Source organism: Brachionichthys hirsutus, unplaced genomic scaffold (genome assembly GCF_040956055.1).
Source record: "Brachionichthys hirsutus isolate HB-005 unplaced genomic scaffold, CSIRO-AGI_Bhir_v1 contig_747, whole genome shotgun sequence".
In the NCBI taxonomy this organism is placed as follows: Eukaryota; Metazoa; Chordata; class Actinopteri; order Lophiiformes; family Brachionichthyidae; genus Brachionichthys; species Brachionichthys hirsutus.
This window is the reverse complement of record NW_027180339.1, coordinates 119,471-182,599: the sequence shown is the minus strand read 5'-3', so window position 1 is coordinate 182,599 and position 63,129 is coordinate 119,471. Positions and strand designations below refer to the sequence as shown.

At 45.0% G+C, this 63,129-nt stretch overlaps 3 protein-coding genes and 1 pseudogene across 3 annotated transcripts in view; all 4 read right to left on the bottom strand.

Moving 5' to 3' along the window:
• Positions 1-3,028: 3,028 nt before the first annotated feature.
• On the bottom strand, positions 3,029-26,988 carry LOC137913685 (peroxisomal acyl-coenzyme A oxidase 3-like; annotated as a pseudogene).
• A 1,947-nt stretch (positions 26,989-28,935) lies between these two features.
• LOC137913695 (major histocompatibility complex class I-related gene protein-like) lies at positions 28,936-37,431 on the bottom strand. Its single transcript, XM_068757330.1, has 7 exons — positions 37,183-37,431; positions 35,638-35,904; positions 35,139-35,417; positions 31,397-31,699; positions 30,230-30,334; positions 29,946-30,069; positions 28,936-29,685 (listed from the first exon to the last, which is right to left on the bottom strand). Exons 1-6 carry the CDS (start codon positions 37,316-37,318, stop codon positions 29,951-29,953), a joined length of 1,209 nt encoding a protein of 402 aa, XP_068613431.1. The 5' UTR covers positions 37,319-37,431; the 3' UTR covers positions 28,936-29,685; positions 29,946-29,950.
• Positions 37,432-56,619: 19,188 nt separating this feature from the next.
• Positions 56,620-59,033, bottom strand: LOC137913684 (mitochondrial adenyl nucleotide antiporter SLC25A23-like). Its single transcript, XM_068757320.1, has 6 exons — positions 58,875-59,033; positions 58,014-58,166; positions 57,666-57,779; positions 57,160-57,327; positions 56,886-57,036; positions 56,620-56,792 (listed from the first exon to the last, which is right to left on the bottom strand). Exons 1-6 carry the CDS (start codon positions 59,031-59,033, stop codon positions 56,620-56,622), a joined length of 918 nt encoding a protein of 305 aa, XP_068613421.1.
• A 1,321-nt stretch (positions 59,034-60,354) lies between these two features.
• Positions 60,355-63,129, bottom strand: part of LOC137913693 (major histocompatibility complex class I-related gene protein-like) — a 6,322-nt gene continuing 3,547 nt past the window's right edge. Inside the window, exons 4-7 of the mRNA XM_068757328.1 lie at positions 62,762-63,064; positions 61,598-61,702; positions 61,242-61,437; positions 60,355-60,981 (exon numbers count right to left, since the gene is read on the bottom strand). Of these exons, the coding sequence (XP_068613429.1) occupies positions 61,247-61,437; positions 61,598-61,702; positions 62,762-63,064 (599 nt within the window). The 3' untranslated portion in view covers positions 60,355-60,981; positions 61,242-61,246. The remainder of the gene's footprint in view (positions 60,982-61,241; positions 61,438-61,597; positions 61,703-62,761; positions 63,065-63,129) is intronic.

Here is a 63,129-nt window from a genome sequence, read left to right as displayed (position 1 = left end):
ACGAGCTTCTGTCAGTATAGAACCATCAAAGGTAACACAATTATTCATCGATGCTTATAGTTCAAAGGGTACTAGAGGCATTGTTGGTCAGTTGTATAAAGGATTTAATCTCATGAATAAATAATACAACGACATATATAAAACAGCGATGGGAAAAAGAAGCCAACATTATTACATCTGATGAAATGTGGCTTCAAATATGGCAAACTCAAACTTCATCCACAGATTCCTTTTTTTGGAGAGATTTTTGTTGGAAGAATATTATTCGTTTTTTTATTACCCCTCACCAGAAAACAAAATCGAGCGGGTTGCAGTATTCCTGTTGGAGGGAGTGTGGAGCAGACACTGCCGATTTTGTACATGTATTTTGGTCCTGCCCACTCCTCCAGCCCTTCTGGAGAAGTGTGGAACATTTAATCTTTGAAACTTTTGGAATATTATTTAAATCCTCCTTTATTTTTCTATACCTCGGGAAATTACCAGACGGGCTCAGAAAGACAGATGAGTATCTTCTGAAGATTTTTATGGCCGCAAGTAAGAAAGCAATAACTAAATGCTGGCTCCAGAAAAACCCTCCTACTATCAAATTATTTCAAAATATTATTAACTCGTATTTGTAATATGGAGAAAATGACCTTTGCTCTCCGCCTACAGAAGGAGACGGGGGATAAACTTTGGGAAAAATGGGACTGCTATATCTTTAAGACCCGCGTTGAATGACTGTTTTGAATTGTACCTGATATGTTTCCTATCATTTTTATATATTGTGTATCATATTGTTGTAGCGACCTTGCCCTCACCTGTTCTATGGTTTTTTTGTTGTTGTTGTTGTTGTTGTTGTTACTGTTGTTGTGTATATGTAATAAAAAATGTCAAAGTCTAAAAAAAAATAAAAAAAATAAACAAGCCACAAAGTGCTTCACAAGGAGAAGACAGCCTCCACGTGGCCTCCGCTGTACCGAGTCTTGAGAAGATGAGTGTGTGGATTACTTTCTCCAGGTCTGACCGTTGTAGCATGTGCTTTACTTTTGTAATCAATAGTTGGTGAAAGAAGCACGATCGATCAGTAGAATTGATGTGTGAGGTGAAGTCCAGATTGTGATCAAATATAACTCCCACGTTTTTTGCAGTGGGTTTGAGGTTGTGTGATAGTGGACCAAGTACTGAAGGACAGAAGGGATCAGGGGGGTTAAATAGAATGATTTCTGATTTGGAGTTATTTAATTGAAGGTTAAAAACAGCAGCTAGGCTTGCTGGGTCACCAGGTCTCAGGGGAAGGTATATCTGTGTGTCGTCTGCATAACAATGAAAGGAGACGTTATGCCGCCGGATGATCTGGCCCAGCGGAAGCATGTAAATTGAGAATAAAATTGGGCCTAAAATCGAACCTTGCGGTGCACCACAGCTAATGAGTGCTTTAGAGGAAACAAAGTTATCTATGGTGACTGCAAAAGTTCTTTTAAAAAGATACGATTCAAACCAGCTTAGTGCCTTGTCCGTGATCCCAACCCATGTATTTAAACGATCAATTACAATCACATGGTCCACTGTATCAAAAGCTGTGCTTAAATCTAAAAGAATTAAGACGGCACTGTCCCACGTCAACAGCTAAAAGAAGGTCGTTTGATACTTTGAGAAGTGCCGTTTCTGTACTGTGCCGTGCTCTAAAACCAGACTGAAACTCCTCAAATATATTATTATGACACATAAAATCTAAAAGCTGCGTTAAAACCACTTTCTAAAATTTTAGATAAGAAAGAAAGCTTTGATATAGGCCTAAAATTGCTTAAAACATTATTGTACTACTACTACTGTACTTTCGGCTTGTCCTGTGAGGGGTTGCCACAATTAGTATTTCAGAAAATATAGTGTGCTGCATTTCTTGTGAGGTATTAAATACAGTATTTTGTCGTCTTAATATTCTCTGCGTGCCAACGTAAAGGCCCTCACGTAACCAGCCATCTTAGGTTACCGACTCCTGCACTACAGTATTGAGTTGAACTTTTGCTATTGCTATCAAGTCATGTGAATAAAGTCATTTTCAGGATTTTTCTGGAAAGATAAATTCACATTTGAATCCTTGTACAGATTGTAAAGCTCTCAGAGGCACATTGTCATTTGTGAATTTCAGCGATACAAACAAAATCTGACTTGATACCATTTTGGACACTTCTCAACATCTTGTGCTGAAATGCAGAGATACAGCAAGAACAACATGTACAGTGGCTTGCAGAAGTATTTATACCCTCTGAACCTTTTCACATTTTGTCACGTTACAACCACAACCAAATATATATATATATATGTTATTGGAATTTTCTGTGAAAGACCAACACAAAGCCGCGCACAATTGTGAAGTATAAAGAAAAGTGTACATGGTTTTAAATTGAAACGCATTTATTTTTACAAATAAAAACTGAAAAGTGTAGTGGGCAAAAGTATTCAGTCCCCCTTTCTCTCCATGCAAACAATTGCACCCAAAAAGATGCAGAAAAGTTAGTCCATGCTTTCGTAACTTCCAGGCTGGATTACCACTGTACTTTCGGCCAAGGAACACACCTGACCATTCAAGAATAAAGTTTTAGGGGTGTGTCAAGGAGGTGAAGTTATAACTTCTTGGCCTAAATGCAAAACGATATGTGTGGATGAACGGCAACATTCTGAACACACCTCGCCTACTGTCAAACATCAAGGTGGCAGCGTCATGCTCTAGGAGTCTTTCACTTCAGCAGGGACAGGACAGATCAGGTCCAGGTTGATGGGAAGAGGCACTGAGCCAAATATAGGACAGTCTTCTTTCTAGTTCAGAATTATTCGTCACTTTGTGTTGCTCATTTACATAACAGTCTAATAAAATATAGTTATGTTTGTGGTTGTGACAAAATGTGGAAAAGTTCTGAATACTTTTGCGAAGCCATTGTACATATGGATATTCCATTTGAAGTTTTACAGTTTGTGAGTCGGAAAACACACAGTTTACATCGGTATTCTGGATACGACAGGCACATGTCCAGCTTGTGTCACGGTCCTAGAGTTTTGGACGTAGGGATCCAACCACGGGCTTGTCTGAGCAGAACTCCTTCCACCAGGATGGCCGCTCAAGCACCTGGCTGCCCTGCATAATCACAGACCACAGATTCCTGTAAAGCTGCAGAAGAGGAAGAACAAAACCAGGATTAGTCAAAGAATATTGACAATAAGCTCATATATCAAATAAACCATTACACTTGATGGCCAACCCACACTGTCACCCACGGAGCAGTGGCAGAGCTCCAGGCGTCCCAACCCAACACCCTCATCACCATCTCTGGGGATGTCAAACATGTCAACATGGACAAAACCCCGACAGCCTTCACCCAGTATGTGGACCGTCCAACCTGGGAGGGGAAGACTTTGGACAAGCTGTATGCTGACATTAAGGGTGCATACAGCTCTTCACCCCCCCCCCCCCCCCTGGGAAGATCAGCCTGGTCCACCTGGAACCCTGTTTTGAGTCCATGGAATGGGATGTACTCTGTAGGTGCGTTTACATGGACACATTTAACCCGGTTAAAATCCTGATCGTAATAAAAATGCTTCATGGACACACCTTAACCGGAATAGTCTAACCCAATCCAGCCTGATCCGGTCACAATTCTATCCCGATCGAGAGGGGTGGTTTATACCGATTTGTGACCCGGTCAGGGCGCATGAAAACACTTATTCCGATGTTTCGGTACAAGTCGTCCTTACTGCGCATGTCTGTGACGTCAGCTCCACGCGCTGCTGCTATTGCTGGAAGCTAGTTGAAGCAGAGCGAGCGAAAAGCACGGCGGGCGGAAGACAGAACTGGTCAATATCTGAGACAAACATGTTGCCGGAGACATTAAAGGAGGAAACTAAAAGCGCAAACGGGGAAAACGAGCGAAATAACGCTGACGTTTCAGGCGGAAAAGCACGGAGCGATGATTTGTTTGCAGCGGAAGTTGCTACGCTACGCTTCTTCTTCTACCATTTCCGGTGCTTTGGGTCAAACTGCGCATGTCAGAATATTCTGTTCCGATCAAAAGTGTGATGCATGAACACGCAAATCCTAATCGGATCGGATTTTTAGGGTCCATGAACACGGCGCATCGGATCACAAGTTTACTCTGAACTCTGATCGGAATAAAGAAATGTTGTCCGTGTAAACGCACCTAGTGAGTCACATGGAGACGACATCGACGGACTCACAGAGTGTAACAACGTCTGTGTGGACTCCAATGTCCCAACAAGGACTGTGAAGTGTCACCCAAACAACAAACCCTGGGTAACAACGGAGAGGGCATTCAGGGATGGCAATAGGGAAGAGCTGAAAGTGATGCAGGGGGAGCTGAAAATGTACATGTACTGTATGTTAAAGAAGAGAATAGTCTTCCTCCATGATGAGGCCATGGAGGAAGACTATTGGTCGGCCTTGAAGAAATTCTGGCAAATCGTCCGCTGCCTCGGAAGCGGAAAGCGGAGCAACTGACCTCGACTCGGGATATTGTCGGACGCTGGAAAGAATACTTCGAGGGGTTTCCTCAATCCTGTTTCAACGTCTTAAAACAACGTAGTTGCGGTTAGCAGGCGCAACGCCTTCATATTTTTTTTTTACCTGTCCATCAGCATTGCCAATCGGCGAATTGAGAATGAAATCGGGAGGTGCGAGAACATCCACTAAGGCGACTGCATCATCCTTCAACTGCAAGAGAGAGAAAGGGAATAAGAAGATTTAGAATTAGAATAAGCTCTGAGGCAGCAGCAACTACGAGACACAAACTCATCACCCATCTTAAGAGAGAGAAGACGCCTCAAGAATACAGCGTCTGAGCAGCCGACTACATTTTCAGTTTGAAGGACATGTGGACCACTTTTGGACGTCTTTATGCCTTCAGTGTTGAGACATAAGTGTGGCTGGACTCTGGCTTGGATCAAAGTCCTGAGAATCCGGCCACAGTTTTGTAGAAATGGATCGGCCTACTGTTAGTCACACAGCAGCATGACCAGGAAAGTCTGGCTCTAATATATGAAGGGTCTGCTTCTGAATGTTAAACTTTTCCTGTCAGGGGTCTCCAGAGCAAATAAACGTCCTCCACCTCACCCTGTCCTTTGCATCGTCCTCCCCAACACCAGCCACTCTCATGTCCTCCCTCACTACGTCCATGTCTCTTCTCCTGGGTCGTCCTCTAGTCCTGTTCCCTGGCAGTTCCATCTTCAGTGTCCTTCTACCGATATAGTCCCTGTCTCTCCTCTGGACATGTCCAACCCATCAAAGTCTGGTCTCTCTGACCTTGTCTCCAAAACGTCTAACCTTCACTGTCCCTCTTATTGTCTCATTTCTGTCCAACCTGGTCACTCCCAAGGAGAACCTCAGCATCTTCATCTCCTCCTCTTCTAGCTCCGCCTCCTGTCTTTTCCTCAGAGCCACTGTCTCTAAGCCGTCCATCATGGCTGTCCTCACCACCATCTCTAAGGCGTCCATCATGGCTGTCCTCACCACTGTCTCTAAGCCGTCCATCATGGCTGTCCTCACCACTGTCTCTAAGCCGTCCATCATGGCTGTCCTCACCACTGTCTTGTAGACCTGTCCCTTCGTCCTATCACAGAGCACACCTGATACTTTCCTCCCCCCGTTCCAGCCTGCCTGCACACGATTCTTCACCTCCTTTCCACATTCTCTCCATCACTCTGCTCTGTTGACCCGAGGTACCTGAAGTCCTCTCCCTTCTTTACGTCTATTCCTTGTAGCTTCACTGTCCCCCCTGGGACCTTCTCATGTACACACATGTACTCTGTCTTACTCCTGCTCACCTTCATTCCTCTCTTTTCTCTATGAAGAGTACTGAATCTTAATCCAATGTTTCCAAGGCCTTCTATTCCACAATAGTATGAACAGGGGCACGCAGAGGGACATGGACATTGTCCCTACCTGGGAGCAGAGTGTGAGGATGGTCGTCTGGATCAACTCGGCAGGCTTTGCACCGCTGAAGTAATTACCTGAACAGTAACAAAGCGTGTTAAATAATATTACATCTCATCTTGCATTTCCTCTCAAGCCGTCACCGTTCTATAAATGCACTCTCCAGCCTCAGAGCTGCTCCTTGTCATCCAGGATAGAGGTTCTGATCAGAAACGCCGCCGCAGCTCAATTCATTTATTCATTTAATACCCCTCCCGAGACCGGGGTTATGTAATCACCAGTGTTGGTTTGTTTGTCCTTCTGTTAGGAAGATAGCTCAAACAGTCACGGAGAGATCTTGATGACATTTTCAGGAAATGTTTGAAATTTTACCAAATTTTGTTGCTGATCCAAAAGAGATCTTTACCCTCGCCGAAGGGGAGGTGAGGGTATTGCAATTGGGTCTGTTTGTTTGTTTGTATGTTTGTCTGTCCGAGCGCATAACTCAAAAACTAGTAACCCAATCGACTTGAAATTTTTACACAAGCAAGGTTCTGTCCATGGCTCGGTCCTCCACGAGAATGGCGTTGATCCGGATCTGGATCCAGATTCTAGAATGATTTTTACATCTGGAATTGTGCCTGTGCTGTAAACTGCCACTTTAAGAGGGAGGGACACGAATGGCATGATGGGAAAAAGAGTCCAGAAGGAGTCTTGTAGTACGTTCCGGAGCAGCAAGCTAGAGCAGGTTTGGCCCCTCTGATCCGGAAGCCCTGTTTACTGTCTCACAAGATCCAATAGTCTATTGGAGGCGGGGTCTGCAATCTCTGATTGTCTTTCTAGTTGATTATGGATCACTTTAAACTATTGCAGTAAATGGAGCTTCAAAATTTGCTCCTCGATAGTTCGGTTTATTATTGGCTGATGTTTATGGAATGTGACGCAGTCATGCAGGTCGGGGTATCGTATATATTGTTGTATATACCCTGGTACAGGTTGGCCATGTGGCTGCTGAGGCTCCACATTCCATACAAAGTACACAGCTTGCTGAGTACAGGTCTGAGACCAGCTGGCGTGTCCTGATCACAAACTAGCTCTTGAAACCTCTGGAGGCAGTTGGATTCAATGTAGGCCATGGCCAGGGAACGGCAGAAATATACCTGAACAAGCACACATATACGACACACACAAGAGCAGTGAGACAACACTACCACTGTTCAGATCCGATGAGAGCAGATCATGGGTGACAAGTAATGTTTAATAAAACAATGTCTACATTAATTCAGAAAAAAACAAAGAATGATTTGGGACAGTTGGTCTTAGATTTTTAAATGCCATTATGTCGGCGAAGTTATCTCACAGTGGGATGGACTTGCGGACCAACTTGCTGGTTACCCGGCCGAACGGTCTTCTTCCCTTAAACTAAATGTTTTGTGGTATTTGAAAAGGTCTTACACCTGATGTGAAGAGATTGTATAAACCTAAAAGATGCCAGTAGATTATAGTAATGAGATTCCCATGAGCTTCAGAAACAAAGTGTTTTAATAACCCTCCTTAGAATAGGAACAAAGCCTTAGAGAAAGGTGAAGTTAAAAAGAAACTGGTGATGCTCAATGACTATTTCACAGGGGACGTGTTGCTTCATAAACTTGTATTCTTTATGTAAACACTGGTGATATGTCCTCACTTTTACATCTAAAAACCATGGAAAAACATGACCTCTAAAAACAGGAAAAATACCTCTAATAACATTAAAAATATATATTTCTCATACATTTATCTCATTATTTCAGGAAAAGATTCAGTGAATGCAATAAGCCTCCGTAAAGGTAAAGCACAGAGCAGTGTCTTATTGTCACTTCTTCTTCTTCTTCTTACCTGGCTGTTGTTACGAGCCTCAAACTCATCCTCCCCAGAGGCCTTCCGCTGTTCCAGCCTCTTCTGGCACTCCACCAGCAGGAAACATACCAGCCACTTGTAGGCCGCCACTGGCACTGATTTAGGATGACATTTAAATAATGACTTGTACAAACGCACTGTAAAGCAAGGTTGGACCACAAAGTGTCTGACAGGAATGTAATCAGTCGTCATCGGTCACTGTCGCTGAGCTTCCAGACCTTATTACCCTCGACGAAGGGGAGGCGAGGGTATTGCAATTGGGTGCGTTTGTCTGTTTGTCTGTCTGTCCGAGCGCATAACTCAAAAACTAGTAACCCAATCGACTCAAGATTTTTACACAAGCAAGGTTCTGTCCGTGGCTCGGTCCTCCCCGAGAATGGCGTTGATCCGGATCTGGATCCAGATTCTAGAATTATTTTTACATCTGGAATTGTGCCTGTGCTGTAAACTGTCACTTTAAGAGGGAGGGAAACAAATGGCATGATGGGAAAAAGAGTCCAGAAGGAGTCTTGTAGTACGTTCCGGAGCAGCAAGCTAGAGCAGGTTTACTGTCTCACAAGATCCAATAGTCTATTGGAGGCGGGGTCTGCAATCTCTGATTGTCGTTTTCTAGTTCTCCTTCGTGTCACAGTGTAACCCAAAGTGTACATTTACTGCACCACATTTGTGTCACTAAACAGTACACTGTTGTGCTACACACGGTGTCAAATGAACACCTGAAGCTCAGCATCAGCACAGCCAATGCAGTCTGCCACTGCAATGCTTCATATACGGACGTTGCTCCAAACGAACCACAAATTCTAAACACGACCGCTTCACACACAAGAATATTCAATAAACTGAATGGAGATGAAAGCAGGACCAATGTTGGATTTTTCAGATATCCCTATCGTATCAAGCCAAAATTCTAGAATACCTGCTGGGTCCATACACTCGTCCGTTGTTGTTGCTCGAAACCTGCTTTCCAAGATGTTGTGGAAATCATTTAGGAAGTCTACGGTGTGAAGAGGAGACTGAATCCGAATGGCACCTAAAAAGCACATAGCGATGAAAACATTCCTTCTCATAGAACAAGATGATGTTCCCCTCAGCAGTTAGGACATTAAATTGTCTTTGTGCATGGAGAGCTGACCTTGCTGCTTAGCATGGAGCCAGCTGACCAGATAGTTGCTGGTCTGCTGCAGCAGGACATTGTTGTCTCCCTCATAAGTGCAGTTTGGATCGTTGTTGTTCCGCAGCTCACCGAGTCGGTTCACTGGAGAGAAAACATGTTGGTACCGTGTTTTATGTGTGCACATTATGTACAATAATACCACTATTACGTATCACATGTACAGTATACATACATGTATGCGGCATATGCCCATTGTGAATGCGCTGTATAATTACCTCCGCTGAGGCAACGGTTATGTAATCACATTGTTTGTTAGCAAGATAACGCAAAAGGCCGTTGACGGATCTTGATGAAATTTTCAGGAAATGTTTATTTTGGTGATGATCCAGAAGAGATCCTGGATTCTTGATCACTCTGAAATTATAGTTAACATTGCAGTCAATGGAGGTTAAAAATCTGTTCCTTAATATCTTGGCTGATTATTGACGAATGTTTATGGAGTTATGTAGGGTGGGGGCGTCCATCTTTCCACCGAATTTCATCCAGATTGGATTTTCCCATTGGAGGCTTTATGCATTAATTTCACTCACCAAAAATCATGAAATGTCTTCTGGATCTGTGTCTGAGTAACAGACACAAAGGCCTATCTGTGACTACAGCACATGATAAGATGAGAAGCTACACTTGAGAGAAATGTAGTGGAATAAGAGCATTAATGTGAGACCAACCCTGCATTATAAGTCTCATGACAAGCATGCTAGAAAATACAACAATTTAGGCTAGTTAGTTTACAGTCAGGAATCTGTGTGTGTGTGTGTGTGTGTGTGTGTGTGTGGTGTTTATTCATATGTTTGTGACTGACTAGCCAAATATCCATGTCCGCCACAGGCCTCCCTACACTCCTGAATCCCCCTCTGTGCGGTCCAGGAGCCCAGTGCTTTACTGGAGCAGCTAATGGCATGGATCTCTCTGCCCAACTCAGCCTAGGAAACACAAAACAGATATACAACAGTTATGATTCATGCTCGATAAAGACACACGTGCACCTCATATTTTACAGACTTGTCTGTCACTCTTGTCCTTCATCAGAAGTCCCATCTGGAATTCGACAAAGTTGAAGAAGATGGATTTGGAGAAGTTTCCCAGGGCATATGCTGCTGCCAGGTACGGGATCAGACGCCATTGCTTGAAACAACATATAAAACACTTGATGAATTTGTGTAAATATTCATTAGCCAGACTGAAAATTAAGAGCTATGCTTTAGACATGCGCAGATTTGATAAGGTGCACGAGCTGTACCTGTAACTGGTACTCCAAAACAGGAATCTCTTCCATGTATTTGGGTCCAAACTGTCTTCTTGTGGCCGAGAAGCGGATGGCAATAGTCAGGGCCAGGCTCAGGTTGACCACAGCCATCCTGGTGATTGACAGCCTGCCGCCCGACAGGGCTCCTAGAGAAACCCCGAAACGCTTGTTGGGATCCTAGAGCACACAGGAGAGAAAGCGTGTGCTCTCTGGTACATAGATCAGTACACAAAAGAGAATTGAGCAGTTACCACTAACCTTGAATGGGGTAACATAGCAGCCATCAGGAGTAACATCTCCAGTCCTGTTCAGCAGATTTTCCCGAGGAATTCTCACATTATGAAACAAAGCAAACCTGACGTAAAAAAAAAAACAATCATGAGAGCCAGGTCAGAAAAGTGACCTTCATTACTTTATATTTTACTGCTCGTAAAAACATTCAGTTGTTTTGTTGGCGAATATAAACTGACCGAATGTGAATTTCCTTTTCATCTTTATAGTTTATCGGGAATGGGCTCACCAAAAATGAAGTCAATCTAGTAACACCCATGGAAGGAGTTTGTTACAACACAAAGTGTGATATTTTATTTTTTTAAATAGCTAAAATCATGCGTGCCCAGTTTTGTGCACGTTATAATAAAGGAGCATGCCCATTTCAAGTGATCGTTGAATATGTTCCCGATGTGACTTTTCCTATAAAGCATTGTGGCCTAGTCTTTAACATGACTCTATCTCTTGTGATCCATCAGCTGTTTAAGAAGACAGGACGTCAACGCCTCGTCAATATAGAAGTTTCAATAAAGAAAAGTTGTGGTTGTTTTGCTGCTTGAGTGCAGCAGCTGTGGATTTCTACTGCGCCGGATGTTCTGTGTATGCCGGGCAATGTCCAGTCAGCAGTCTGTAAAGTTTCACGTTACCTTTCATTACCTGCCCAGCTTTTTGGAAAAGCAATGGAGCAGTTCCCCAAAACAAGCAAAGAGTCGAGAGACGAGCTGGAACTATGCAATGGAAATAGGGATAAAGGCTTTACCTTCTGACCATGTGCTTTGCTAAGTCAGTCTGACACATCACTGACTCTTAAAGGGGACATTATGAAAAACTCACTTTTACAATGTTTCTACACTATTCTGGTGATTTTGGGTCCTTATCAACCCCAAAACAGCTAAATAAACCATCCAGCCAATCCTTTGTAGTTTGGGTCGGTCTGTAATCCCCTCCTGAAACACGTCTGGAAGAAATCGCTCCCCTTCTGACCCTCACCTGTGGTCACGGGCTTTGGGTAGTAACCAAAAGAACAAGGTACAAGCTGCTGAAATGCGCCTCCTCCGTCGGGTGACAGTGGGAGGCTCCGAAGGGAGTGCGAGCACATTTAAAATGTGGCACTGGTGTAAATACTGCTGAACAGGAAGTAGTGTTGTTGTTGTTTATTAAAGTCTCTTTTGTATAAATATAATAAAACTGTCCAGAAAGGCCCTGTATGAAGTACGAACCAACTCACAAAATGTCAGTGAAGTAAATACAACTTCGAAATAATCACGAACCTCCTCATCGACCAAAAAGAAATGTTGAACGATGTGAGAGGTGTGAGTTCTCAGTAAACAATAAAAGTGATGTCCAGTACCTTGTTTGAGTGATTTATTTGATAATAATCACATAATAATGTGATAATGGCGGCGCAGGAGCGGTCTGATAACTATAAGCAGCTAAAACGGTAGAGTTTGAGTCACGGTACGAAGAAGAAAGCAACCGTGTCTGTTATTCAAAACGATTACCGGTATGTAAAATCACAGAGCTGAAGAGTTTAGTGCTACCGAAGCAGAGCGACAGCTGCCGTTCAACCCGGGTGTCGGTGTCAATCCTGGCGTGTGTCACCAAAATCTGATGGTTTTGGGTTCGTATTCAGGTTCGGGTTTGGACGGATATAGTGAGCCTGACTGGGATTTGTCAGACGAGCGGTTCCCGTCTGGATCACCGAGGAGCAGCCCTTGCACAGCTGATTTATTGTTAAATAAATGTGTTACCACAGCATCAAAAGCTCTTTTTCAATGTTGTTTTTATTGTTATCTAGAAGTAAACAACTTTTGAGATGTGTCACTACAGCAATAAATATTAGAGATAAAGTCATCGATCCGCTAGAAATGTTTCTCTAAACAAAAAGCTAGTTTTCTGTTGGAAACTGCTGATTGTGCTGGAATCTGCCTCTCTTCCATTAACTCTAGAACGTAAAACAGCAGGAACATGCCTTTTTTTCCTGATGAAAGATGAGACTTTGATCTTTCATTCGGTCTCTGCATAGTTATAGTATATAATATTCTGTGCGTCTTGAAATATACGGCAAAATGAGCGAAAACCACCGGTACTGAAGGTACGGCATCGGCTGGTACCGAGTGAGTTAACATTACTTAAAGGGGCAAAGAAAATGTTAAAATGTTCCTTTGATGTAAAATACCCATTATCCAGTCCATTCTGGCCCAGCTTCTTGCCCATGTCTCCAACAAGCACTCCAGGTAGAGCCAGTAAGTTCTTGGGATCTCTCACCTGCAACGTAATGGTTGCAACATTTAATTAATGTGCAAACTGTCTTCTGATCGTTTCATTCGTTGTTTGCCTTTAATACCCGGTCGGCGTGTTACATGATGAGATTAGAGATTTAAAAGGCAAGTTTGGAGAACGCTTATCAAACGATGAGCGACGTCCAGCGGGACAATGGCAAACTGCGCCCCTCCTTCTCGACTGTTTCAGGCGAAATGGAGATGATTGAAAAAGAAACGGTCCTGGACATCCAGTCTACTGTTTTAGAGTGTTTTTTGTTTTGGGGGTCTTCAATTTTACTCGAGGATAATTATATTAACTCTTACCTCATGCATAATGTATCCTTCAAAGTAGTTGACGTGATTTTCCATTCAACTTTTGAATCATTAAATTTGACATAAGAAATGAAATCATTTCTTTCACAGACAGTTTAACTTCAGTGAGGAGACTTACCGGGACGATGAAGGAGTGCAGGCCATGACACACCTGGTCCGGCGTGTAGAGCTGAGCGAACACCACAGCATGTGTTGCAGTCTTACCCAGGTTCCCCACCCAGAACTTAGCAGCCTCAAAGTCCGGGGAGTCGATCACAAACTCCTAGGAAGGAGAAGTTGGTGATTCGCTCAGTTTTTTGATTGATCAAATGAAAGTTTGAAAACCAAAACACTGCTAGCAAAGTGAGCTCGAATGATTGAGAAATATTTGCCTTTGCATAGTCATTTAAATTAGGTGCATTTAATTAGCAGGAATAATAATACAAATTTATAAAATTAAAAATAAAACTTGGAGAGGAAAAAAGACACAACCTTTAACTAAATTCATGTTTATTTATATAGAATCAGGTCATAACAGAACGTTATCTAACACAGGTGTAGCAGGGAAAGACAGAACCCCTCCACAAGAACAAGCACTTTGGCGGCTGATGGAAGGAAAAACTTTCCATTAACAGGCAGAAACTTTGAACAGAACCCAAGACTCATTGTCATTGTGCATTTCATACAAACTCATTTTTGTGCGCTGACCTGGGTGGTGGGGTCATACGTTGCTGTGGTCCTCATGGCTCTAGTGTTGCTGCCGTGGCTCAGCTCAGTCAATGCAAAGCAACCAAAGGTCTATAAACAGATAAACAGTTTGACATTGTGAGTTCATGGAGATGACTGTACTGCCCCTAAATGTAGTCCTGTGCAGATGACCGCAAAATATGTCGATTGCAAATGTCTGTAATTGATCTCTATGTGCGCCCCCTCACTTCCTCCCACAATTGGGCCCAATCGCGTGCTTGCAGAGTCGTTCGGAATCAGGCGTTACCTCCGGATCGGGACTCGGATATATATGGATAGTTATTTCAGATCTGAAGTTACGCGTTGGAACAGAGTGAGCCCTCTCGGCATGACATCACTTCCTGTGACACTATTGGTTGAATGCTGTCAACCGGGGAAAAACACAGAAGCAGCTTGAAGCTAGTCGCACGAATATGTCTGCGGTGTGGAAGTATTTGAAGTCGATGACAAAAACCTTGCGATTGAAGTGCTGTTCATATTTATTTTATTTTTTCCGAACTTGTCTGCATTTGTGCTAGACTGTGACAACACACATAACGTCAGTCAGTGCTAGCGTTCTAAACCTGTTTTGTTTTCAATGACATGCTCGTGGAATCGATATCACAATATCTGGAAAAACACGCGTTTCTCAGGTGCCTCATCAGAATAAACCCTGAGCGAGGCAGAAAGGCTGGAAGATGTCTTTCCAACAAAACAGGAAAAGTCACAGTATTTGACATTTCCTGTTGTAACTAGTCCAAGTCCAAAGTGAAAAAAAATATTTTATTTATTACTTGAATGTTCGAGCTACGCCACAGAAGTGCTCTGTTTAAGAGTTAGATGTTGAAATAAGACGAATAGAGTAAAAAATAAGGGACATCCTGGATCCGTTTCTTCACTCCTCTTTAAACATTTTTTTTATATACGATAGAAGTATCGGGTCGGTACTCGGTATTGGTTCAAAATCAAATGTCTCGGACACAAATAAAACCACTGATACACTGTAAAGTTACAGTCAGGATAGAGCTATGATGATTTACCGTCATGTCTTCACAGTTCAAAACATGTTTTCTGTGTCTCTCTGATCCTGTGTTTGCCACAGTCGCACCAAACATCTGAAAGGGAAGATGATGTCAGCATCTTTTACAGGAACGCACCAGTGAATGTAAAGATGGCTACAGCAATGCTAACACGCTAATAGTGAATAATGTCTGAAAAATCCGCCTCAGTTCAATTAGAAAGGAAAGCAGATTCATATCAAACAGTGGTCTCAAAATGTATTGCCTCTTCTTTTGTGAGTATCTCAACCTAAACTGTGCGGAATCTTTTAAAGTTTATTAGAAAAACTTGAGTAAACACAAAATACGACATTTTGATTTTGTTTGTGTTACTTTAGAGGAGGGATTGCACCAGGGATTATCTCTGAGCACATTTTTGTTTGTCATAGTGATGGACAGATCATCCCTTTTCATATGGGGGGATTATTGTACTGTAAAACCTTCTATCTCATTAACTAAAATTATTGTTTAAAACTTATATTTTGTGTCAACTCAAGTTGTGTTTTGTCCGCGTTGAATTTAGATTTAAGATCTGACACAGTTTAGTATGACAGAAACACACACACACACACACACACACAAACAGGTGAGGATCTCGTACTTTCAACCACTCACCCCTTTGTTGAGAAAGTACTTTGCGGAAACGCTCCAGTCATACATGCCCAGACAAGCATTGAGCACCACAGATTTCCAGGGGTTGGAAATCAACTCTTCATTTGTCAAGAAGCAATAGCGGAGGAGTTGTTTCACCCTGTGGATTTTCATAAGAAGGTAAATTAATTGCTGTGAGGATGAATTAACAATGAATGAAACTTTCTTCTATGTTGATAAAACGGTACCTGAGGAAGGTTAGTTCTCACATCTTCTCAAGAGGGATGTCTTCACCAGGATGACGTGCAAACAGTGCATCATTTTCGAGTGTCTTGAACACATGTTGCTGTAGGATGAAAGAAACAATACACTGGATATGTAGAGGGAAATACTAGAGGGATTCAAAGAGGTTCCTTTATTGCTGAGATTATGCAAAGGGATACGGTACTTTTCTTTCCCGGTCCTGCTGAAAGTTTCTTTATAAAGTAAGTATAATTCTGAATCAGGTCAGTGATCGATTGATTACCTCTGCCAAAGACAAGTTCCCATCATATTTCCTCTATGCAGACATTTGCCACGGCTGTGAAAACTGACAACCAATAACACATGATGCTTTGCTTTCTACCTCAACTTGACACGTGTGATTCAGTGTACCGGTACTAGAAAGCCCTGGCAGTACAAGCATTTCAAATGAGGATAAGGTTAGAGTTAGTGAACGGGCAAGAGAAGAAGACAATATGCATTACATTACACATTTAAATCGTGCCAGAGGATCCTGAACTCAATTCTAAGCATGTGTCACTAAAACGACAAATATTAGAGTCAAAGTCTAGAAATGTTTCTCTGCACAAGAAGATGGTTTTCTCTGGGTTTTTTGTTCTGCCTCTGTTCAATGGTCAATAACTCTAGAACGGCTGGTACTCAGCGTATGGCTGATGATGATGAATATATTTATTAGATAGAATGTTAGAGTACAAGTACAGTCACACAGTAGCATGTATTACAGTACAAGTACAGTCAAATAGTAGTATGTATTACAGTACAAGTACAGTTAAACATCCTGTCTAAGAGGAGCATTTCAAAAAAGCCCTTGCGGTCTTGTTTCCGTTGAAAGTCCTTCGTACATAAATCATCCACAATTAACAATACAAATTTAACAATACAAATAAAAATAAAACCAATATTAAATTACTCAACTGATGCAACGTAACATTAGAAAAACAAAAATAAAATGATTTTACACCGCCAGTGCAAACTAACAATTAATCTAAAATAAATTACACCACTGATGCAAGATGATAATGAATCACAATAAATAACTTACATAAATTACAATAAATTACTAAGGCAATTAATATGTGCAACGTAGGTGGACAAAAAAAAGGAGGGGGGGTTTGATCCGGAGAGAGTCGTGATGACTATCTCCGTTTCTGTCCCCCTAAAAGGTGTATTTTTAGGGCCTTTTTGAAGGAGGCCAAAGAGGTGCATGTTTTGAGGGCGGGAGTCAAACCGTTCCACCCTTGGGTGGCCGTATTGTAAAAAGATGATTTACCCATGTTAGTCCTGTAGGAGGGGGTAATCAGGTTGTTGTTTGAGCTCCCTCTAGTGTTGTGGCTGTGGGTGTCACTAAATCTGTGGAGGTGTTCCGTCAGGTATGCAGGGATTGAGGGGACTGAGGGCAGAGCTGCATTGACCATTTTAAATGCCAATCCCATTTTGAGCTGTTTAACCCTGTCTTCTACCCTGAGCCATTTTAGGCTAGCAAAATGTCCAGGAAGAAGGTGGGTCATGGGCCCCAGATTGAGGAGTAGCCGAATCAGTTTGTTTTGGGAGGTTTGGAGCCTGGTTTTCAGGGACATTTTGTTGTTTGAATACCAGGAGGTGCTAGCATAGTCAAAGAGGGGCTGAACGAGGGCTCCAGCAAGCGTCCGGAGAGCACTTTTGTTGACAAAAGCAGACATTCTGCCCAAAAATCTTGTTCTTTGATTGACTTCTTTGATCACCTTAGTTGCCATACTATCGCCAGACAGGTATTTGTCAAGAACACAGCCCAAATAGGTAATCTCTTCTTTGCTGGAGATTACTGTATTATCAACTGTGACCTTGAAATCATTAACATTTATCTCACGTAGAGTGCTTAGACCCAAAAAGAATTGATTCGGTTTTACCAAGATGTAGTGATAGTTTGTTATCGGTAAGCCAAGTACGGATTCTGGTGACCTCAGAGCTGAGAGCCTCCTCAACCTGCACTTTGTCCTCTCCCGAAATCAGGAATGCTGAGTCGTCAGCAAACAGGAACAATTTACAGTTACAGGCAGCACTCATGTCGTTAATGTATAGGAGGAACAGTAACGGTCCTAGAATGCTGCCTTGAGGAACCCCCCAGCTCACCGGGAGGGACGAGGACAAGGTTCCGTTTATGTCTACCATTTGTTCTCGTCCCTCTAGGTACGATTTCATCCAGTTTGTTGATGTGCTATCAAAACCAATCGCCCCTAGTTTATTCAATAGGATTGAATGGTTAACGGTGTCAAAGGCCTTCTGGAGGTTCAGCATGACCATGCCGCAGTATTTGCCCGAGTCTACTTCACGCTTAATGTAGTCGGTCAGATATATGAGGCACGTGTCAGTGGAGTGGGATGTTCTGAAGCCTGATTGGAATTCAAAGAGCAGGTTATGCTCGGCGAGGTAGCGGTTGATTTGCTCCTGGATTATTCTCTCCATAATCTTTGAGATGGAACAAAGGATGGAAACAGGGTGGTAGTTGCCAGGTTCTAATTTGTTTCCTTTTTTATACAGAGGGATAACCCGCGCCGTCTTGAATTCCTGTGGGACGTGGCACTGATTGATGGATAAATTTATCAGATGGGTTACCACGCGGGCGATAGAGACAGCTGCGTCTCTGAGGAACCGGGCGGGTATGTTGTCAAGGCCTGTGGCCTTGTTAGGTCGAAGGGCAATTAGTTGTTTTAGCACATCAACGGTATTTACAGGTGTGAAAGAGAAAGTGTCCTTTTTAGCACCTAGCTTCTCATAGTGAGTTTGGATGTGGTCAGAACCATACAGACCTGAATGTGGGGGGAATTTGCTGACCAACAGGGTGGCAATAGTGGTGAAAAAGCTGTTAAAACAATTAGCTACCACCAACCTGTCGGTCTGGAGCGAACCACTTGAGTTAATGCAGATATTACTGGTTTTTGTTTGGAGTCTGTTGCTGCAGCCTAATTGTTTTAGGGCCTCCCACAGTTTTTGTGGGTTGCTTTTGTTTGCCTCAATGTTCTCATTTAAGAAATTCTTTTTGGCATTTTTTATCATTTTGTTAACCTCATTGCGTAGTTTTCTGCTTTTTTCAAGTAGTTCCTTGTTGTTGGTTTTTCTGTACTCAGAGTAACATTTGTTTCTGGGCTTGATGGCATTCAATATTTCCCCCTTCATCCAAGGTTCTGTACGGGCTCTGACCCGAACAGCTGTTATGGGTGCTATCTTATCGATTACAGACAGAAATGCAGATTTAAAGGAAGACCAGGTCCCCTCGACAGAGGCGGAGTTTAAAGTTTCAGACCAATCAGTTTCCTCCAGCGCTGTTGTTAGAGCTTCTGGGGAGTAATGCTTCATGGTTCTGCAGTTTATTGTGGTGTGACAATGAGCTGCAGGTCTATGAATTTTTCGAGTGCAGAAGATCATGTTGTGATCACTTAGATTGCACTCGATGACACCACTGTTTTTGATTCTAGATTTGTCCGATGTCAGGATTAGGTCTATGATGGTTCTAGAAGTGGTGCTTACCCTTGTAAATTGCTGAATCAGCTGGGTAAAGTTATGCAGATTACAGAAGCTGCTGAAGGATTTGAAAGTCGGGGTGTCTTTCCGAAGGACATTGGTGTTACAATCTCCTATCAGAATGACCTCCGAGCTTCCCAAGCCGATCACATGCTTCTCCAACAAATCATAGAATGATTTTTTGTCTGGGGGTCTGTATACTGCGCCAATGACCAGAGGTTTAGCTCTGGGATAAATTATCTTTACCCAGACAGACTCTGTGTCTGTCCGGCTATGAGTGATCCCGCTACAAAAAAAACAGACCCACAGAATTCAATCACTACCGCCCCATAGCCCTAACACCCATAATAATTAAGTGCTGGTGAATATCATCCTTCCATTTGTCACCCCACACCTGGACCCCCCCCCCCCCCAATTGCCTGCTACACCTTCTCCTACAGCACCTGGACTCCCCAGGTAACTTTGCCAGGATACTCTTTGTGGACTTTAGTTCCGCCTTCAACACCCGACAGAAACACCTGCTGATCCGGAAACTATACCAACTCAACACGCCTCCCCATCTGATCCACCTGATCCACAACTTCCTCACCGACAGACTGCAAGCAGTAAGGGTGGGTACAACCACATCTGTACCATTAATACTGGGGTGCCACAGGGATGTGTACTGAGCCCCTTCCTGTACATCCTCAATGACTGCCTCAGCATCTCATCCACCACATCATATCTCAAATACTCAGACGATGCAGCCATCCTTGCACTTCTCTCAGACAACAAATCAACCCGTGTACACAAGGTTGCGGGTACAAGCGGCATGCAGTTGTCTACAAATAAGTAACCAGGATACAGATTTATTCATATTTAAAAAGGAATATTTAATACCTTGAATGAATGCAATTCCTCTCCCTCTATGAAAATCAGCATATCCTTCCAATTGAAAGAGGCCTTTTTTCTGTACAAATCCAGAGGACCAGTGGGAAGGTCAGCCATCTTATGGTCCATCTTCTTGCATTCAGACTGAGGGTTCCTTGAGAAAAAGAACATCATAATTATCTTTTTCGAGCGACGCACGTTTTCCAGAGGATGAAGGAGTCGTTGTCTGTTTTTGACGTCCAGGCACTGAGCTCTGACGTCACTTCTGAGTATGGAGCAACAGACATTGCTGCACTGGCAGAGAAGTGTGAGGCTGTTCTGCAGAACCCACATTCTGGAGGTCATTAAAGTGTGGGGCTGTTCTGCAGAACCCACATTCTGGAGGTCATTACTGTGAGGCTGTTCTGCAGAACCCACATTCTGGAGGTCATTAAAGTGTGAGGCTGTTCTGCAGAACCCACATTCTGGAGGTCATTAAAGTGTGAGGCTGTTTTGCAGAAGCCACATTCTGGAGGTCATTACTGTGAGGCTATTCTGCAGAACCCACATTCTGGAGGTCATTACTGTGAGGCTGTTCTGCAGAACCCACATTCTGGAGGTCATTAAAGTGTGGGGCTGTTCTGCAGAACCCACATTCTGGAGGTCATTACTGTGTGAGGCTGTTCTGCAGAACCCACATTCTGGAGGTCATTACTGTGAGGCTGTTCTGCAGAACCCACATTCTGGAGGTCATTACTGTGAGGCTGTTCTGCAGAACCCACATTCTGGAGGTCATTTCTAGTGAATGTGTTGAATTCAAGTCCATAATGAGTCTAGAACTTAAACATGGCCATTTTGGTGCCCTAGGCAAGATTATGATTTTGTGCCCCCCCCCCCCCCCCCCCCCATAACGGCAAACATAATATATATAAAACATTAATAACAACAGCCATATGACGGACCTTAAAAGTTTAATTATTCTTCAAAACAACTAGCACACGCTATACAATACAAATAATAATTAAATAATAATAAAATAAAATAAAATAAATAAACAGAAATAAAACAGGGTTACTGTTCAGATTAAGAGGAAAATAAAAGTCCTGACTGCTTCCACACAAACAATGCAAAACAGATACATAGCAAATAATTTTGCCATAATAGATGGCAATTAAATTTTACACGTCTGGACTTCCTTGCAGCAAAGGCATCGGTGGTATCATCAAATGATACCTGTCTTGAAAGCTCATGATTTATGCTTATTAAAGCAAGTCCATTGAGACGCTCTTGTGACATCGTGGATCTCAGGTAAGTTTTTATAAGCTTTATTTTGGAGAAGCTCCTCTCTGCAGCAGCAACTGTCACTGGAGTAGTGAGAGCAATTCTCACGGCCACCCACATGTTGGGATAAATCTCCTTCAGTTTCTTCTCCTGTATGAAACTGAGAAGTTCCAAGTTGGTCATTTTGGGTTTTGGCAAATCTGGGAATGATTTACCCATCCAGTGTCTCTGTAGCTGGTAAGAGAGGCTTCAGTTTTCTTCAGGAGATCAACTGCAACATCCGTCTGCATTGTCTCAGACTGTAATAACTTGTTGACATGCTGAATTTCTGTCAGGATGTCATCCCATATCACAGTACAGACAGAGAAACGGTATGATGCAACCTCTTCAGCTAAAGACTGTGCCTCAATTTTTATCACCGGATCTGTGGTGTGGTCTCTCACTTCCAAAAGTGCATCTCTGACTTTTGCAGCCTGGTATCTCACAGCCTGTACACTGTTGATCCGACTTTCCCACCTAGTATCTGACCAGGATTTCAGTGTTGTGTAGACATGTGTTCTTAAGATGGACCATCTCTGAGTGGAGGCAGAAAATAGTGTGAAAAGCTTCTGCAGGAAGCCAAAGTAACCACTGGCATCTGCAGAGCTTTTTGCCCATCAGCTACCACCAGATTTACTGTGTGTGCACTGCGTGGCACAAATAAAGCTCGATTTATTATGCTGTGTTCTTCTGGCATGTACGCACATCACTGAACAGAAAGAAGTAGAGAATATCTGTAAAGACAGATAAGCCATGGTGTTACTGCTATTGAAATGCACTAACTAATTTGTTGACCTAAAATGTTCATTAAGATGTTGGTTGTGGTTATTTTCCCGCACGTCTGTTTCTTGTGTACGACCGGAACTAATGTTTGCCGTCACATGTGTTGCTACGACGGAGTTAGGTAAAGCGCAACACTAAGACTGCTGGCGCTGTGGTTGTTTTGACGTTCGTATGGAGATGGTGCTTTATTGAAGACATCCTTTTGTTTGTATTTTTGGTTTCACCGTCTGGGGTCTAAGCATCGACGCAGAACACCCAGAGAATTGTATTTTTACTCTTTTCAGAACAAGCGGCCAACGAGGTATTTGTAGTATTGTTAGCTAGCGCCAGCTAGCGTGTGGCACTCAATATTGTTTGTTATGTATCCTGCAACAGTGACGTGCAGTCAGTGGAGGCAGGTGAGGCACAGCCTCACCTGTCATCATATAAAATCATATAAAAATCATGTATTTGTATTATTAAAAATAATATAAAAATCATATAATATATAATATAACATCAGTGATATTATATTGTATATTTTATGATTTTTTTATTTTAAATAATACAATTAGTGCGTCACGTATTCTTGTGCTCAGCGGCATTAAAATACTGCAGAATGAGGCCACATGTAATACGGCCTTCAGCCCATAGGAGACCCGTGAGTGATTCAGCACACTCATCAGCTGATCCGCTCGTTCAAGACAGGCTTGTAAACACGGAAGCGCTGGCTGTCTGGATGTCTGGACGTCAAGCAAGAACCCGTCTTTTCTGCTTTTCTTGCCTTCTTTTCTCAACTTCTGAAGATGTCTGGACTCGGATGGGATATTGCGACATGAAGAATTTACCGAGAAGCCTCCAAACACGAGCAGCGACCGCGCGTATTCATGGTCAAATTGCGGGACCGATTCGAGCAGAACCGCGGCGGACTGGGCCTGACAGAGTCCATTGGATGTGAACGAGTGTTCTGTAACGTTCTGGAGAACATAAGCTGTCAAATGAAGCCCAGCTTTTTCTCTTTCTCTTTCTCTCTCTCTCTCTCTCTCTCTCTCTCTGCAGCCCCAGCTGGACGGCGACACGCCCCCTCACCCACACCCGTCTCAGAACATGTGTTTAACAGTTAAAAATCAGTTAAACTTTAACTGATCAACACGTTAAATGTTGCCAATCAAATGATGAACAAGCTGTAGGTTCATTTATTTGTAAATCTGACTGCCTCACCAGACACGAACCCCACCGCACGTCACTGTCGTGCAATGTATTAATATTTCTTTGTTTTGTACATTTAATGTAGTTTTCACGGCGTACGGTGTATGACAGAAGGAGAGAAAGAGAGAAGAGCAATAAACGCCCGTTTCAGAGAACCAACCTGTGTCTGTGTTGTCATGGAAAGAGCTACACACGGTATAATGGCGTTCTACCGTCGTCTGGAGAGGGAAACTGTTCCAGCTTCGACGCTGCACACGGAGATGACGCATTCAAGGCGTCGGAGAACCAAGGTGTGTTCACGAACATGGGACATGTGACAACTCACGTCAGAACGAACAATTATCGGCTGAAAACGCGTCTATGAGCCGTGCAACGCCAAACTAATAATATGGGCTTTCTAAAATACGTTTATTAGTTTATTATTTTCCTTTTTTTAAATTTATTTATATATATATATATATTTTCGAGGCTTGGAGTGGCGCCCCCTCCAGCAGGTGGCGCCCTAGGCAATCGGCTAGCTCGCCTATGCCTCCGCATGTCGCTAAAGAGTAGTTGCAAGGTTGCATGCTCTTTAAGCTGTTGGGTTTCTGCTTTTCCTCGGTTCTTTTATTATATCTCGTGTTGGAGGTGTTTATTCAATGATGAGTCAGGAATATAAAACGAATCAAGTTTACTGAAGGTTTTCAGTAATTACAAAGCTGGTAAGGAAACACAGCGCCGGACTCTGCCGAATCCCAACAAGCTAAGCGATGACTCAAAGGGATACGGGCCAATCTCCCTTCTGTGTGTACCCTTCAAACTGCTGGAACGCCTCGTCCTGGCTTGCCTCACCCCAGTGATCGACCCCCAGCTCCCCAAAGAACAAAAGGCTGGCGCCGTCGTCTTGGACCTCACAGCTGCCTGACACTGTCTGGCTGCGCTGGCTACATATGAAGCTTCTGAAGACCATCCCGGACAAGCACCTGGTGAGCTTCATTATGGAGATGCTGAGCAACTGCAGCTTTAAGCTCCAGACCAGCAACGGCCAAAGCAGTAGGGTGAGAAAGCTCAGGAACGGTGTCCCACAGGGCTCTGTGCTGGCACCAATGTTATTTAACATCTAGGGCGATGGTGGCGCAGGTGGTTGAGCGGGTCGTCCTATGATCGAGAGGTTGGCGGTTCGATTCGATTCCCGACCTTCACATGTCCACTGTCGTTGTGTCCTTGGGCAAGACACTTCACCCACATTGCCTGTGTGAATGTAGTGAGCGAGTGAATGTTGGTGGTGGTCAGGAGGGCCGATGGCCCAAATTGGCAGCCTCGCTCCTGTCAGCCTGCCCCAGGGCAGCTGTGGCTAGTAGCTCCACCACGACCAAGTGTGGTGTGAATGAATAATACACAATGTGAAGCGTCTTTGGGTGCCTAGAAAAGTGCTATATAAAATCAAGCATTATTGTTATCTACATCCACGACCTACCCCTAACAACATCAAGGAAGTATGCCGTCCTTGTATATAAGTATGTCGTCTGGCTATGCAGATGACATGGCAATCCTGCTTATCAAACCCTCTTGGGAAGCAGTAGAGGAAGGCCTTACAGAGGATATGGCCATCCTATCCTCTTATCTGAAGGACTGGTGACTCAAGCTCAGAGTCGAGAAGACTGTTGCAACAATGTTCCACCTCTACAACAGGGAAGCAACACGTGAAATCAACATCATCGTTGACGATGCACAGCTACAGTCCCAGTCCTCCCCGACACACCTTGGCTTGAAGCTCGACAGAACATTGTCCTTTAAACCAGCGGTCCCCAACCTTTTTCCTGACACGGCCCGGTTTCTTGCCGGTCAATTATTTCGCGGACCGGGGGTGTAATTAAATAAAAAGAAAAATGAATATATTCTTAACAATAAACGTTATATTATGCACTTGAAATAACTATTATAAACAAGTATTACACCAATATCTACTCACCATAAATTATGGTCCCAATAATTACTTCTGTCCTTCATGTTCACATTTTTTGTTTAATAAATACCACATTCTTGTGTTTTAATCCAGGCTTCAGGTCTTTTACTTCTGGGTTCTTGTCTTTATGTGCTGAAGCAGTTTTGAACCCTTCATTGCTCGTGAACAAAGCTAATCAGCTGTTGTAGATAAACCGTGTTTTAAGTCTGACTCCTGGTTTGTCTGTGAAAATAAGTTTTATTTTCTTCCTCCTCGGTTGGACTTTCCATTAGCAAAGAAGCTCTGCAAAAACGTTTGTTTTGTAATTTTATTTTCGCTAGTTTACGTCTGTTTTTAGTAACGTATCACGTAAAGCATGACAATTCACAGGTGAATTTTACGTTGGCGAAAATCCGGTTGTTTTTCAAAATAAAACAACTTTTAGACGCTAATAATCGATACAACTTAAATTGCATACATTATTTATTCTTTCTGTGCGGCCCGGTAACAAATGCCTCACGGCCGCGGCCCGGTGGTTGGGGACCACTGGTTTAAACAACATCTGGACAGTGTGAAAGGAAAGACCACTGCCCGTGCAGCACTGATGCTGCGTTTAGCCGGAACCACGTGGGGAGCCTCCACCGAGGCCCTGGTCCTTCCTGCTACTGAATACTCTGCCCCAGTCTCGAGCCGTAGCACCCATTTCCAAAAGCTGGACGCTGCTCTTAATAGCACACTACGGACTGTCTCCGGATGCCTACGTGCCACTCCAACCAACCAACCGATCCTTGCTGGAATCACCCCAGCAGAGATCAGGCGAGACGCAGCCATACTAGCTCTCGCTTGGACGGCACATCTGAGCGAATCCCACCTCCTCCACAAGGTTGTCATGGAGACGCCACATCATACCCGCCTCAAGTCCAGTCGCCCTTTTGCCGCACAGGCCCAGGAACTGCTTCGCACAACACCAGCTGACATGTCTAAGGAATCCTGGGTGAAGGCCAGATGGAGGGACCAGTGGAAGGCGGCAGTACCATCCAGGCTCCACCGCTGCATTGAGCATCCAACAGATGTTCCTGGCCAGGACCTACTCCTCAAGGATGGGAATACCCTCAACCGGCTGCGGACAGGAGTTGGACGCTTTGGTGCAACAATGCAGAAGTGGGGTCTTGCAGACAGTGCCCACTGTGAATGTGGGGATCCATCACAGACTGTGGACCACGTGCTGACCAGCTGCCCCATATACCGCCGGCCAAATGGTGATCAGGGCTTAATTGACTTGGACAATGACACACTGGACTGGCTTGCTGCTACAGAGCTGAAGGTCTAAGGACATACGACAGAAGAGGAAGTGCTACACAACACAACACAGGAAAGAAATTATACAAAGTTACAGGAACAAACATTGACCAAAGTATGTCTCCATGGTAACCCTCTGGCAACTGAGAGGCTCCTCCCCCTCAGGATGGCTCAGAATTAAAAAAAGATTTACAGGTCATTTGTTTAACCATTTTATGCATCACATTATTTTATGGATGAGTTTACTTGTTTAATCTGTTGCTATGGGAACCCAAACAAACAGTGTTCAAAACAGATTAACTCCAGGAAAGGGAGCAAAGGAAAAATACAGAGCTCATCGAGGATCAAGAAATATGAACGTCCAGAGACAAGACTTCCTGTTTCAGGCTTTTTCCTTCAAAATAAAACGACAGCTTTTTTCGGGTGGAATGAATTTCGAGTGGATCACCAATGAGCAGATTAATGGATTCCCCCTTTGATCCGGATGAACCATGGTTTGTTCTTTCATGCATTCAGTATGCCTTTCTCATCAAGTTGAAAGGGCTCAAGACACGACACAAACTTTATGTAAATTTACCATGACATAAGGCATCTTCTTTATGAGATAATATAACATTTTCAACGTCAGCGGCTTCAAAACTACGTCGCCATTCCGTGACGTCGGCGACAGAACCGCTCAGGTTACTACGACTGTGTTACGACCACTGTTAGGAGGTAATTACAAAGTGGAAAGGATTCCTATAAACCTTTCACATTTTCATAAACTACTTCAATGCTGGATCTTGTCTGAACATAGGGGGGTCTGAGCAATGTCGTTACCATACCCCTAACCCATTGACGTCATCAATGTGCACGCGAAAACATGGCGGCCACCACGTATGAATTTATGTTGTAAACAAAACGGATTTGATAACTTAGGAGAAATTTTTATATATTTTTGTAAATGTACTTTTAGACCGATTTGTAGTTACAGTCGAGGTTCCCTTTAAGCTTTTACCCAGGTGCAAATAGTCACGTCTCCAGCGGCTAGCAGGTTGCAAGCAGAACTGTCACATCCACAACACCAGGAAGTTGGGAAACCATAAGGAAGTGAGTTGAGTTTATTGACAGGACAGGGTGTTGACGGATCAATGAGACTGGGAATATTCATTGGATTGGAGACGGAGCAATCAGACTGGGAATATTCACGGGATTGGAGATGGAGCAATCGGACTGGGAATATTCACGGGATTGGAGAAGGAGCAATCGGACTGGGAATATTCATGGGATTGGAGAAGGAGCAATCGGACTGGGAATATTCACGGGATTGGAGACGGAGCAATGAGACTGCGAATATTCACGGGATTGCAGACGGATCAATCAGACTGGGAATATTCACGGGATTGGAGGAGCAATCGGACTGGGAATATTCACGGGATTGGAGACGGATCAATCGGACTGGGAATATTCACGGGATTGGAGACGGAGCAATGAGACTAGGAATATTCACGGGATTGGAGACAGAGCAATCAGACTGGGAATATTCACGGGATTGGAGACGGATCAATCAGACTGGGAATATTCACGGGATTTGAGACGGATCAATCAGACTGGGAATATTCACGGGATTGGAGATGGATCAATGAGACTGGGAATATTAACGGGATTGGAGACGGAGCATTGCGACTAGAAATATTCACGGGATTGGAGACGGAGCAATGGGACTGGGAATATTCATGGGTTTGGAGACGGAGCAATCAGACTGGGAATATTCACGGCATTTGAGACGGATCAATCAGACTGGGAATATTCACGGGATTTGAGACGGATCAATCAGACTGGGAATATTCACGGGATTGGAGACGGAGCAATCAGACTGGGAATATTCACGGGATTTGAGACGGATCAATCGGACTGGGAATATTCATGGGATTGGAGACGGAGCAATCGGACTGGGAATATTCACGGGATTTGAGACGGATCAATGAGACTAGAAATATTCACGGGATTGGAGACGGAGCAATGAGACTGGGAATATTCATGGTTTGGAGACGGAGCAATGAGACTGGGAATATTCATTGGATTGGAGATGGAGCAATGGGACTGGGAATATTCAAGGGATTGGAGACGGAGCAATCAGACTGGGAATATTCACGGGATTGGAGACGGATCAATCAGACTGGGAATATTCACGGGATTTGAGACGGATCAATCAGACTGGGAATATTCATGGAATTGGAGACGGAGCAATGAGACTAGGAATATTCATGGGATTGGAGACGGACCAATCGGACTGGGAATATTCATGGGATTGGAGACGGAGCAATCAGACTTGGAATATTCATGGAATTGGAGATGGAGCAATCAGACTGGGAATATTCATGGGATTGGAGGCGGAGCAATGAGACTGGGAATATTCATGGGATTGGAGGCGGAGCAATGAGACTGGGAATATTCATGGGATTGGAGACGGATTAATCAAACAAGAAACAGGTGGGAAATGTGGGATTTTATTGTAAAGCAGAACTTTCTGTCTAAAGAAAGGAACCAGCAGGACGACTTCAGCCTTCGTCTCGTTAACAACACAGGAAGTGATTGTGATCCGTGAACAGACAGGAAGCACTGGGGGAGGGGCGGAGTCCAGGAGGAACAAAGACACGCCCGTTTACTCCGACACCTCCGGACTCGTTAGTGTCCAAGTCCCGCCGCAGGTTCCAGGAGGACTGGAAGCAAAGGAAGGATTTCTGAGGACGGACAGCAGAGACGACTCTAGAGGCCGTCAGATGTCTCTCGTCTCAGATCACATGACACCAGGAGGACCAATAGGACAAAGGGAAAGCACAAACAACCCAGCAGCCGAAGAGTTAAAGTGTAATGATGGAGGACGTTCTAAGGACGTCGGATGAAGACAGTCTTAAAGATCCTGTTTGACGTCTCCAGAGAAGAGAGACGAGAACAATCCCCGAAATATTTAAATGACACCGTTTAGACTCTAATCAATAAGTATCGATCACTGGATCCTCGTCGCTGATGTCTTTGATCGGATCGTGTTCTGGTGAAGACCCGGTGGACTCCAGTTCAAACAGGATGATGTGGGGACACCGCTCCTTGTCCCAGAACCCTGCGGAGACAGAACCAACAGAACTGAGCAGAAACGCCACGAAGCCACACCCGAACCCGATCAGTCCACCTTAAATGTCCAGGTGGACTCATTGTCTTTGTCCAACAACCTCAGATCCCTTCAGGTGAAACAGCTCCACCTTTTGTTGTGGAAAAGACACCAAAGGACAAAGACTATCTTGTCTCACAAGTCTGACAGAGAATAATCTCCCCGTGTCAGAAGGTTCTTCTACACATAGTTTCACACACGAAGACACTCACTGCGTTCATTCTGTCCTTGTCCCAACGCCCGCCGGCTGGATAACGACCTCTGGCTGGATGTCCACCTCTGGCTGCAGTCTCTTCGTGAGCTCAGCGCTGTCCTCAGAAGGTGGACGAGGTTTACCTGGATAACAAAGACGCATCAGTCCACCGCTCACGGTTGCAGGTGACGTGAACGGATGCGAGTGGACTCTGAAGCTGAAACCACCTCCTGTTTGCTTCATCAGGTCAAAGTGTCCAATCAAAGCCAGGAGACAGAGACTGGTTCTGTCTGGGTCGCTCACCTGTCCTCTGTCTGTACAGCTTGAATCCAACGGCAGCCGTGAGGACGAGAAGAACCGCTGCAGTGATGACGATGATGATGATGGCGTTCACGTTAGTGGGTTCCTCTGGAGAGCAGAAAACAACAAGTCAGAGAACAACGTCCATGTCCCAACAGAACCGTCCTGCAGACGGACACCACCTGGTTGGTGGTCCTGCCGTCCTCTTTAGGTGGTTTCATGTCCACCTGTCCACAGGAGGACGGTCTGTGCTGCTTTCTGTCCTGATGTTGGTTCCAGTCTCAGGGAGACTTGTCCAATGTTCTAATGTTCTAGTGTGTTCTAATGTTCTGACAGAGGTTTGACTTTAAAACTAGAAACTTCTGAAAAATGAAATGGATCCAAAAGACTTTTTCTCCAACTCCAGACTGAAACCTCCGAAGCGCTGGAACGCTGCGTCCCTCTGCTGAGGCTGGACAGTCCCACAGCTCTGTGGACCTGTCCTCATGGAGAAACACAAGGTTCTGATAACATCCTGGTCCACATCAGGAATATGGGGAACGTTTTACATCCCAGCTTCTGGAGAAACGAAGGAACGTGGTGAAGAACGCTGATTCGATAAAGGAGCGTTAGAATCAACGTGTCTTCCCACGGTACTGAAGGACTTCATGTTGGACCCGTGTCCCACCCTCCTAGCTTCACGTCAACATTCACTGGGTTCTGGATCATCCTGCTAACAAGCAGATCCAGGTCCAACAGAACCTCCTCCGTGGTTCTGGATCATCCTGCTAACAAGCAGATCCAGGTCCAATCAGAACCTCCTCCGCAGTTCTGGATCGTCCTGCTAACAGATCCAGGTCCAATCAGAACCTCCTCCGCTGAGGACATGAACTGACTTTACTGACATCGTCCTGCATGAATGAAAGCCCAGTGGACATCGGACCGCCACCACACACAGAACTATCACTGATTCAAAGGCTCCCGTCTTCTGTGCAGGTACCGGGTTAGGGTTCTGGTACCGTTGTCTGGGTCCCAGGTGGTTTATTGATTATCTGAACTCTAAAGTTACACAGAAAACAGCAAACGACAATAAAAGAAACAAAACTTCTGTCCAACTCTTCAAACCCATGATCTGGACCATCAGAGAGACAGAAATGTGTCCCCACCTTCACCCCCTGATCCCAGTCTCACCCCAGTTGGTCCAGATCTTTCCCTTGTCCAGTCTGGTGACCAAGTCGTCCTTCACACCGAAGAGCTGGAACACACAGTCGTACCTCCTCCAGTCTTCAGCCGCCGCCGATGAAAGGTCCAGGTCCACACTCATCTGGAAGGTTCCGTCATGGTTGGGGAGGATCTCTCCGTGCTCCACCTCCTCATGAAGCTCCTCCCCATCCTTCCTCCAGAAGAGAGCGGCTCTGTCTGGGTAGAAACCTGTAGCGAAGCAGCTGACGGGAGAGGAAGGAGTCTTCTGGAGGAGAAACACTGAGGGGAGCTCTGGAGGAGGAGACAAAGACACATTATAGAGGGGAGCACTGGAGGAGGAGACAAAGACACGTTAGAGAGGGGAGCTCTGGAGGAGGAGACAAAGACACGTTAGAGAGGGGAGCTCTGGAGGAGGAGACAAAGACACGTTAGAGAGGGGAGCTCTGGAGGAGGAGACAAAGACACGTTATAGAGGGGAGCACTGGAGGAGGAGACAAAGACACGTTAGAGAGGGGAGCTCTGGAGGAGGAGACAAAGACACGTTAGAGAGGGGAGCTCTGGAGGAGGAGACAAAGACACGTTAGAGAGGGGAGCTCTGGAGGAGGAGACAAAGACACGTTAAAGAGGGGAGATCTGGAGGAGGAGACAAAGACACGTTAGAGAGGAGAGATCTGGAGGAGGAGACAGACACGTTATAGAGGGGAGCTCTGGAGGAGGAGACAAAGACACGTTATAGAGGGGAGCTCTGGAGGAGGAGACAAAGACACGTTAGAGAGGGGAGATCTGGAGGAGGAGACAAAGACACGTTAGAGAGGGGAGATCTGGAGGAGGAGACAAAGACACGTTAGAGAGGAGAGATCTGGAGGAGGAGACAAAGACACGTTATAGAAGGGAGCTCTGGAGGAGACAAAGACACGTTATAGAGGGGAGATCTGGAGGAGGAGACAAAGACACGTTAGAGAGGAGAGATCTGGAGGAGGAGACAAAGACACATTATAGAAGGGAGCTCTGGAGGAGACAAAGACACGTTATAGAAGGGAGAGCTGGAGGAGGAGACAAAGACACGTTGGAGAGGGGAGATTTGGAGGAGGAGACAAAGACACGTTAGAGAGGGGAGATCTGGAGGAGGAGACAAAGACACGTTAGAGAGGAGAGATCTGGAGGAGGAGACAAAGACACGTTATAGAGGGGAGCACTGGAGGAGGAGACAAAGACACGTTACTGAGGGGAGCACTGGAGGAGGAGACAAAGACACGTTATTGAGGGGAGCTCTGGAGGAGGAGACAAAGACACGTTAGAGAGGGGAGCTCTGGAGGAGGAGACAAAGATAAGTTAGAGAGGGGAGCTCTGGAGGAGGAGACAGACACGTTAGAGAAGGGAGCTCTGGAGGAGGAGACAAAGACACGTTAGAGAGGGGAGATCTGGAGGAGGAGACAGACACGTTAGAGAGGGGAGCTCTGGAGGAGGAGACAAAGACACGTTAGAGAGGGGAGATCTGGAGGAGGAGACAAAGACACGTTAGAGAGGGGAGCTCTGGAGGAGGAGACAAAGACACGTTAGAGAGGGGAGCTCTGGAGGAGGAGACAAAGACACGTTAGAGAGGGGAGCTCTGGAGGAGGAGACAGACACGTTAGAGAGGAGAGATCTGGAGCAGGAGACAGACACGTTAGAGAGGGGAGCTCTGGAGGAGGAGACAGAGACATGTTAGAGAGGGGAGCTCTGGAGGAGGAGACAAAGACACGTTAGAGAGGAGAGATCTGGAGGAGGAGACAAAGACAAGTTAGAGAGGGGAGCTCTGGAGGAGACAAAGACACGTTAGAGAGGGGAGCTCTGGAGGAGGAGACAAAGACACGTTAGAGAGGGGAGCTCTGGAGGAGGAGACAGAGACACGTTATAGAGGGGAGCTCTGGAGGAGGAGACAAAGACACATTAGAGAAGGGAGATCTGGAGGAGGAGACAAAGACATGTTAGAGAGGGGAGCTCTGGAGGAGGAGACAAAGACACGTTAGAGAGGGGAGCTCTGGAGGAGGAGACAAAGACACGTTAGAGAGGGGAGCTCTGGAGGAGGAGACAAAGACACGTTAAAGAGGGGAGATCTGGAGGAGGAGACAAAGACACGTTAGAGAGGAGAGATCTGGAGGAGGAGACAGACACGTTATAGAGGGGAGCTCTGGAGGAGGAGACAAAGACACGTTATAGAGGGGAGCTCTGGAGGAGGAGACAAAGACACGTTAGAGAGGGGAGATCTGGAGGAGGAGACAAAGACACGTTAGAGAGGGGAGATCTGGAGGAGGAGACAAAGACACGTTAGAGAGGGGAGATCTGGAGGAGGAGACAAAGACACGTTATAGAAGGGAGCTCTGGAGGAGACAAAGACACGTTATAGAGGGGAGATCTGGAGGAGGAGACAAAGACACGTTAGAGAGGAGAGATCTGGAGGAGGAGACAAAGACACATTATAGAAGGGAGCTCTGGAGGAGACAAAGACACGTTATAGAAGGGAGAGCTGGAGGAGGAGACAAAGACACGTTGGAGAGGGGAGATTTGGAGGAGGAGACAAAGACACGTTAGAGAGGGGAGATCTGGAGGAGGAGACAAAGACACGTTAGAGAGGAGAGATCTGGAGGAGGAGACAAAGACACGTTATAGAGGGGAGCACTGGAGGAGGAGACAAAGACACGTTATTGAGGGGAGCACTGGAGGAGGAGACAAAGACACGTTATTGAGGGGAGCTCTGGAGGAGGAGACAAAGACACGTTAGAGAGGGGAGCTCTGGAGGAGGAGACAAAGATAAGTTAGAGAGGGGAGCTCTGGAGGAGGAGACAGACACGTTAGAGAAGGGAGCTCTGGAGGAGGAGACAAAGACACGTTAGAGAGGGGAGATCTGGAGGAGGAGACAGACACGTTAGAGAGGGGAGCTCTGGAGGAGGAGACAAAGACACGTTAGAGAGGGGAGATCTGGAGGAGGAGACAAAGACACGTTAGAGAGGGGAGCTCTGGAGGAGGAGACAAAGACACGTTAGAGAGGGGAGCTCTGGAGGAGGAGACAAAGACACGTTAGAGAGGGGAGCTCTGGAGGAGGAGACAGACACGTTAGAGAGGAGAGATCTGGAGCAGGAGACAGACACGTTAGAGAGGGGAGCTCTGGAGGAGGAGACAGAGACATGTTAGAGAGGGGAGCTCTGGAGGAGGAGACAAAGACACGTTAGAGAGGAGAGATCTGGAGGAGGAGACAAAGACAAGTTAGAGAGGGGAGCTCTGGAGGAGACAAAGACACGTTAGAGAGGGGAGCTCTGGAGGAGGAGACAAAGACACGTTAGAGAGGGGAGCTCTGGAGGAGGAGACAGAGACACGTTATAGAGGGGAGCTCTGGAGGAGGAGACAAAGACACATTAGAGAAGGGAGATCTGGAGGAGGAGACAAAGACATGTTAGAGAGGGGAGCTCTGGAGGAGGAGACAAAGACACGTTAGAGAGGGGAGCTCTGGAGGAGGAGACAAAGACACGTCATCAGGAGTCACTGTTGTCGCCAGAGACACTGAAACAACGCAAATAAACCTCAGAGGAGAGGAGGCGACAAAAGAAGGGAGGAGCAAAGGAGAAGAAGACTGAAGGAGAGAGACGGAGGACAGAGAGGTAAAGGACAGAGTGTGTCTCTGTGTGTGGGTCAGAAACAGCAGAGGAACATGAAGGTTGTTGGTTTGAAACTCCACCAGGTGATGTGCTTCTACCTGTTCTCAGCAGAGAGCTCCTCCCATACTCCAGATACTTCCTCCCCCACTCAGGACACTCCTGGGTGAAGTAATACTTGTAGTATTCCATCAGAGCTCTATCATGATCCCATCTGTGTTTGGTGATGACAGCCTGAGGACTGGGAGCGATCCATGTCTCCGTCTTCAGGTCCAGGACGATGAAGTCTTCTCCATTATAACCGAACTGCTGAAAACCAGTGACCTCTCCAGTCTCATCGTCCCACTCACAGCCAGACAACCGCTGGACAATGTGGACACCTGAGAGAGAGACAGACTCCAGTCATCGACCTGGTCCTCACTGGACCCAGCAGAACCAGCAGAACCAGCAGAACCAGTCTGTGTCCCGGAGCTTTAGAAACCCAGCAGTGATGCAAAAGGGTTCCTGCAGAGGTGTGTGTGTGTGTGTTTGTGTGTGTGTGTGTGTGTGTGTGTTTACTTCCTACAGCATGAACACAACATTTAATAAACACAAACAAACCTTCTGATTGGTTGAAGCGCTTCCTTAAAGTTTCTATGTAGAATTTGTTCCGTTCTTGGTTCCCCACATCGATCCTCGTCTGTTTGGTCCAGTACTCTGGATCCTCTGCTGTGACTTTGTCCATCCAGTCCTGTTTGGGTTCTGCTCTCTTGGTCTTACTGTCATAGTGATACATCTGGACGTCATCGATCAAACCAACGGCCACATACTCCGGGAAGTTTGAGACTCCAGAAGACGCCGTCTCGAAATACTTCAAAGAGTGAGTCTCTGAAAGAAAAAACAGAATCACGATCTGAAGGTTGAACCTGTTTCCACCTGATGACATCACTTCCTGCTCTCCACTCACACCTGAACCTGTGACCGATGACAACTTCTGGTTCTGATCACAGGTTTGAACTCTGAGGCTCCTGCAGCTGAAACCCAGCAGAACTTCTTCTTCTATGGTTTCACAAAGTCGCGCTGGTCATTTTCCACCATCAGCTGATAACTGGCATCATTTTCAAGGCCAGATGTCGGAGAGTTTGTGAATTAAAACGGTTTGACCCTAAAGATTTGGGTTTCAGCACCACAACAAATAAAGGTGTGACCCGGTCCCGAAACACCGTCAGGTCCTGATGGGCAGAACCTGCAGAACCCAAAGCCTGTTTCACTCACAACAGATTTTGTGATGAATATTTCTCATTAATATTGATACATTTAATATTTGAAGGACACGGTTCTATATAAGAAAGAACGCCAGTCTAACACCAGTTATAACACCAGTCAGCAGTTATTACAGCAGTTACAATACCAGTTATAACACCAGTTATAACAGCAGTTATAATATCCGTTACAGTCTGGATTCAGAGCGGATTCTGATCCTCTGACGTTCCAACATTCCCTCCATCATCAGCTGACGTCTCTTCCTTCTCGTCCTGGTTCTAACAGTTGGTTCTGTTCAGGTATCAACAGGAAGGTTCTCTGATTTGTTCTCTTTGAGTTCTGACACTTCCATTGTTGTTCTCCTCAGAACCTCCGCCGTCGTCTGAAGACGTGGACATCCTGTTTCTGTGTCACGTCCAGAATGCTGAACAAATCCGTCCCCTGCTCATAGTTCGGTGTGGAAACCGTGCGGTCCAGTCCATGCTGGGTTCTGAGGCTGACACGGGTCAGAACCCATCCAAACGGATCAGGACATTTGTCAGCTGGAGAATAAAGCTGTCCACTCTCTGGTGGACAAACTCTATCATGAAGACGCAGCTTGGAAACCATCTCTAAACCGGTTTGTTGTTGGACCTCAGCAGAACCACCGACCGACACCAGCACACCTCCGTCATCAGGTCTGATGTCCGTCTGAGCCGGAGGTTCTGAACCCATCAAATTAAAGAGGACAAAGAAGGAAGAACTACCTCTGTCCTCCTGTCCCATTTGGACCTGAAGTAAATGGACTTTACAGGAAGAACTTTAAGATGACGGGTCGGTACCGTTTGGACATTTCTAGACTCCTAACATTTCAGGAAGTCCAACAACAGAACCGTCAACCCAGACAGCAGGATAGAAACTCACCTCCCACCGCCCCAGGTACACCTGTACCCAGAACCAGAACCAGAACCAGAACCGAGGTCTTCATCGTGAACTGTCCCATCTGCAGCTCAAACAACAGAACAGCCACAAGATTCTTTAAAGCTTCCAGTCCGACCATCAAGGGTGAAGTGAGGACAAAACCCGAGAGGAGCGGACTTCCCCGTCCGTCTGAGCCAATCAGAATTTAGTCTGAGCCAATCAGAATTTAGTCTGAGCGATGACGTCACTTGTTACTCGGCAGAACTGTCACAGGTTGTGAATCAAAAGCGAAAGTAGAATGGATCTTATTTTAAGCTGCGTCAGAGTCTTTGTTTGAGCGTCTCAGCAGGTTCTGAGTTCTGGACGCTGAAAACTTCTGGACCGACAGAAACGTGAGCCGCTGTTGATGTTTGATCCGGACGCTGCTCCGCTTTCTGCTCCACTTTCACTGCGCTCATGTTCCTGGTAGAGTCAATGGGGAGGGGATAGGCATAGGCGAACTAGGCGGTTGCCTAGGGCGCCACCAGCTGGAGGGGGCGCCACTCCAAGCCTCGAAAAAAATATATATATATAAAAAAAAAAAAGAAAATAAACTAATAATAGTTATAATTTATTGCCCCAACGGGCGCCCTTTTCTCATGCTCTGCCTAGAAAATAAAAAACAAACAAATACAGAAAAAATTAAAAACAACACCCCCCCTCGTTGTTTGTCATTCTTGGTATGACCTGAAACACAATGCCTTGACCGTCCAAGGAGAGGGGGGGGGGGGGCGATTTATCAGTGCGCACCTCAGCTAGACCGAGACGGTTGCTGCTGCAGCATACCTGTCAACCAGTACGGTTTTGCCGTACAAAGTACGGTTTTTATGCATTCTAAGACGTGCACGGCGTAGAAGAACATCTGTACGGGAAAACGCAAATTCGTAGCGTCCGTCAGACGCTGAAACAAGGACGAGATGGGTCTCAGAACAAGCTTCTATTAATCGGTAACCCCGCCGCTAACAGAACAGATATCCTCTCCCGTCTCTCTCACCCCCTCCACGCTCACACACACACCGCCCCTCCTCCCTGATGCCTTCACTGACTCTCTGCAGAGTAGGAATTACGAACACAAACACGAACCTTTACAGTCCCATCCGGTCTGCACCGAATATCAAGAAACGTGAAAAACATGTTTCCCAATCACAAGCCAGCAAAGGTTTGTATTTTCTGTCCCTGTTTGAAATTTAAATTACAAGCATCATTGATCGATACTTAAGTTTGGTTTACAAAAATAAAAATGCTAACGATTTCCCCCCCCGAAATATCTGTTTCTTATTTAAAAAATTAAATTACAAGCATTATTAATGGATATTTTAGTTTAGTTAAAATATCAAAATTAAACTGTATCCTAATTAATAATGTCCAACTATGTACATAAATAAATGCATTTGAAAAAAAATATATGGTGTAAGGTTATTTTGTATTTTGTAAGGAAGAAATCAACGGTTTGTAAGGCCATGGAGCCTTGGAGGTTGACAGGTATGCTGCAGAGAGGAGCTTCTCCAAACTAAAGCTTATAAAAACTGACCCGAGATCCACGATGTCACAAGAGCGTCTCAATGGACTTGCTTTAATAAGCATAAATCCAGTGGCGTGCATTTTACACCTAGGCCTTCAGTGAAGTCCTACTTAGTCCGACTTGAATAAATACCCCTCATAATACCATCATTTATGACACCACTGCTTTAGAAATAATGTACAAACACACACTTACGCACTACTGGGTGCTGCATCACCTCAATCGTGTACAACACAGGATATTTTTTCCGGAGCATTTAAAAATCAATAAATTGCATCAGCAATTAAAACTTACCACTATACGTGGTACTATCAAAGTTATAAATAAAAGGGAATTTTTCCAAAGCGTTTTAAAGTCCACCATGAAGCTTTAAATTGCGAACTTGCAGTTTAATATAAGAAAGACTGCAATACAACGTGTTGTACTTCCACTACAATCACACAGCTGCACCGGCGCACCACATTATTTACATACATTGCATTTACATATCTGTGATTTTATTTCGTTATCATGTTAAATAAATAAAATGTTGGTACTCACCAAAACGGCTGTCCCGTTTGAAAACAAAATCCATTCTCCTTTCTTAAAGTTCCTAAATCCGGTGTTGCTCCAAACATTAAATCGATCCCTTGCAAACAAAAGGCATTCCCAGCAGAACAATTTGCAGCAACTCTCTGAAGCCGTAAGCCAAAAGTTTGAAGCCTGGAAGCGGCGTACCAATCCTTTCCCCACCCGGGACAGGTTAGCTAGCTCCGGAGCTAGCTTGAAGCTAGCTCTCGTGAGCCGAAGCTAGTAGCTTCTCTGTAAAGGTCCGTCTTGAAAATGGCCTTTCAAGAATATCCACAACCAAATACACACTTACCCCTCCTTCGGCCATTGTGGGTTAAAAGCGCAGGAATAATTGCGGTTTTATCTTCGGTCTGTCGCGCTGTACCGGCGCCAGCTGATTAGCTGATGACGCAATATGCCTAGCGCTGCCCTCTCACACGGAGTATCCAATCACAGGCAGGAAGGCCTTACTTTCACCAACTCGTGATCTGATTGGCTATCGCAACTGTCTATCAACTCTAAGAGCCAATCACAGGACGCGTTATTGAGTTGTGACGTGAGACAAGCAGGAAGGACTTGTTTCACCAACTCGTGATCTGATTGGCTATCGCAACTGTCTATCAACTCAACTCTACGAGCCCGTTCACTCACACAACACAGACGGCAAGCAGCGCTGATTCTGAAGGTCTCGGACGGATAGTACTTGCCACTGGTACTATGAAATCCGCCTGGCAACACAAGCTAGCTGAATTCTGATTGGATAAAAACTCTCACCTAAAAATACATCACTGTAATATAATATAACATGAATGTGAAGAATATATATATATATATACATAAAATTAAATTGATTTTATCATAAATATGATCATGTATTCTTGATTTCTGGTTATGTTAGGCAAGCAGAGAAGGCCTTGCATGCCCTGACCGCCCGCCACTGCATAAATCATGAGCTTTCAAGACAGGTATCATTTGATGATGCCATCGATGCCTTTGCCGCAAGGAAGTCCAGACGTGTAAAATTTAAAATGTAAGCTATCATGGCAAAATTATTTGCTATGTATCTGTTTTGCATTGTTTGTGTGGAAGCTGTCACGACTTTTAATTTCCTCTTAATCTGAACAGTAACCCTGTTTTATTTCTGTTTATTTATTTTATTTTATTATTTGTATTGTATAGCGTGTGCTTGTTGTTTTGAAGAATAATTAAACTTTTAAGGTCCGTCATATGGCTGTTGTTATTAATGTTTTATATATATAATGTTTGCTGTGTATGGGGGGGGGGGGGGGGGGCAAAATCATAATCTCGCCTAGGGCACCAATAATAATGCGGAATAATAAAAGTCCCACCTTGAGTTCTTCAGCTGAGACAACAGAACCCATGATCCGAACAGGGTCCATCTTTACCTGACAGGTTCTGCTGTTGGTGACGTCGAGGCTCGACCTGCTGGTCGTTACCTGAGCTCATCATTTAGCTTCAGTAAGGAAGTAAATGTTATTTATATATTATATATTATTCATAGATCACCTTCACAGACAACAAGCCACAAAGTGGCTGGCCTAACTCTGAAGTTTAACCTAGATAGAAGGCCAAAAAAAAACACCCTTTGAGTTCTGACACTTCCATTGTTGTTCTCCTCAGAACCTCCGCCGTCGTCTGAAGACGTGGACGTCCTGTTTCTGTGTCACGTCCAGAATGCTGAACAAATCCGTCCCCTGCTCATAGTTCGGTGTGGAAACCGTGCGGTCCAGTCCATGCTGGGTTCTGAGGCTGACACGGGTCAGAACCCATCCAAACGGATCAGGACATTTGTCAGCTGGAGAATAAAGCTGTCCACTCTCTGGTGGACAAACTCTATCATGAAGACGCAGCTTGGAAACCATCTCTAAACCGGTTTGTTGTTGGACCTCAGCAGAACCACCGACCGACACCAGCACACCTCCGTCATCAGGTCTGATGTCCGTCTGAGCCAGAGGTTCTGAACCCATCAAATTAAAGAGGACAAAGAAGGAAGAACTACCTTTGTCCTCCTGTCCCAGTTTGACCTGAAGTAAGTGGACTTTACAGGAAGAACTTTAAGATGATGGGTCGGTACCGTTTGGACATTTCTAGACTCCTAACATTTCAGGAAGTCCAACAACAGAACCGTCAACCCAGACAGCAGGATAGAAACTCACCTCCCACCGCCCCAGGTACACCTGTACCCAGAACCAGAACCAGAACCAGAACCGAGGTCTTCATCGTGAACTGTCCCATCTGCAGCTCAAACAACAGAACAGCCACAAGATTCTTTAAAGCTTCCAGTCCGACCATCAAGGGTGAAGTGAGGACAAAACACGGAGAGGAGCGGACTTCCCCGTCCGTCTGAGCCAATCAGAATTTAGTCTGAGCCAATCAGAATTTAGTCTGAGCGATGACGTCGCTTGTTACTCGGCAGAACTGTCACAGGCTGTGAATCAAAAGCGAAAGTAGAATGGATCTTATTTTAAGCTGCGTCAGAGTCTTTGTTTGAGCGTCTCAGCAGGTTCTGAGTTCTGGACGCTGAAAACTTCTGGACCGACAGAAACGTGAGCCGCTGTTGATGTTTGATCCGGATGCTGCTTCGCTTTCTACTCCACTTTCACTGCGCTCATGTTCCTGGTAGAGTCAATGTGGAATAATAAAAGTCCCACCTTGAGTTCTTCAGCTGAGACAACAGAACCCATGATCCGAACAGGGTCCATCTTTACCTGACAGGTTCTGCTGTTGGTGACGTCGAGGCTCGACCTGCTGGTCGTTACCTGAGCTCATCATTTAGCTTCAGTAAGGAATTAAATGTTATTTATATATTATATATTATTCATAGATCACCTTCACAGACAACAAGCCACAAAGTGGCTGGCCTAACTCTGAAGTTTAACCTAGATAGAAGGCCAAAAAAAAACACCCTGTGGAGACTGAATACTGGACTATTGAATAATAATGCGTTCAAAGCCGAAATGGCAGAGGAACTGAAGACCTATTTGGAATTCAACGATAATGGAACAGTTAATCCTGCAATCCTGTGGGATGCTGCTAAAGCATATCTTAGGGGGAAAATCATAGCCAAATGTGTGAGGCTGAAGAGGCTAAGAGACAAGAAATTAGCAGACTTGCAGGCGCAACTAAAAAATCTGGAACAACTGCATAGTATCAATAAGGATCCTTCGACACTGGAGCAAATGAGGCCAATTAAACAGGACATTGATAAGATCCTTGGTGAGGAAATTGAAAAAAAAGCTAAGATTTATGAAACAGCGACATTATGAGGCGGGATCTAAAGCATCTAGATTACTTGCATGGAAACTTAGGAAGCAGCGAGATGAAAATTCAATCCATAAAATCAAGGATCCGATAACAAAAAAGTCATATGATAAACTGGAGGGAATCCATAAGGCATTTGAAAAATATTATCAATCTCTATACACACAACCAGATAAGCCAGATGACTCTTCAATTCAGCAATTTTTAGCTTTATTAGATTTACCCTCTATAGGAAATGATCAAAACAATACATTGGTTCGTGAAATAACAATAGAGGAGATTGATGGTGGAATTTTGGGTCTCAGTGCCAATAAATCACCAGGCTGTGATGGGTTCCCTCCAGAATGGTACAAAGGCATGAGAGAAATGTTACTTCCTCTGCTGAAAGCCTCCTTCAACCACACCCTGAACTGTTGACTCCGCCCACCATCATGGAGTGAAGCATTTATATCAGTAATACCAAAGGAGGGGAAGGATAAAATGGACTGTAAAGCATATAGACCAATTAGTGTGCTGAATGTAGACTATAAATTATACGCAGCTATTTTAGCCAACAGACTGAACACAATAATGGTCGTTAATCGATGAGGACCAGACAGGCTTCATGAGTAACAGGCAAACACGACAATATACGGCGAAAGTCAAGCGCAGTCCTTCTCAGCCTTGATGCGGAGAAGGCTTTCAATTCAGTGGGATGGGACTTCTTATTTCAAGTTATGAAAAGATTTTTATTTTGTGATTTGTTTATAGGAACACTCTACTCCTCACCAACAGCAAGGATAAAGATCAATGGCTGTCTCTCAAACCGTATAAAACTACAGCGAGGATGTAGACAGGGCTGCGCTTTAATTTTTTTATCGAGCCACTGGCACAGAAAATAAGAGAGGACCCTGCTCTGCAGGGCATAACCACAGGGAATGTCAGAAACAAAATGTTTCTGTACGCAGATGACGTTATGGTAACACTTCAAAACCCTGAATCCAGCATTCCATTATTAATGAACACTCTGGAGATGTACGGGAAATACTCGGGCTACAGACTTAATGTCCAGAAACACAACTGTTACCTTTTTATTTTGTCCCTTCAAGACAACTAAGAGGCAGATATAAATTAAATTGGTCACAACAGCAAATTAAATACCTAGGGGTGTTCCTAACAAAGGATCTCTCACAGATGTTTGATGTTAATTATAAACATATTAACATGGAAGTTTATGATGATCTGGGCAGGTGGGGCTTGCTCCCTCTGGACCTGGGCTCCAGAATTCGGACTGTTAAAATGAATGTTCTCCCTAGACTGTTATATTTATTCACAGCTCTGCCAATTGAGAACCCAGTTAAGCAATTTAGGGAGTGGGACAGACACATTTCAAGATTTGTTTGGAATGACAAAAAGCCAAGAGTGAGATATTCGACACTGCAGCAGCCGGTGTAGAGGGGGGGGGGGGGGGGGGGCATGAGTCTACCTTGTCTGAAGGATTACTATCTGTCAGCTCAACTGAGGCCCCTGGTGTGTTGGTGCAACCCAGCCTACGAGGCCAGATGGAAGGACATGGAACTGTCTTTAACAAACCTACCAGTTCAGTCTGTATTGGGCTGCCCAAGCAAATCCATTGAAGTACAACAATTTGGGAATCGATGTGTTAATTTCTCTTTGAAAATATGGTCAGGGGTGGTGAAAAGATTTAAGCTCCACAGAGAGATTGGACTTCTGAGCTGGCCGGCGTTTCATCCACACTTCCTCCCAGCAGTAATGGACCACAGGTTCAAACAATGGACCAAGCAAGGCATCACTGCCTTCTGTTCGATCGTAAAGGAAGGAAGGCTAATGAGTTTTAATGATCTATGCCGGACTTATGAGATGGAGAAAGAGGATTTTTACAGATATTTACAGATCCGCCACTTTTTCCATAATGAAATACGAGCTTCTGTCAGTATAGAACCATCAAAGGTAACACAATTATTCATCGATGCTTATAGTTCAAAGGGTACTAGAGGCATTGTTGGTCAGTTGTATAAAGGATTTAATCTCATGAATAAATAATACAACGACATATATAAAACAGCGATGGGAAAAAGAAGCCAACATTATTACATCTGATGAAATGTGGCTTCAAATATGGCAAACTCAAACTTCATCCACAGATTCCTTTTTTTGGAGAGATTTTTGTTGGAAGAATATTATTCGTTTTTTTATTACCCCTCACCAGAAAACAAAATCGAGCGGGTTGCAGTATTCCTGTTGGAGGGAGTGTGGAGCAGACACTGCCGATTTTGTACATGTATTTTGGTCCTGCCCACTCCTCCAGCCCTTCTGGAGAAGTGTGGAACATTTAATCTTTGAAACTTTTGGAATATTATTTAAATCCTCCTTTATTTTTCTATACCTCGGGAAATTACCAGACGGGCTCAGAAAGACAGATGAGTATCTTCTGAAGATTTTTATGGCCGCAAGTAAGAAAGCAATAACTAAATGCTGGCTCCAGAAAAACCCTCCTACTATTAAATTATTTCAAAATATTATTAACTCGTATTTGTAATATGGAGAAAATGACCTTTGCTCTCCGCCTACAGAAGGAGACGGGGGATAAACTTTGGGAAAAATGGGACTGCTATATCTTTAAGACCCGCGTTGAATGACTGTTTTGAATTGTACCTGATATGTTTCCTATCATTTTTATATATTGTGTATCATATTGTTGTAGCGACCTTGCCCTCACCTGTTCTATGGTTTTTTTGTTGTTGTTGTTGTTGTTGTTGTTACTGTTGTTGTGTATATGTAATAAAAAATGTCAAAGTCTAAAAAAAAATAAAAAAAATAAACAAGCCACAAAGTGCTTCACAAGGAGAAGACAGCCTCCACGTGGCCTCCGCTGTACCGAGTCTTGAGAAGATGAGTGTGTGGATTACTTTCTCCAGGTCTGACCGTTGTAGCATGTGCTTTACTTTTGTAATCAATAGTTGGTGAAAGAAGCACGATCGATCAGTAGAATTGATGTGTGAGGTGAAGTCCAGATTGTGATCAAATATAACTCCCAGGTTTTTTGCAGTGGGTTTGAGGTTGTGTGATAGTGGACCAAGTACTGAAGGACAGAAGGGGTCAGGGGGGTTAAATAGAATGATTTCTGATTTGGAGTTATTTAATTGAAGGTTAAAAACAGCAGCTAGGCTTGCTGGGTCACCAGGTCTCAGGGGAAGGTATATCTGTGTGTCGTCTGCATAACAATGAAAGGAGACGTTATGCCGCCGGATGATCTGGCCCAGCGGAAGCATGTAAATTGAGAATAAAATTGGGCCTAAAATCGAACCTTGCGGTGCACCACAGCTAATGAGTGCTTTAGAGGAAACAAAGTTATCTATGGTGACTGCAAAAGTTCTTTTAAAAAGATACGATTCAAACCAGCTTAGTGCCTTGTCCGTGATCCCAACCCATGTATTTAAACGATCAATTACAATCACATGGTCCACTGTATCAAAAGCTGTGCTTAAATCTAAAAGAATTAAGACGGCACTGTCCCACGTCAACAGCTAAAAGAAGGTCGTTTGATACTTTGAGAAGTGCCGTTTCTGTACTGTGCCGTGCTCTAAAACCAGACTGAAACTCCTCAAATATATTATTATGACACATAAAATCTAAAAGCTGCGTTAAAACCACTTTCTAAAATTTTAGATAAGAAAGAAAGCTTTGATATAGGCCTAAAATTGCTTAAAACATTATTGTACTACTACTACTGTACTTTCGGCTTGTCCTGTGAGGGGTTGCCACAATTAGTATTTCAGAAAATATAGTGTGCTGCATTTCTTGTGAGGTATTAAATACAGTATTTTGTCGACTTAATATTCTCTGCGTGCCAACGTAAAGGCCCTCACGTAACCAGCCATCTTAGGTTACCGACTCCTGCACTACAGTATTGAGTTGAACTTTTGCTATTGCTATCAAGTCATGTGAATTCAGTCATTTTCAGGATTTTTCTGGAAAGATAAATTCACATTTGAATCCTTGTACAGATTGTAAAGCTCTCAGAGGCACATTGTCATTTGTGAATTTCAGCGATACAAACAAAACCTGACTTGATACCATTTTGGACACTTCTCAACATCTTGTGCTGAAATGCAGAGATACAGCAAGAACAACATGTGCAGTGGCTTGTAGAAGTATTTATACCCTCTGAAATGATAGGAAATGATCAAAACACTACATTGGTTCGTGAAATAACAATAGAGGAGATTGATGGTGGAATTTTGGGTCTCAGTGCCAATAAATCACCAGGCTGTGATGGGTTCCCTCCAGAATGGTACAAAGGCATGAGAGAAATGTTACTTCCTCTGCTGAAAGCCTCCTTCAACCACACCCTGAACTGTTGACTCCGCCCACCATCATGGAGTGAAGCATTTATATCAGTAATACCAAAGGAGGGGAAGGATAAAATGGACTGTAAAGCATATAGACCAATTAGTGTGCTGAATGTAGACTATAAATTATACGCAGCTATTTTAGCCAACAGACTGAACACAATAATGGTCGTTAATCGATGAGGACCAGACAGGCTTCATGAGTAACAGGCAAGCACGACAATATACGGCGAAGGTCAAGCGCAGTCCTTCTCAGCCTTGATGCGGAGAAGGCTTTCGATTCAATGGGATGGGACTTCTTATTTCAAGTTATGAAAAGATTTTTATTTTGTGATTTGTTTATAGGAACACTCTACTCCTCACCAACAGCAAGGATAAAGATCAATGGCTGTCTCTCAAACCGTATAAAACTACAGCGAGGATGTAGACAGGACTTGATACCATTTTGGACACTTCTCAACATCTTGTGCTGAAATGCAGAGATACAGCAAGAACAACATGTGCAGTGGCTTGCAGAAGTATTTATACCCTCTGAACCTTTTCACATTTTGTCACGTTACAACCACAACCAAATATATATATATGTTATTGGAATTTTCTGTGAAAGACCAACACAAAGCCACGCACAATTGTGAAGTATAAAGAAAAGTGTGCATGATTTTAAATTGAAACACATTTATTTTTACAAATAAAAACTGAAAAGTGTAGTGGGCAAAAGTATTCAGTCCCCCTTTCTCTCCATGCAAACAATTGCACCCAAAAAGATGCAGAAAAGGTAGTCCATGCTTTCGTAACTTCCAGGCTGGATTACCACTGTACTTTCGGCCAAGGAACACACCTGACCATTCAAGCATAAAGTTTTAGGGGTGTGTCAAGGAGGTGAAGTTATAACTTCTTGGCCTAAATGCAAAACAATATGTGTGGATGAACGGCAACATTCTGAACACACCTCGCCTACTGTCAAACATCAAGGTGGCAGCGTCATGCTCTCGGAGTCTTTCACTTCAGCAGGGACAGGACAGATCAGGTCCAGGTTGAAGGGAAGAGGGACTGAGCCAAATATAGGACAGTCTTCTTTCTAGTTCAGAATTGTTCGTCACTTTGTGTTGCTCATTTACATAACAGTCTAATAAAATATAGTTATGTTTGTGGTTGTGACAAAATGTGGAAAAGTTCTGAATACTTTTGCGAAGCCATTGTACATATGGATATTCCATTTGAAGTTATACAGTTTGTGAGTCGGAAAACACACAGTTTACATCGGTATTCTGGATACGACAGGCACATGTCCAGCTTGTGTCACGGTCCTAGAGTTTTGGACGTAGGGATCCAACCACGGGCTTGTCTGAGCAGAACTCCTTCCACCAGGATGGCCGCTCAAGCACCCGGCTGCCCTGCATAATCACAGACCACAGATTCCTGTAAAGCTGCAGAAGAGGAAGAACAAAACCAGGATTAGTCAAAGAACATTGACAATAAGCTCATATATCAAACAAACCATTACACTTGATGGCCAACCCACACTGTCACCCACGGAGCAGTGGCAGAGCTCCAGGCGTCTCAACCCAACACCCTCATCACCATCTCTGGGGATGTCAAACATGTCAACATGGACAAAACCCCGACAGCCTTCACCCAGTATGTGGACCGTCCAACCTGGGAGGGGAAGACTTTGGACAAGCTGTATGCTGACATTAAGGATGCATACAGCTCTTCACCCCCCCCCCCCCCCTGGGAAGTTCTGACCACAGCCTGGTCCACCTGGAACCCTGTTTTGAGTCCATGGAATGGGATGTACTCTGTAGGGGCGTTTACATGGACACATTTAACCCGGTTAAAATCCTGATCGGAATAAAAATGCTTCATGGACACACCTTAACCGGAATAGTCTAACCCAATCCAGCCTGATCCGGTCACAATTCTATCCCGATCGAGAGGGGTGGTTGATACCGATTTGTGACCCGGTCAGGGCGCATGAAAACACTTATTCCGATGTATCGGTACAAGTCGTCCTTACTGCGCATGTCTGTGACGTCAGCTACACGCGCTGCTGCTATTGCCGGAAGCTAGTTGAAGCAGAGCGAGCGAAAAGCACGGCGGGCGGAAGACAGAACTGGTCAATATCTGAGACAAACATGTTGCCGGAGACATTAAAGGAGGAAACTAAAAGCGCAAAACGGGGAAAACGAGCGAAATAACGCTGACGTTTCAGGCAGGAAAGCGCGGAGCGATGATTTGTTCACAGCGGAAGTTGCTACGCTACGCTTCTTCTTCTACCATTTCCGGTACTTTTGGTGAAACTGCGCATGTCAGAATATTCTGTTCCGATCAAAAGTGTGATGCATGAACACGCAAATCCTAATCGGATCGGATTTTTAGGGTCCATGAACACGGCGCATCGGATCACAATTTTACTCTGAACTCTGATCGGAATAAAGAAATGTTGTCCGTGTAAACGCACCTAGTGAGTCACATGGAGACGACATCGACGGACTCACAGAGTGTAACAACGTCTGTGTGGACTCCAATGTCCCAACAAGGACTGTGAGGTGTCACCCAAACAACAAACCCTGGGTAACAACGGAGAGGGCATTCAGGGATGGCAATAGGGAAGAGCTGAAAGTGATGCAGGGGGAGCTGAAAATGTGAAAAAAGAGGCTGTACATGTACTGTATGTGCACATATATATGTACTTCAAACCCAATAAAAAAGATTTAAAGAAGAGAATAGTCTTCCTCCATGATGAGGCCATGGAGGAAGACTATTGGTCGGCCTTGAAGAAATTCTGGCAAATCGTCCGCTGCCTCGGAAGCGGAAAGCGGAGCAACTGACTGATTGCACACATATATTTATATATGTGTGCAATCTGTCAGATCACATATATTTATATATGTGTGCAATATGTCTCTATTCCCCGTAGTCTTGTTCTCTCTCTCCCGCTGTTTGTCCCTCTCTCTCTTTCAGGTCCTTCTGTCCGTGGTGCTGCAGAACCTGGACCTGTGTCCCTCAACACTGATGTCCACGTCGCTAGCATTAGCATTTTGTTTTTGTCTGCTCCTGCTCTGTCTCGCTATCACTTCCCTATCCATCTCCTTTACTCGTCTCCGACCTGCCATTCTCTCTCTCTCTCTCTCTCTCTCCCTCTCGCTCTCTCAACCCAGCCGGCCAGACAGATGGCCGTCCACCATGAGCCTAGGTTCTGTCCAAGGTTTCTGCCCGTTAAAGGGAAGTTTTTCCTTGCCTCCGTTGCTCTTGTGGGTCAAGTTGGGTTCTGTGTTTCCCTGCAGGTCTTTCCCTGCTAATCCTGTAAAGTGCCTTGAGATGACTTTATGTTGTGATCTGGCGCGATATAAATAAAACTGAATTGAATAGAATTGAACTGACTCGGGATATTGTCGGACGCTGGAAAGAATACTTCGAGGGGTTTCCTCAATCCTGTTTCAATGTCTTAAAATCCTTAAAATCCTAATCCTTGTCATTCATTGTCATTTTGCATCAGTGGTGTAATTTATTTTAGATTAATTGTTAGTTTGCATCGGCGGTGTAAAATCGGTTTATTTTTATTTTTCTAATGTTACGTTTCATCAATTGAGTAATTTAATATTGGTTTTATTTTTATTTGTATTGTTAAATGTCGATGATTTATGTACGAAGGACTTTCAACGGAAACAAGACTGCAAGGGCTTTCTTGAAATGCTCCTCTTAGACAGGATGTTTGACTGTACTTGTACTGTAATACATACTACTGTGTGACTGTACTTGTACTCTAACATTCTATCTAATAAATATATTCATTCATTCATTCAAACAACGTAGTTGCGGTTAGCAGGCGCAACGCCTTCATATTTTTTTTTCACCTGTCCATCAGCATTGCCAATCGGCGAATTGAGAATGAAATCGGGAGGTGCGAGAACATCCACTAAGGCGACTGCATCATCCTTCAACTGCAAGAGAGAGAAAGGGAATAAGAAGATTTAGAATTAGAATAAGCTCTGAGGCAGCAGCAACTACGAGACACAAACTCATCACCCATCTTAAGAGAGGGAAGACGCCTCAAGAATACAGCGTCTGAGCAGCCGACTACATTTTCAGTTTGAAGGACATGTGGACCACTTTTGGACGTCTTTATGCCTTCAGTGTTGAGACATAAGTGTGGCTGGACTCTGGCTTGGATCAAAGTCCTGAGAATCCGGCCACAGTTTTGTAGAAATGGATCGGCCTACTGTTAGTCACACAGCAGCATGACCAGGAAAGTCTGGCTCTAATATATGAAGGGTCGACTTCTGAATGTTAAACTTTTCCTGTCAGGGGTCTCCAGAGCAAATAAGCGTCCCCCACCTCACCCTGTCCTTTGCATCGTCCTCCCCAACACCAGCCACTCTCATGTCCTCCCTCACTACGTCCATGTCTCTTCTCCTGGGTCGTCCTCTAGTCCTGTTCCCTGGCAGTTCCATCTTCAGCGTCCTTCTACCGATATAGTCCCTGTCTCTCCTCTGGACATGTCCAACCCATCAAAGTCTGGTCTCTCTGACCTTGTCTCCAAAACGTCTAACCTTCACTGTCCCTCTTATTGTCTCATTTCTAATCCTGTCCAACCTGGTCACTCCCAAGGAGAACCTCAGCATCTTCATCTCCTCCTCTTCTAGCTCCGCCTCCTGTCTTTTCCTCAGAGCCACTGTCTCTAAGCCGTCCATCATGGCTGTCCTCACCACCGTCTCTAAGCCGTCCATCATTGCTGTCCTCACCACTGTCTCTAAGCCGTCCATCATGGCTGTCCTCACCGCTGTCTCTCAGCCGTCCATCATGGCTGTCCTCACCACTGTCTCTAAGCCGTCCATCATGTCTGTCCTCACCACTGTCTCTAAGCCGTCCATCATGGCTGTCCTCACCACTGTCTTGTAGACCTGTCCCTTCGTCCTATCACAGAGCACACCTGATACTTTCCTCCCCCCGTTCCAGCCTGCCTGCACACCATTCTTCACCTCCTTTCCACATTCTCTCCATCACTCTGCTCTGTTGACCCGAGGTACCTGAAGTCCTCTCCCTTCTTTACGTCTATTCCTTGTAGCTTCACTGTCCCCCCTGGGACCTTCTCATGTACACACATGTACTCTGTCTTACTCCTGCTCACCTTCATTCCTCTCTTTTCTCTATGAAGAGTACTGAATCTTAATCCAATGTTTCCAAGGCCTTCTATTCCACAATAGTATGAACAGGGGCACGCAGAGGGACATGGACATTGTCCCTACCTGGGAGCAGAGTGTGAGGATGGTCGTCTGGATCAACTCGGCAGGCTTTGCACCGCTGAAGTAATTACCTGAACAGTAACAAAGCGTGTTAAATAATATTACATCTCATCTTGCATTTCCTCTCAAGCCGTCACCGTTCTATAAATGCACTCTCCAGCCTCAGAGCTGCTCCTTGTCATCCAGGATAGAGGTTCTGATCAGAAACGCCGCCGCAGCTCAATTCATTTATTCATTTAATACCCCTCCCGAGACCGGGGTTATGTAATCACCAGTGTTGGTTTGTTTGTCCTTCTGTTAGGAAGATAGCTCAAACAGTCACGGAGAGATCTTGATGACATTTTCAGGAAATGTTTGAAATTTTACCAAATTTTGTTGCTGATCCAAAAGAGATCTTTACCCTCGCCGAAGGGGAGGTGAGGGTATTGCAATTGGGTCCGTTTGTTTGTTTGTATGTTTGTCTGTCCGAGCGCATAACTCAAAAACTAGTAACCCAATCGACTTGAAATTTTTACACAAGCAAGGTTCTGTCCATGGCTCGGTCCTCCACGAGAATGGCGTTGATCCGGATCTGGATCCAGATTCTAGAATGATTTTTACATCTGGAATTGTGCCTGTGCTGTAAACTGCCACTTTAAGAGGGAGGGACACGAATGGCATGATGGGAAAAAGAGTCCAGAAGGAGTCTTGTAGTACGTTCCGGAGCAGCAAGCTAGAGCAGGTTTGGCCCCTCTGATCCGGAAGCCCTGTTTACTGTCTCACAAGATCCAATAGTCTATTGGAGGCGGGGTCTGCAATCTCTGATTGTCGTTTTCTAGTTGATTATGGATCACTTTAAACTATTGCAGTAAATGGAGCTTCAAAATTTGCTCCTCGATAGTTCGGTTTATTATTGGCTGATGTTTATGGAATGTGACGCAGTCATGCAGGTCGGGGTATCGTATATATTGTTGTACATACCCTGGTACAGGTTGGCCATGTGGCTGCTGAGGCTCCACATTCCATACAAAGTACACAGCTTGCTGAGTACAGGTCTGAGACCAGCTGGCGTGTCCTGATCACAAACTAGCTCTTGAAACCTCTGGAGGCAGTTGGATTCAATGTAGGCCATGGCCAGGGAACGGCAGAAATATACCTGAACAAGCACACATATACGACACACACAAGAGCAGTGAGACAACACTACCACTGTTCAGATCCGATGAGAGCAGATCATGGGTGACAAGTAATGTTTAATAAAACAATGTCTACATTAATTCAGAAAAAAACAAAGAATGATTTGGGACAGTTGGTCTTAGATTTTTAAATGCCATTATGTCGGTGAAGTTATCTCACAGTGGGATGGACTTGCGGACCAACTTGCTGGTTACCCGGCCGAACGGTCTTCTTCCCTTAAACTAAATGTTTTGTGGTATTTGAAAAGGTCTTACACCTGATGTGAAGAGATTGTATAAACCTAAAAGATGCCAGTAGATTATAGTAATGAGATTCCCATGAGCTTCAGAAACAAAGTGCTTTAATAACCCTCCTTAGAATAGGAACAAAGCCTTAGAGAAAGGTGAAGTTAAAAAGAAACTGGTGATGCTCAATGACTATTTCACAGGGGACGTGATGCTTCATAGACTTGTATTCTTTATGTAAACACTGGTGATATGTCCCCACTTTTACATCTAAAAACCATGGAAAAACATGACCTCTAAAAACAGGAAAAAATACCTCTAATAGGAGACTTCCGCTTCCGCCCCAATGGAGTAAGCAGTGAGGACGGGCAGCTCCACTAAATATTCGACAATTTTCACCTTCTGGATCAAGCAAACAGGTTCAATTTGTTTAAAATTATAGGTTTGACAGAACCAAGTCTGCAATGACGTCCAAATCAATCCGCAAGCTTGCGCAGAAAACTATCCAAACAACTTCACTTACTGCTAATGCTAGTCCGGTAGCTCCGTCGCAGGCTGAAGCTAGTCCGGTAACTCCGGCGCATGCTAATGCTAGCGCTACATCGTCCGTGAGCGGCCGCAGCAACGTGAGGGATGAAACGTCCCTGCCCGGTGACCGGATGGACAACTCTACTAGCACGGTACGAGCACTGCAGAACGAACTGAGATTGTTTCGAGAGACGCTGACGGCTGACATAAAGACGCAAATCGAGGCCATGCGTGGAGAGCTACGCGGAGACATAGCCGCATTCCAGCAGAAAGCTCAGGATGATATGAAAACGCTCAGAGATGAGCTGTTTTCACAGGTGAAGACGCTAGCCCAGGGGTGGGCAAACTTTTTGTCGTGCGGGCCACATTGGGTTTGAAATTTTGACAGAGGGGCCAGGCCAGGAGCATTTGGATGAGTGTTTGGCCCGGATATACTAAAGCGCTGCGTGTAGTGTGCAAACCTCATAGCACAGTAAACACACACAGATAAATGTACAACCAGATTTACTAACAGTGTGTACGAAGAACTGCGTCTTTCAAATGTGCAAAATAGCCTTTATCCAGGTAGTACGTTTGTCTCAATGAATATGCAAGATGCGGCATTTACACATATTTTGGCACAACGGTGTGAGGAGAAATGTAAATAGATTAAAATAGCAATGACACTGTGATCTGTCAAACCTGGTGATTGCATCTGTTTTTTAATAAATTTCACTTGAAGGCGTAAAGTTAAATAAACCAACATTTATTGAAAAAAGATGATCACTTTCAACATTCAAAACATATCAAAACACGAAATACTAAATCTCAATCATTCCTGCTGCTCTCATTGTTGTTCCACTGCTGTGCATAAATGCGCACTTCATTAAAAGACGCACGTTCAAACTTTCCAGATGCATTTTCTTTCATAACAGAACATACAAACTCACCAATTTCAGTGGGAACAGTGTTATTGGTCTCCCTTTTTTGCCAGTGCATCAATGTCTGGAGTTATCTTTGCTGTTCTATTCTCAGGATAGATCTGAGGTGTTGGTCCGTTAACTTGGATCTATGACGGGCTTTATTGATCATGACGCTGAATGTCTGCTCACACACGTAGGTCAAGCCAAACAACACCAGCACCTTCTGTGCCGTCCTCTGGAGGTTTGGAAACGTGGCTTCGTTAAGTGAGGCATAAAAGTCATTCATGTTAAGAGACTTGAACTTATCCTTCAAGGCGGAGTCGGACTGAAGATCGATCAGTTCCAGCTGCAGCTCCTGCGGTGCTGTTTCAGGGTCTTGTGACAGGGGACGGGACACCAGCAATGGGGGAAACGAAACTAAAAGCAGAGCAATACGCTACAAGCCATCGATGGTCAGTGCGCCATCTGCTGGTCAAACACGGGTATTGCAGGGACAAAATGAAAGTTATGATTTTGAATTTTTTGGTCATTGGACAAGTTCGGCGGGCCGTATTGAAAAGCATAACGGGCCGTATACGGCCTGCGGGCCGTGGTTTGCCCATGTCTGGGACAGGGTGTCCTCTATGTTCAGACAATATATAGTTTTCACCTTCTTAACGACACGTCATAATCCAAAGCAGTGTCTGGGCTAATCAGGCGTAAGAAGGGTTAGGGTTTGGGTTGGCCAAGGGCCACGCAGGTCGCCAGCCGAATTGTCTGAACACCGGGGTGTCTGGGCAATGTCAAGGCCATCATGCCATAATCAAAAGGCTTGAAATATTTCAGCTATACTGTAAAAGGGTCAAACTTTAAATTAACTTTTCCATAATCTTCTAATGGCCCTGTGATGAACTGGTGACTTGTCCAGGGTGTGGCCCACCTCTCACCCATAGTCAGCGGGGCTAGGCGTTACCCGGCTTCGGTTAAGTGGCTGAACACGATAGGGCTCCTTCTCGTCTTCAAGAATGAATGAATAGTCCTCTCATTTATTGAGATGCACCCGGGTAGCCATTCATCCATTCATCCATTCATCTGCCGAGCGCTTTCCCGCTCTGCGGGTCGCGGGACTCGCTGGAGCCTATCCCAGCTTGCTATGGACAAAATGCATTTCACAATATTCCACCAAAGAAGGCTGAAATCTAAAATCAGCTTCAGCTCTCGTCTGATCACGGGCCAGTCTGGATCATTAGCTCACATTTCGCGGTTCAAACCGGCGCCGACCACGGATGTCTGGAGCCAACACAGCAGAGATGGTTTCATCGATCGTCTCGTCTAATGGAAGATGGATGGATGTACGGATGCTGACATGGCATTTAAAGTTGAACAGTTAAAGCCCTCTTCATTACGAAACGATGGAGATTTATTCCATCCCAGCAGCATGTAAAGTACAGTACTCATTTTGGCTCCAAATAAAGTTAAAATTGCTATTTTCATTGGGGCTAAGAAGCCTAAGCGTAGTCAAAGACTTGAAACTGCATGTGTAAACAGGAAGTAGAACCCACAGCAGTGCGACCTGCGTCTGTTCAGCGGCCCTTCGCTCTGAGGAGCTGCATCATCTCCTCTCTTCTGCTTCTCAGTCTACTAACCCACCCCGAGGATTTTCTTCATGCGCTCATACACTATGTAGGAGATGCTGACAGCTGGAATGACTTTGAGAAAGTTGGGGGTGATGCCTCGGTACATATCACCCTCGTGTGGTATGATGTACTTGAACTGGCCCACCATGGTCAGCTTGGGTTTCCCTTCAGTAATGGCTGAAAGAAAAGCAAAAGAGGTTGAGAGTTGACTCCTAGCTGGGCCATTGATTATGGAACAATATGTTAAGAACACGTTGGAATCCGTTTTACCTTGTGCCTGCATACGTGTGCGGATGAGAGCCAGGGGATAGGACGCCAGCTGTCCACAGGTACTTGAGATGGTACCACAGCCCAGGAGCACAAGAACTCCAGGATCTGCAGAGTCTAAGCAGTACCTCTGAAGCCAAGCGTTCTTCAGAGTCTTTAGATGGAGCAGGAACAGGCAGAAATAGTTTCATATGTAAAGGTGGCGAGTTGCGAAAGTAAGGTCAAACTTTAGCGGGCTATCTTTGAGCTTCTGATTTTGACTGTGGGCGGCACACACCTCGTACACGGCCAAATCGATACCAGCATAAGGAATGATGCCGACTGTATTTGGCAGGTAGCCCCTGTAGAAAGCCTGGGCTCCCTCCACCTTCAGGATCTTCCCGGCACAATCAGCCACACCCGAGTACTGTCCAGTCGTCCTCAGCGTAAGACGAGTCTTCAGCACCTACACACCAGAGTGGAGAAGCAGGGTGAGGATCGACTGTACCCCTACGGCGTCTTTGTATTTATTTACTTTATTGTGCTGCTACGTGCACCATTAGAAATAAAGTTCACTTTAAGTCTAGGCACTGAACTTAGTGCCACAGAAATACACTGCAGAATGTGAGAACTTTATGCCTTTGTCGGTCTAGGAGTGTGACGGAGTCCACAGCCCTCACCTGGCTTAGAGGAAGCCACACCTGCGGTATGAGTGCAGCCACTGTATGAATGGATGAATGCCGGCTCGTGTTGTAAAGGACAGACCCAGAAAGGCAGCAGAGATACGATGACCTTTAAACTGACCTCCATTGGGTAGATGATGGTCTGGGCAGTAGCTCCTGCCAAAGATCCAGCGATAAACCTTTCTTGTACCCTTAAAGAGCCCCCCTCTTTACTGCCCCGAATCAAGCACTTCATCTAAAGTAAAAGAAAGAATGGTTGGCGGGGAAAGACAGACGTGGGAAGGGCCCAGAGGGGGGGGGGGGGGGGCAATAATATGATGCATCTGTGGAGAGAATTCAACTATCCGGACATGAAAATAGGCATTATTCAAGACTGGGTAGAGTTCTGGTCTTACATGTACCATTAGGTTTATTTATAAGGATTGAGTTCTAACTATTTCTTGTCATTGATTGGTTGGAGCGCACCGACCTGTTCATAGGCCATAAACTTAATGGCCGATTCAGGAGCAATCTTGAGGACATTGATCCCATTTCCCCTCCAGAGTGAGAACACGCCTCCTTCCTTGATCATTCCCCTCAGTCCAGACCAGAGATTCATTCCTTGAGATTTAGAACCATGTACCTGAATGCAAAAACAAGTCAATCATCTGAGTACAGTGGGTACAGATACAAGCTGCCAAACTGAGCTAGTTCAACAGGAAGGGGGTGCGAGGTGAGGTCCTTTATCAGGTTCAGCTCAGTGATGGCCCTGGGCAAAAAGCAGTTTTCCAGCCTTGAGGTGCGAGCTTTAGTTTAAAGGCTCTATAGTTGGTGACAGCCCAGAACCATTCAGTTTGACCACTGATAGGGTCATTTGCTTATTTTCATTTGTTTAAATGTAACCGTTAGATAAAGAACAGCCCCATCTGGTGGGCAGCGATGTTGTGCGCTCTGAAGGTATTGTGATGTCACTAAGTCAAGAGGTGGAGCCATGAACGTTATAAATAAACTTGTTCCGGGAAGCGGAAACAGTTGGTTGGAGGAAGCGCGCCGGACCAGCCGGTCCGGGCAGCGTGAGAGAAAATAGAAGCCTGGTGTCCGCCTGTTTCATTTCGGTGCGTTTGTAAATTAATATCACAATGTTAGAGACTTAATCTCTAACAACCACTCAGTTCCGAGGTGTGAATCAGCCTCGGTCATCCTCGCTGGCGGCTCAAACACTCTTAACGTCAGCTCCTCTAACCGTTTGTTTCACCGCCTCGACAGACAAAAACTCTCCGAGCACAAATGAGAAAAGCTTTGAGACAGCCCTTCACAAAAGTATAATCGTGAACTTTGTGAAATGACCCACCTGCAGGAAGACTTTTAGACGGTCCAATGGTGCAGTGCCTGTTCGGGACACAGCGCCTGCCATCGCCCCAGCAACCAGCTGCTTCCACACCAAACCTGAGCGCCGCTCACGCTCTGAGAACTCGTCTGGCACAGTCAGATGTTCTCCGATGTCAAACATCTGTGGCACTAGGAGAAATGTAAAGGACAACTTGTACCGGTATATCTTCCAGGTGGCCTTTAATCATTTGTATTGTCGAATTCTTTGCAGGTTACAACTGAATGCATCACGTTTTCACTATAAAAAAAGAAGCAAGCTTTTTCATATGTCTTCTATCTGATCCTTTCTGTTCCAGTTTTGTTATGTCCTGATCTTTTTTCAGAATAGTTTTTATTTATTTAGTTCTATTTTATTTTTATTTTATTTTGTATTTTTATTTTTGTTTTCAGATGACAGTAATTACTGGGCAGAATGGTGGCGCAGTGATTAGCGCCGCCGCCTCACAGCAAACAGGTACTGGGTTCGATTTCCATTCTGTGTGGCGTTTTTTGTTCTCCCCGTGTCTGTGTGGCCCCGCAATGCGCTGGTGACACATCCTGGGAGTACCCCGCCTCTCGCCCGTAGTCAGAAGAGACGATTGTTTCATGTACAAGAAGATGTTATTTTATTTTACCTCTATTTAAACAGGTAAGTTAATTGAGAACTAATTCTCATTTGGAACATGAGCCAATCAGAGTCTGCAGACCCCGCCTCCAATAGACTATTGGATCTTGTGAGACAGTAAACAGGGCTTCCGGATCAGAGGGGCCAAACCTGCTCTAGCTTGCTGCTCCAGAACGGGAAAAGATACAACTACAACTGTAACATATATAAAACTAGAATGAACTATGAGTGTGCACACCAAATCTGAAGTCTCTAGCTCCAGAATTGAGGTCAGGATGGACTCCTGAAAAATGCAGATTTTTGAACAAAAATTAGCTCTCGGATCCGGATTTGGTCGAAATTAGTCATGGTCATAGACCTTTAAGGAGTACTTATGTGTGATTTTTTCAGATCCATACCGCCATGCGTTTTGAAGAAATTAAGAAAAGTGCCCTATCTCGCAATGTTAAAGAATCCTTTAAAAACATTCTAGAATCTGGATCCAGACAGACAGACAAACAGACCCAATTGCAATACCCTTGCCTCCCCTTCGGCGAGGGTAATAAAGATTCCACAAAGAAAGGCCCCCAGCCGGATTTGAACCTGCAACCTCCATCCAAAACGCAGGATGGCTGTTATCAGTCTGACTATCAGTAACTGTATCATTTCTGTCACTGAACGCAGCAGACTAACATGCGATTTTAGTTTTATAGATTGGAGACGGAGCAATCGGACTGGGAATATTCACGGGATTGGAGATGGAGCAATGAGACTAGGAATATTCATGGGATTGGAGACGGAGCAATGAGACTGGGAATATTCACGGGATTGGAGACGGAGCAATCAAACAAGAAACAGGTGGGAAATGTGGGATTTTATTGTAAAGCAGAACTTTCTGTCTAAAGAAAGGAACCAGCAGGACGACTTCAGCCTTCGTCTCGTTAACAACACAGGAAGTGATTGTGATCCGTGAACAGACAGGAAGCACTGGGGGAGGGGCGGAGTCCAGGAGGAACAAAGACACGCCCGTTTACTCCGACACCTCCGGACACGTTAGTGTCCAAGTCCCGCCGCAGGTTCCAGGAGGACTGGAAGCAAAGGAAGGATTTCTGAGGACGGACAGCAGAGACGACTCTAGAGGCCGTCAGATGTCTCTCGTCTCAGATCACCTGACCCCAGGAGGACCAATAGGACAAAGGGAAAGCACAAACAACCCAGCAGCCGAAGAGTTAAAGTGTAATGATGGAGGACGTTCTAAGGACGTCGGATGAAGACAGTCTTAAAGATCCTGTTTGATGTCTCCAGAGAAGAGAGACGAGAACAATCCCCGAAATATTTAAATGACACCGTTTAGACTCTAATCAATAAGTATCGATCACTGGATCCTCGTCGCTGATATCTTTGATCGGATCGTGTTCTGGTGAAGACCCGGTGGACTCCAGTTCAAACAGGACGATGTGGGGACACCGCTCCTTGTCCCAGAACCCTGCGGAGACAGAACCAACAGAACTGAGCAGAAACGCCACAAAGCCACACCCGAACCCGATCAGTCCACCTTAAATGTCCAGGTGGACTCATTGTCTTTGTCCAACAACCTCAGATCCCTTCAGGTGAAACAGCTTCACCTTTTGTTGTGGAAAAGACACCAAAGGACAAAGACTATCTTGTCTCACAAGTCTGACAGAGAATAATCTCCCCGTGTCAGAAGGTTCTTCTACACATAGTTTCACACACAAAGACACTCACTGCGTTCATTCTGTCCTTGTCCCAACGCCCGCCGGCTGGATGACGACCTCTGGCTGGATGTCCACCTCTGGCTGGATGTCCACCTCCGGCTGCATGTCCACCTCCGGCTGCATGTCCACCTCCGGCTGCATGTCCACCTCTGGCTGCAGTCTCTTCGTGAGCTCAGCGCTGTCCTCAGAAGGTGGACGAGGTTTACCTGGATAACAAAGACGCATCAGTCCACCGCTCACGGTTGCAGGTGACGTGAACGGATGCGAGTGGACTCTGAAGCTGAAACCACCTCCTGTTTGCTTCATCAGGTCAAAGTGTCCAATCAAAGCCAGGAGACAGAGACTGGTTCTGTCTGGGTCGCTCACCTGTCCTCTGTCTGTACAGCTTGAATCCAACGGCAGCCGTGAGGACGAGAAGAACCGCTGCAGTGATGATGATGATGATGATGGCGTTCACGTTAGTGGGTTCCTCTGGAGAGCAGAAAAAAACAAGTCAGAGAACAACGTCCATGTCCCAACAGAACCGTCCTGCAGACGGACACCACCTGGTTGGTGGTCCTGCCGTCCTGTTTAGGTGGTTTCATTTCCACCTGTCCACAGGAGGACGGTCTGTGCTGCTTTCTGTCCTGATGTTGGTTCCAGTCTCAGGGAGACTCGTCCAATGTTCTAATGTTCTAGTGTGTTCTAATGTTCTGACAGAGGTTTGACTTTAAAACTAGAAACTTCTGAAAAATGAAATGGATCCAAAAGACTTTTTCTCCAACTCCAGACTGAAACCTCCGAAGCGCTGGAACGCTGCGTCCCTCTGCTGAGGCTGGACAGTCCCACAGCTCTGTGGACCTGTCCTCATGGAGAAACACAAGGTTCTGATAACATCCTGGTCCACATCAGGAATATGGGGAACGTTTTACATCCCAGCTTCTGGAGAAACAAAGGAACGTGGTGAAGAACGCTGATTCCATAAAGGAGCGTTAGAATCAACGTGTCTTCCCACGGTACTGAAGGACTTCATGTTGGACCCGTGTCCCACCCTCCTAGCTTCACGTCAACATTCACTGGGTTCTGGATCATCCTGCTAACAGATCCAGGTCCTATCAGAACCTCCTCCGCAGTTCTGGATCATCCTGCTAACAAGCAGATCCAGGTCCAATCAGAACCTCCTCCGCAGTTCTGGATCGTCCTGCTAACAGATCCAGGTCCAATCAGAACCTCCTCCGCTGAGGACATGAACTGACTTTACTGACATCGTCCTGCATGAATGAAAGCCCAGTGGACATCGGACCGCCACCACACACAGAACTATCACTGATTCAAAGGCTTCCGTCTTCTGTGCAGGTACCGGGTTAGGGTTCTGGTACCGTTGTCTGGGTCCCGGGTGGCTTATTGATTATCTGAACTCTAAAGTTACACAGAAAACAGCAAACGACAATAAAAGAAACAAAACTTCTGTCCAACTCTTCAAACCCATGATCTGGACCATCAGAGAGACAGAAATGTGTCCCCACCTTCACCCCCTGATCCCAGTCTCACCCCAGTTGGTCCAGATCTTTCCCTTGTCCAGTCTGGTGACCAAGTCGTCCTTCACACCGAAGAGCTGGAACACACAGTCGTACCTCCTCCAGTCTTCAGCCGCCGCCGATGAAAGGTCCAGGTCCACACTCATCTGGAAGGTTCCGTCATGGTTGGGGAGGATCTCTCCGTGCTCCACCTCCTCATGAAGCTCCTCCCCATCCTTCCTCCAGAAGAGAGCGGCTCTGTCTGGGTAGAAACCTGTAGCGAAGCAGCTGACGGGAGAGGAAGGAGTCTTCTGGAGGAGAAACACTGAGGGGAGGTCTGGAGGAGGAGACAAAGACACGTTATAGAGGGGAGCTCTGGAGGAGGAGACAAAGACACGTTAT

Excerpts from the sequence above, each read along its gene's own strand:
- LOC137913695 (XM_068757330.1), bottom strand. The coding sequence starts at position 37,318 with ATGGTCGGACTGGAAGCTTTAAAGAATCTTGTGGCTGTTCTGTTGTTT. Across the intron at positions 30,335-31,396 it reads AAAGATCTGGACCAACTGGG|AGGAACCCACTAACGTGAAC; the intron begins GTGAGACTGGGA and ends TCTGCTCTCCAG. Across the intron at positions 30,070-30,229 it reads GCTGTACAGACAGAGGACAG|GTAAACCTCGTCCACCTTCT; the intron begins GTGAGCGACCCA and ends TTTGTTATCCAG.
- LOC137913684 (XM_068757320.1), bottom strand. The coding sequence starts at position 59,033 with ATGTTTGACATCGGAGAACATCTGACTGTGCCAGACGAGTTCTCAGAG. Across the intron at positions 57,780-58,013 it reads AGTTTATGGCCTATGAACAG|ATGAAGTGCTTGATTCGGGG; the intron begins GTCGGTGCGCTC and ends CTTTTACTTTAG. Across the intron at positions 56,793-56,885 it reads CACACGTATGCAGGCACAAG|CCATTACTGAAGGGAAACCC; the intron begins GTAAAACGGATT and ends CTTTTCTTTCAG.